Source organism: Falco biarmicus, chromosome 11 (genome assembly GCF_023638135.1).
Source record: "Falco biarmicus isolate bFalBia1 chromosome 11, bFalBia1.pri, whole genome shotgun sequence".
Lineage (NCBI taxonomy): Eukaryota > Metazoa > Chordata > Aves > Falconiformes > Falconidae > Falco > Falco biarmicus.
Window position 1 is genome coordinate 11,652,943 of NC_079298.1, and position 71,844 is coordinate 11,724,786.

General features: G+C 45.9%; 1 protein-coding gene across 1 annotated transcript; it reads right to left on the bottom strand.

The window, feature by feature from the left end:
* Positions 1 to 4,586: 4,586 nt before the first annotated feature.
* Positions 4,587 to 33,699, bottom strand: SLC5A9 (solute carrier family 5 member 9). The gene is made up of 15 exons (XM_056355767.1): positions 33,343 to 33,699; positions 30,353 to 30,550; positions 28,870 to 28,941; positions 26,279 to 26,383; positions 24,267 to 24,431; positions 21,568 to 21,673; positions 20,914 to 20,994; positions 19,805 to 20,010; positions 18,855 to 18,990; positions 17,845 to 17,952; positions 17,510 to 17,660; positions 16,131 to 16,299; positions 15,327 to 15,542; positions 8,932 to 9,079; positions 4,587 to 6,968 (listed from the first exon to the last, which is right to left on the bottom strand). The coding sequence occupies exons 2-15, from the start codon at positions 30,500 to 30,502 to the stop codon at positions 6,760 to 6,762; spliced, it is 2,022 nt and encodes a 673-aa protein (XP_056211742.1). The 5' UTR covers positions 30,503 to 30,550; positions 33,343 to 33,699; the 3' UTR covers positions 4,587 to 6,759.
* Between the last annotated feature and the right edge of the window lie 38,145 nt (positions 33,700 to 71,844).

A 71,844-nucleotide genomic window follows, 5' to 3' on the forward strand; every position in this document is an offset into this window, starting at 1 on the left:
GTACTCTGACAACTTAACGTCTGTTGTCCTTGGCGGGGTGGTGCCGTCTGGTCTTGCTTGGACAGCTTATCTGTAATATCGCACTGCATGGTATTTCAGGTTTTGCTGATGAAATCTTGGGCTGTGCTCGAATGGCACAGTGACACCTTGATGCCAGCCTTGACCAGACGGCACATGCTTAGATAACACACGCACATGCCCCACCCCACCCCCCTCCATGTACCGTGATGGAGATGGGTACGCAGAGGTGCTGGAAGTCACGTTTGAGGTAAGTGGAGGGAAGGCGTGAAGGTGGCTTCTTGTACTATATGGGATCTCGGGTCAGGAGTTGGAGCCACTGGGTGTCCGCAGACTTCCCTGCTCCCTTTGAAGGACTAAAACCTATTACAGACTCTGAAGAGTGCCCAGTGCCTCTGCACCTCGGGGCTGAGGGGCTGTTCTGGGACAGGAGCATTCTCCATCTCTCCCGTCAGAGTTTCAAGACTCGGGTCACAGAAAGGTGGAGAAAATGTGTGACTCCGAGGATCAGGGGCCACTTGGGAAAAGGCAGTGCTGTGTGCAGCGGAACTTGGGGCAATGGCGGGCAACACCAGCAAGGACTCCTCCTTAAGCACTTCTCCAACAAGGACATCTGTATTTTCGTGTTCCCAGCGGATTTGCCATCTCCGTGGGGGGCAAAGATACATTTAGGTGATGAGGGAGCTGTCATCTTTCACTTCTCTGACCGGGCAGTGACGTTTCCTTGCAATCTTTCGCAGCCTGAGAGGGGACCTTAACCTCCATTGCAGCAACACCCTGTTGGGACAGCAGCTCGACAACTGGCTGCTTCGCTCACGTTCACCTGCTTCAGAGGAGGTTGTACAAAAATCTCACATTATTGTGACACCAACGTTTCACCTATGCTAAAGAAGTCGCTTTTATCTGTTGCTCCTTGTGTTGCCTTCACAACATGCTGTATGTTGCTCTTGCTGCTCCAGGCAAACAAACAAAAAACTGTTCATACCGGGCTTTGGGGAATCACCGAGGTTGGCTGACACCTCCCACATTACACAGGCATTGGTCTGAAGTGGGGAAAATAATTTAAATCATTTGTACTAAATGTATACACGGGACTGTGAGGTGAGGCTCGAATTTGTTTTTTGCATCTGCTACATGTTGTCCCTTTCCACTTCCTTTTAGTTTTGTCCCCTTTTTTGCCTTTCCATGGTTATAAAGCCCTGTTTCTCTGCATGCGCTGTCTGTGATGTTTGTTTATGTGGAGTAAGTTCATAGTAGGCAGCTGCTTAACGTAACAGAAGGGGCTTGATGAAACCCAGCCGCTGAAAGCTGGAGCGAGGTGCAGCCACACTAGAAATAAGGTGCAGATCTTTTTTATTTTTTTTTTTTAATGTAATGGGTATTTAGCTTTTAGAGTAGTTTAGCCAGAGACTGTTTTCTTCTTAGCTTGCAGCCTTTATGCCAGGATTGACAATTATGCTAAAAGAAACATGGCTAAGCTGTCAGTTTGATCAAGAAATAGGCAGCGATGTGCTGCCATATGCATTGCAGTTGTTTCTCAGTCAAAGACCACAAATTCTGCCAGTAAATGTTAGGTCCAAGTAGAAGATCAGACCTTTTAGAAGCTCAGTCTGGTCCTGCTTCAGTATGTATGGCCTGGGCATGTGCAGCCTGAGCTGTCACCTCTCTGTGAACTACTGTGTCCCCAAAGTAAGTGGAGATACAGCTCCAGCTTAAACAGAGGGACAACTTGCTTCTCTTATTAACACATTACGTTTAATCTGCAGGCAAGCCAAACCCTGCATTGGGGGATATTCAGGTTTGTCTTATTTGTTGTAAGTTTTTCAAGACCTATGCTACATTGATGACTTTTGTTTTTAATTAAAACAAAAAAATCCAGAAGACTTTGTTATACAGCAGTAAAATGTACAGTTAAATGCCAGCCAATTCAGTAAGTGCTTTTGCTGCTCTGCAGAGATACACAAATGCAAACTCGGAAATCCTCTTGCCAATATGTTAGCATTCTGAAACTGCTACAGCTTGAGGTTAGTGGGTTTATTTTCTTTTGTCTGGGGTTTAAAACATTGCTTCCAACCTGGTATCTGGGTAAGATCAGATGAATCCGCTCCACTGAAGGTAAGAAACTGACTTCATTATCTATAGGAGAAACACTTCTTGACCACGTAATTCAAAATTGTTTTAAGCAGCCTTCTCCTCTCCTGCTGGGCAAGGAAGAGGAGTAATTTGCTGGTGTTGGAAGCACGGGGCACTGAGAAACAGGCAAGTGAGCTGCAGTACCGGAGAGGGAGGGATACACCTTCCAAGACGAGGGTATGGAGGGGAGTGATGGGATTCCCATTGCTGGAGATGTCGCAGCCCAGAGCCAGGCACATGGGGGAAGTCCTGCAGAGACACAGCGGTGGGCACCTGCATGAAAATGGGGCTACAGTTGCAAGTTCGTGGGTATAAACAAAGCAATGCAGAAGCAAAGCTGATATTTTTTGCATTACTATTCGCAGTGAAAGTAGGAGGGGGGTCTGATATGTTCTTTAGTGTATTATTTGTTACCATTTTACTCAAAGGGAGGGGAAAGTAAGAAGAGCATGCAGAAGAAAGGAGACTAAACCATGTAAATTTACTGAGTTTGTTTAATTTCCTCCTAGGGACCAAAAGTGCAGAAGGGTGCTGTGCTGGGACTCTGCCAGTCCACACGTACCCTCCTCCCCCTCAGACCTCAGCGAGCTTTACCCTGCTGAAGTTTCCCTCTATAGGAACACAGGAGGACGGTGCTCCCTGCAGGGACGACAGCTTGTGATCCCAGGTAGGACCCACTTTAACCCAGAAATAGTGACTTCCAGCTGCAATTCACAGGGGCAGGTGCCCATCTGCACACACCAGGAAGGCTGTGAGCGCTGCTCCCTCCTTGTCCCAGAACACGAGCTCAGGGATCCAGAGAAAACATGGTGCCCTCTTTGCTAACTTACTCTCCACCCTGCTAAAATGCATGCTGTTTCATTTCTTTCCTTTGTAATAAACTGTGCCCACCATAGCGTATATTCTTTTAAATAACATTTTAAAATATTTTCCGATAAATTAAAGTGATGACATGTTTGTAGGGTTCATTGTTAATTTCATTTCCTTTGGCTCAGCCAGCCAGATAAAATGCAATGTTATTAATCTCTGTTTAAAAGAAGTTCCTTTGCTGAACAGTAATAAATGATCTTGATAGAATTGTCAGGAAAATGAATTATAATCATTTGCAGATAGACACAAGCCTAGTATGGCAGATTAATAAGAAAATATGTATTGACATCATTAATAACATCTGCTGCCAATGGACTTGTATATTGGTTACAGCTCTGGAAGTGATGTGTTCTTGTTAGGATATTGCAATTCATCACGTGCTGTGAGGAGCGAGGCTGTGCAGCGCTCCCGAGGCGATGACAAGCTGCTCCCCAGGAAAGGCTCGCGAGGAGCCCGGCGCCGAGGCCACGCCGCAGCCCACCGCATCCGCCGTCAGATGAGCCTGTCATCACTGAAGTGCCAGTTCTGCTGGGCTCTGACGTGCCTTCCCCCATGTCACTGGTAAAAACTCCTCCAGACCACATGAATTTGCTCATTCCTGGTTTGGGGGCTGTTGCTGGCTGGATTCGCAGACCACCCTCGCTCCCTCGGGGGCTCTGCCCTTGCTGTGTGGGCTGAGCGGCGCTGGTGGAGAAGCTGCTCCTGGCACAGAGCGGGTCGGGCTGCAGCACCTGGTGTGTGGCACACGCTCCTGCTCAGACTGCGCTCGCCCCAGCCCATGTATCTCTGAAAAGGTTCCTCCAGAGCCTGCCGCAGGCATTTAAGCACCTACATGTCTTCAGCTGACACAGCATCAGAAAGTACCTCCGCTTTGTTGGATGCGCAGCGCATTAAGAGGTAAAGCTCTTCACAGATGCCGCGTGGGACTGTCATGGGCCTTGGTTTTTCAGCCTTGATCATCCCTGTTAGGAAAAGGGTGTTTGATTTTGGGCTTGTAGTCACTCCACCTGCAGAACCTCTGTTGGGTTTTCCCTCTTAAAACCCCCAGAACATACCTGAGATGGTGCAAAGAGCCGCACACTCACAACAGTGGTCTCTGCCACAGCATCATCCTTGCAGCAGCAGTGAGCCGAGAATCATCCCATCCCACCCTGTCCCCATCCTTGTCCCTATCCCTGTCCCTGCAGCTCCTTGGCAGGTCGGGGTGAGGCTGATAGGGAGCTGCTGGGGCGAGCAGGGTCCTGCCAGTGGGAGCTGGGGCTGGAGGGACTTCGTGTGTTCAGGTGCAGCCCATGGGGAGATGGAGCATAAACCAGAAATTATTGAGGCTGGGAAGGAGGGGCTGGGAGATGCAGAGGGGAAGAGCTGCAGATGGATGTAGGCAGAGCTGTAGGAGACAAGAAGGACAGAGCAGAGGGACAGAAATGAGGAATAACATGAGAAGAAAAGTCTCCATCCCCAGTCTTCAACGAGGAGGAAAAATATAATCTCTTTTTGGTTTGGTTTTAATTTTTTTCAGCTAAATATGATTTTTTGCTTGAAAAATACAAGGAAAGAGCAAGACGTTTAGAGACAACTTTATTTCAATAAGAAATTTCAGACTCCCCCTCCCCAATCATTCTTTTTTCTTTTGTTTCGCTTTAGTTGTTCAAAGCAGAGTAGTAAGTCAAATAAGTTTACCAATGAACTGTGTTTCTCCTGTGGGATGCACAGCTGGCTGCATCTGGCAGCATGGATGCCTCCATTCCTTCTGTGGGCCAAGCTCAGAGAGGCAGTCACATCTCTCAAATCATAATTTTAAAAGAAACATCATCTTCCAGGGTCCATAGGGTGAGGTGGGGAGGGGAAGAGGTCAGCATCATATCTCTAAAGATCAAAACTATTTGTGTTGTTAAAAAAAGAAAAAAGAAAAAAAAAGTGTAATAAATTTCATTTCTATTCTCTGCTAAACTGGTATTTTTTTTCAGAGGAAAAGAATAATCTCAAACATTTAAAAAACTGCCCCAGTATTCCTCATCCTGTGTCGTGTTGCTTTCCCCACAGCTTTAGTGGATGTGTGGTCCAAAAAAGCCAATAAAGTCATCGAGCTAAGTGCTGCTGAGGGGCTCTGGGGCTCAGGAGCACTCAGCACCTCACTGCTCTAGGCGAGGAGGCGAGAGCCCTGGTATTTCTAAATGCATTAGAAATGCGTCTGTTATTATTAGACATTTACCAGCTATTAATCACAGCTGGTAACCTGATTTGTAAATGTTTTGAGGCACCCTCTGATGTGGGCACCACCTGCTCGAAACAGAATAGTAGAAAGGCAAGGCAAGCTCTGCATCGTGTGCCTCTCCCCGTGGAGATGGGCGGGCGACTGGCGGGGCTGTGACCTCCCTTATTCAAAGGAAATCTACTTTTTCCTCTTAGAAAAAAACAAATCTTGTACTGACCTTCGCCAACACAGCACGGACCCCATCCTGCATGGCTGAATCAGTCTCCTCCAGCCAAACTGAGGATGAATTGGGAAACCATGACCTGGGCTCCGTGTGCCAGGTGGGCACAGAGCCTTGTTTCTCCTCTGCTTGCTGCATCATGACTCATTTGCATCATCTTTATGGCACTGTGTTTCACCACATGCCATCACCTCCCCTCACAGCCCACCCCTGGTGGCTTGGCTGTACCCCTTGGATGCCGGAGTGGAGGATCTCATCCCCATGGGCATTTTTAGCCTTCTCCAGGTGAGCATCCTAACCACCAGACAAAGTTATTAACAGTGGGTACTGCCGTCTCTTCCTCTGGAGGTGGTTTAAGAGGTTATGGCCATGCCACATCACATGATGGTACCAAGACGGGTCAGAGAAGCCTGAATTTGCTCAAAAAAGCAAGGTCTAGCCTTGCACCTTGCCCAAGGAGGGATATTTCTTTTACCTACCACAGTCAGGTCACCATGTTCCCAGGGAGACCTTTGTGCGTCAGTGCAGGATATATAACCACAATAACCCAGTCGGAATTGGCTTAGTTGCTAAGGCACATTTATTGCTGGTAATGCTGTTAAGGGCAGGACTGGCCCGATGGATAAACAGGCTCAGGCTGTTGTAAGAGCCACCATTACACGGCAGAGTGGGCAGGGTGGGGGAGCCCCTCCCCCACCGCCAATGCCAGCAGCAGGGGGGTGTTGGCAGGGGCTCTGTGTGCGTGTGTGTGTGTGTCCCCAGCACAGGGTCTGGGGTAGCTGTGGGAGCCAAGGCTGAGCTAATCCAGTGATCCCACACTAACCCCATCTGAATTTTGGCCATATAAAAACCAAACAAACTGCAGGTAACACGTAAATCTCCTTCCCTACACCAGCGTAAACCAGAAGTCTTTCCCTTAAAAGCGGAGGTGCAAAGTCAGCCCCGAGCTAGTGCATGAGGGGAGCGAGGACCCAGTCATGGCACAGCTGGGCTTTCTCCTTGCTGGGCTCAGCTCTGTACCTTAAAACTGACTCAAGGTCTCCTGACTTGACCCACATGCTGTCCCACATCCCCTGCACCCTGGATATGACCGGCGTTGAGTCTTGGTCACACCTCGTCTTAGGGAGAAACTGAGCCCAACAGTCATTTCCAGCAAGCAGTGCCTCCAGGGAAGGGCTTCACCAAGGTGTCCCGGCACCTCCAGGGACCATCATGAGGGTCTCTGTCACCTGACGCTTCTGGATTAGATATGAAGATGAGGACCCCTGAAAGAAACCAAAGCCACACGCTGCCTGACCCCACCTCAGCCAAAATATGCCCACAGAAAGACATTTACAGTCATGAGGAGAATAGCGTTCACATTGCAAACAGTTCTCCACAGGGGCTTCTCCTCAATGCTGGTGAGGCTTCGCTCCAGGGCAGCTCTCTCCTCCTGGGACAGGGTGGGCACGGGGCCAGTGGACAGACCACAGAACCACAAGTACAGCATTTTCCAGCAGGGAGGCTTGGCTGCTGCAAGAGACAGACCAAACAATGGGTGTCAACGTCTAGCTGGGACTCTTCCGTCCCTTCTTCCACTGGGTTTGGAGGTGCATTGACCAATCTGGAAGCTTGAGATGCACCTTGAATGGGAGATGCAAGACGATGATGGGAGATGGGAAGGGAAGAGAAGGGAAAGAGAAAGCTCTGCCTCGACCATCTACAGCACAGCCTGATTACAGTTGGTTGATTGCAACACCAATCGCTCATTAGTTAATTAACAGACCTCTTCCCCCTCCTCCCTGACCCAGCTTCCATCCACTTTCCTGACAGCATGATGGTCCATTTAGAGATATCCTGGCTTATTTATTACACGTGACATGCCAGGTGAAGTATGTGTTTTAATTGTCAGCCCTGTGCTGTGTGTATTTCACTGGCTGTTCTTTCCAAATATAACCTTTTTTTGAAATGCAGAATGTCATAAGGCCTTGAAAAAGGTGTTACCCGGAGAAAAAAAAAACTCATTAAACTGTCAAGTGCTGCATTTCACATTTCCTTTCCCATCAGTACTAATTACCAAAATACCAAGACATTTGTTTATAAAAATCTGAGCTAGTTAAGTGAACTAGGAATTTATAAGAAATAATGCTGAATGGCTGCATTCAACTTAAACCCAGACTTACCCTATTGGGAAACAACTTAAGAGTTTTCTTTAGATGTTCACATCTGTTTCGGTTGCCTGTAATCTGTACCGGCGTCCTTTGGACTGACCAGCAAAAGGAAGGAGTGAAAAAATCCTGTGTATGTGCCTTTCTTCTGAGATTTCTGCTCTGTAATCTTGGAAGGTTAAGCTCGAAACAAGAAAGCTGCACTTTTTTAATGGATTTACAGAATAAACCTCTGACGACTCTGAAAAGAACATTCATTTGACTCTTTGCCTTCCTTCTTATTAAATACCCTTGGTAGGACACACAGCTATCCAAGCAGTTTGGTTCTGAGTTTTAACCATAGCTTATCTCCTAAGGGCAGATGGAAGATACTATTGGTATAATGTAAATGAGAAAACTGAGGCTTGTATATTTATCCTAGGACATCCACAAAAGGCACAGCTGCTCCCAGAGCCTCATGGTCCCTTCGGTCCATGATATTACAGCATCTTATTGTATGGTCGATGCTACTTGATCTATGTGACATCTGTAACATACTTGAAACAGTGTGTTACAGCATCGCTGGGTGAGTTTGGCCAGCAGACCCCACACAGGGGTTAGGAGAAGGCATCTCAAACACATACACAAGGGGTTTATCTCCTAGCAGTGATGAAGACAGGAAGGGATGCCACTTTTGCATGCTGAAAGCTGAAATTACAGAGCCTGCCATGACTTTCATAGTGCTAGCGTAGCTGCTGCTTTGTTTACGCCTGCAGCAGTGCTATGGAGCTCCTCAAAAGGATCTTGGTGAGACAGACAAACAGATGCAGTATCATGACACAAAGCCCCAGTGTCAACAGGGCGAGGAGCAGTGTCCCAGCACCACAGACCTCCACCTTCCCAAGGATGCTCATAAGTGGCCACTGACTCCCATCCAAGGAGTCTAGCGTGCCGTTAAGTGTTCAGGCCTGAAGTGCTAAAATAACACTGTGACTTGGGCAGAACAGGACTGGGGTAGTCTGCATGGGTAAATAACTTGTTCTAGAGAGGAAGAGGAAAAACATTTTACTGAATGGTGGGGGGTTTGGCTTTTTTTAGGAATGGCAGCTCTTCTGAACCATTCAGAGGATTACAACATGAAGGTAAATGCTAGAAGATATGTTGGAAGAACCAAGGACCGCAACACTTTCATTTGCCACATCCTTATAACTGCTATACCCATAAATACAAGCCCCAGGTCCAGTGAATGCAACAGATAACCTCTCGTGAACTTTAGCAGGACTTGCATGAGATCTTGGCTGTCCACTCACATGCACACGAGTGTGCTTGTTCACAGAGAGCCACCCTACCTTCCTCCTCCTTATCGCCTGGATCTGCACTGTCGACCAGGTCACTCTCTCCGTTGGCTGGATTAATCTGTGCTGCTTCACTCTTGTAATTTTTCAGGTCAATGGCCGGTGCTTTTCTGTGTCTTGTCCACCACGTCAGGCGAGCGAGCTGCAAAGTGGGACAGAGGACAAACTGGTTATTGCCTGTCAGTCACAAACTGGCATGCCAGTCACCTCCCTCTTTGGGGGGCACGGATCCAAGATGGTGCTGAGACACCCATTCTGGGGTGACGGTTGTTCCCCCACCTTCTCTCACTTCCTTTCTGCACTGGTGCCCACATCCTGGAAAAGAAGGCTGGTACCATCCAGCTGGAGCTGAAAAGCTGGGAAAAAAAGCGTGCATTTATCTGGTATCTTTCCTTCTATTTTTTTAATTAACCTGTTCCATCCCTGTATCTACCAGGAGTAACCTTTTAGTAGACATCGAAGAAGCAGCTTTCTATTTGCTAGGCTCTCTTGATTGACATGAATTCATGATGATCTGCATCCAGGATGGCAACCCTCCAACAGAGAAGGCCAATAAAGTCGATGAAAGAAAAAAGAAAAAAAGCCAAGATAACCCTTTCTGGATACAGTCAATCAGACAGCAATCAATTGTACCGTCAGCAGAGAAAGACTGGCCGGGTGTTAGCATGCAGGTACGTGGCTGTAGGGGCAGGACACATTTATATGGCTATAAGGGCATTACACAGATATACGCCCATGGGAACACTGGTATTTGGACAGCTTCTTCTCTGGGACATGGGGAGGGACTGGAGGATCTTCTGTCTCATCTCAGTTGTTGTTTTCTAGGAAAAGAAAACCCCAAGTGAACATTAAACCCCACAGTTGGGACAAGCTCATATCAAAGCAGCAACTGGCACTTTGAGATGAGCTTATCTCAGTGCCCTGAGTGGGAAGAGTAGCAACCTTGTGTCTCTGCTCTACAGCTGCAAGTATGCCTTCAGGAGGTGCAACTATGTGAGCAGACAGAGCCACAACAGTTAATATTAAGTCACAATTTGCAGGGAGGATTATACCATGCATTAGACCAACAGGTGTAGTTAGAAGTAGAAAACCCAGAGCTCTGGGCACACACTGTAAGACTTGCACATCCAAACATCTTTTGCCTTCTTTCTTTGTTCGTTTGACTTTTTTTTTTTTTTTCCCCCCTCTTTTTAAATTCTAGGTTTCTCTGTTGGGCCGATACAAGACATTACCTCTCTCTGCAGTCTCTCAGTGAAAGAAACATTGCAAGCCATGAAAGCTGATCAGTCCTGGACAGGCTGCTGTGGCTGCAACCTGCTCTGCTTTGCAAAACCAGGAGGTCTGAAACTCTTACCCTAGGGCTAGCCTGGAAGCCTTCTCCTCCCTGAGACACAGGGACTGCACAGGAGCCATTATTCTTGCAAATCTGACAGTGGTCCTTTTGCTGCTGTGGGGTGGGGTGAACTGTCCCAGGGGCTCAGGTCTTTGGGTTTAAGCAGGTCTGCTACTTTGTGGCTGACCATGGGACACCAAGAAGCTTGGTGGCAACGACAATTCCTAACCCCTGCATGCTCTGGCCAAGCCAGGCAGCGAGGACCACGCTCACCAACCTCGCTCGAGCGCAGCTGCCCAGGTGCGTGGGCTGCCCTCCCACCCCAGCCCATCGGCTGCCCTGCAGAGGAGCTGCAGGATGGGACTGGGGCACCAAAGCTGCCGTGGTGACAGCAGGTCAGGCAGAACATCACATATGTGCCTGACAAGCAGCTGCCTCCCTGCTCTGCCCGTATGGAAATGAACATCTCAAATGGGTCACTTACAAAGTAACGTGAGTTTAATTTTTGAATTTTGCACACACAGATCTAGGCAGGAGTTTCCAGCTGACACAAAATGTTGCATAATTTCCAGAAGATTTATAGCTTTATTTAAATCATTTTCAACCAAGATGAGCATTGGGCAGGGCTAATCTTTCTTGTCATGATGTGCTAAATTGCTTTGATATGATGATCCTCATCTTTCTCAGGGATTCTATTATTATTTTTTTTTAATCATTTAGGAAATGTCACTGGAACATAGCAAAGTTTCAGGGTACTAAAGGATTTCCAAAACTTTTCTTTCCCTTTCTCTTCCCACATGTCACTGAATGACTGCCTCTTCACATTGCAGAAAAAATCTGCAAGGGCTGGAGCTTACTTAGGGCTCAGACTCTGCCAGGTGGGAGTGATTCCCACCTGAAAGCAGCACGGACACACAGGTAACCTCATCACATATCATCCCACTGACCCACCCAGGAGCAGCTGCTTTGACCATGGTGAAATAAAGCAAACCGCCACCCTAGAGGGCCCCTCGGTGAAGCATTACACCAATGCTCCAGCTTCTAGCTCCCCTGAGGATGTTTGGGATGGCTGAAGTCCTCGAGGCACCCCTTTCTCCTCTTTGCCATGGCCAGAAGGACACATGCCGGGGCAGACTGGCAGCACTGTGTGGCCATGGAGGCCACCACGGGGCTGGCTACGCTTCCCTGGCACAGACCCACCAAGTGATGGGGATGTGGAAGGCAGATGATGGCCCATGTTTTGCAAGCCCGGAGAGAGCAAGAAAATACATAAATAAGGAGAACTGCTGACGGGGGAGCTGTGTTAGCATGATTGACTTGGACCTTGGAAATGCTGCCTCAGGCCACCATCCCCAAGGGCAGGGGAGCAGGGGGCAGCTGTGTGGCTGGTTCTGGGGAGCCCCGTGTCCCCTCTGAGTTTGCCCCTCTGTGAGTGCCAGTTCCCACCAGAGCTGAGCATGCTTTGCTCCCAGTGGCACTAAACGGTGCTGTGGGAGCTCCAGCTGCACAGCACCTTGGAGTGCACGGTGTGGGTACAGGCCAGCCAAAGCAGGCTTGGTGCTTCTCCTGAGCTATGCACCTTAAGGAGCCACTGAAGCCAGACCTCAAGACACAGAGAAAACATCCCCGATCCCAGAGTATATCAGGTGGAATCACCAATCCATCACCTTGTCTGGGTGAGCCCTGACCCCTGGGGACGTGACCTGCTCATGTAGTATTTGTGATCTGTGGGCTGTTTCTCTCCCTTTTCACCCTCACATCCTCCTTGGACAAGGGAGTTTGCAAGAAGTAAGCAAAGTTTTTCTTCTGTTGTTTGTAAACTAGAATAAATCCTTCTGTTCCAAAACGCCATCTGGCACCTGACAGTTGTGTTTCAGCTTCACAGTCTCAAATTTAATTGTAAGCTCTTTTGCAGTGTTTTCAAGGACAGCGTGACACAATATGGACTACCTACAATGAAGACATATGAACTCTGGAGCATACCAAACAAATTCCTTGCATACTTGTTTTCCAGCACAACATCAATCACCACAGGGATGGGAGAGTGTCCAAAACAGCAGGAGAAAATGCTACAGCTTGCAGTTCTTGGATTGTAATTCATTTAAAGCCAGGCACATTAGCTGCACCACTCTAACATAACATACAAATCTCTTTTCTTCTTTTGTCCATTTACTATCTCAAAAGCATTAAGATTCAATATTTAAAGTTGTCCGGGGTAGATCCTCAGCTGGTGTAAAGCTGCATACCTGTGCTCAACAGCTGTTCCTGGTCTTTGAAGGCAATAGAGCTATGCTGATTTACATCTGCTGAGGCATGATCTATCACTATATTTCCTTGGCTTTTCCTTCGGTGGCTTGTTTTTCTTTTCTTTTTGCCTGACAAAATAAATGGTGTAATTCCTAGCTCTTATACGGTGTCTTTCATCATTAGATCTGAAGGCGCTGCACAGATAAGGGCTAGCAGCATTAGCCCCATGAGATTTTTACGGGGAAAATATCTGAGGCTCATAAAGTGACTTGACCAACACATGGGACTGGGAAGCACCGGAGCTTCAGACACCCTCAGCCAGGACACCTGCCACAGCCTCCCCCCTCAGCCGCTATCGTGGGGACATACAGGCTCTGCACAAAAGGTTTGCCCACTTGCACGCCAAAACCCAGCAACCCAAGGTCGCCAATGGCCAAACACAAAGCTCAGGGGCTATTTTTGAGCCAGAGGGTTAAAGCCTGACACATCCATCCTGTGTGCTACCTCCTGCCCTTTCTCCCCCCAAACCCTTCTGTCCTTGAGCCACGTCAGCACAGCCACAGACTAACCTGAGATGAGAAGACAAGCCCTGCTTGCAGGACACCATGAGAAACCATGCCACCAGAAGCGGTGGTCTAATCCTACACGTGTGCTCACGGCTAGGGCAAAAGTTGGGGTAAGCCTGACCGAGGGAAAATGAAAAATGTTGGGTTTAAGGCTGCCCACTCAGATTCATGCCAGCCAGGCAGAACCCGACAATGTTGGCACCTACCTCAGCTTAAACCCCACACCTTCACTTTGGCTGTTCTCTGAGGAGCAAGGTCAGACCTTTCCTGTTGAAACTAGGGATAAATACTGAATGGAAATCAGACTAAAACCAAATGGGGGCAGACTCTCCCATTCCTACCAAGTTATGGGAAGAGGGAATTATCTACCACCTAGCAGCACAAATTGCCTGGCAGCTCATCTCATTTTCCTTGTGGTGGGAAGATACTGAGGGCAGGGGTGAGCCTATGGGACATGGATGGTCAGCACATCATTAGATGATTGATCTGGGTCTCTGTGTCCAGCTTCTCACTGCCACAGGCAATATCATTAATTCTTATTAATTTTCTTCAACACAATCTCTTATACAGAGGTCAAACACTGAGCTCAGCACTATGTGGGGTCCATAGCCTACCAAAAGGTTATCCTGAACATCTTGTTTCAGGAAAACTTCTCTCAAAAATCCCAGCCTATGTTTGTTCATGGCCAGTACTGCCATTTAGCAAGCTCTCCTCCCCCTTCCTGGCTCTCCAGATGTACCTGGGGGTTCAGCCACCCCACCTCGTCCTTTGCCTGTCTGGGAAAACTGCACACAGCCGTTTCAGACAAAATCCTGTCCTCCCTGACAAATCCATTGGCCTTCCTCCCTGGACTGTTTCCAGTCTGAATCCACCTTTCCATTGAAGAATATATCAAATAAGGTCCCTTTAAGTCCAGCACCTATAAACTCACCTATTTTTACTGCACATCTCCTCTAAAGAATCTCTTACAATCATAACCTCTCTTTCACTGATGCTATTACAGTAGGTCTTAATCCTGAACTCCCCCTCTTAAAATGTGCTTTAAATGTTTTAATACCTCCGAGGTCAAACTAAAAAGCCTGTAGGTGCTGCGGCCAGTTTCTTCATTTCCTGAACTGTTGGTATGATGTTCACTATTTGCCAGTGCTATGTTAATACATCTTATCTTGCTATTGCTGTGGGCAGGGAGCACTGCACATGTTTAGTTATCACAGGTCAGATGATGAGTGGGAACTCATTAAACCACAGTAATTAATTGCTGGCAACCATCTGGCCACCCCTGAGCAGTAGTGAACAACGTAAGCAGCAGAACTAATGGTGCCTCCTTGCCCGTATTTGTCTCTCCCATGTGGATCCTCTGATAGCTAATAAAAGCTGAGACTTTATCTCAAAGCAGACACAAAGACAGTCTCTCTCTCGCCTCCTCTCCTCTATCTGAGCACCTGCTTTCACGTAATCTTTAGGAGCTGGGTATCTTTGACACCACTAGCGTTCAATCAATCATTGATGGAACTGGTTAATGCTTTACAAGTTATGAGGAAGCAACAGATAGCAAATGCTGTGATGGCATCACCGTCATTTCCCCATGCAGTTAGACAGGGGGAAAAAAAATAGGGTTTTTAAATCTATCCATTAACCTTTGTTTGGGGGTAGATGGCAGTTTTGTTATATTGACAGCTGCTTTAAAACTTGGGACTGGCTTTAAGGTTTTATTATATAAAGCCTCCCAAGGCTGAACCACTTTAATGCATTAAGTAAAAGAAAGTTGTGTCTGACCCAAAGTTATTAAAAGTAATTGAGATCACATTGGGACAAAATGTTATTTTCCTAAATGCCTGTGTTGCAAAAGATATTAATCTTGTTTGCCTGCAAGATGGCTGGCTCTGCTGAAACAGGGTAGATGCTACAATTAGATAGATTTAATTCCTCCTCAGCAGTGCTCTGTAATATGATTTCATCCTCTTCCCCTTCTTCTTTTCTTTCTATCTCAGTTATGATGGACTGTCTGCCCAGCTCTAGGCACAGCATGGGAACTCACACTCAATCTGAAGCACTCAGTGCCTTGGGAAGCATTAACACTATGTGACCTGGGGAATAGAAAGCTGAGGAGCAAGGGCTTCTTTGCAGCATTTGCATTACACACTATTTCTTAACCATGGGAAGAACAGGAAAGGACAGATTTCAGAGATTTTTGGAAACCAAATGGGGGGTCTGAGAAAAGGGTGTCACTGCAAGTCACTTACCTTTTCTTCAGGGATTGGTGGGGTGCAGAAACTAATGAGGATGATGACAATCGCAGTGAGGACACAGAGGATGAGGGCAAAGTAGAGGTAGTGCAAGTCCTTTAGCACAGCTGGTCTTCTGTCATCCTCACCACAAGACGGTGTGCTATAAATAAACTCGATGATCATCCGAACAAGACCAACAGCTAGCCCAATCATGAGGCCCCAGAAAGCACCCTGAGAAAAGGCAAGCATAAAGAAAAGGTCACTGCATGCTACCTTTAGTTGAAGTTTCCCTTCCCTTCCTTTCCCTTCCCTTCTCCTCTTTCCCCCTTTCCCTTTCCTTCCTTTTTATTTTCAAGTGTTTCTTAGACCAAGACTTTTCATGCCTGATGGAAACCCACACTGACATGCATCAAAAGAGGATGTCTTCAGTTAAAAATCTTCATTTTCTGTTTCTGCCCTTGAACATGGAACATATAGAGCACAGATAATGCGAGAGTCTCCTCCTAAAAACATGCCTCCAACTAGACTTTGATACTTTGCCCATAAAGTGTGGGACAACTTTGCCTTTCATGCTTTCAAATGAGACTGCCAAACAGTACCACTTGCAGTAGTTTCTTGGAAGCAAACACACATACACCAGAGACTGGGCTAAGATCCACTAACGCATGCCAGGAAAAGGCTGCCTCTTTGTAACACTTCAGCTGGACTGGCTTTGAGTTTAAAGAGTCTCAAAGGCTAGGTACTGAGGAGAGAGTTATTTATTTATTTATTTTATCAAATTAAATATGTATATCAATTGGTTGTTGACACTCTACTTACAGGCTCATTAATCCTCTTGCAGAAGATTGCCAAGATGAAGAGAGCTGTGATCGGTGGGGCAAGATAGCTGGTTATGGACTGTATGTAGTCAAAGAGCTTCCCACTGTTGGCTGATTGAATGATCGGGATCCAGAGAATACTGATGACTATGAGGATGAGGATAAAGACTCTGGAAGACAAGGATAAAATTGTATTAGCTCTGCAGGTAGTGGACTCCACCTGAAAATGAAATCTTGCAGCAAAACAGACTTCCAACTGCTCTCAGAGTTTCCTAAGAAAAAATCCACAATCACTCCCAAGAAGAACCTTTCCCTGTGTACACCAGAAAAGCGAAAATTGTTCTCTTCCAGAAAGTCAAGTCAACCACTTCCCAAAGCTAACTTCACAGATTTCGGAGCAAGTTGAGCTGGGACTTGCCAGTCAACATGCATAAGAGAGCCATAAGGGCATGGTGGCTCCCACCATGAGCTGGATCAGTGCAAGCCCTTCAACCTGATGTGTCCTAGAGAGTGACATGTTCTTCAAAGACTAGGTCTTGGATGTGGCAGAGAGACGGAGCTGAAAGCTTATGGAAGCAATCTTTCTGCCACCTTCCCAAGTAGGTAACATGCTCAATCTAGTGCCTTTGCCAAATCCCAACTCATTTGCTGCTTATTAAAATTGCTTCTGGGGTCTCAGGTGCATACCATAGCCTTCCATCTTTGCGCTGTATGTTATAGAGGTGTCCCCATATTGCTGAACAAGCGGTACTTCCCCTCTCACTACTCTACAGTGGTGGACTATGAGATTACCTGCAGCCTTCAACCACCTGAAAGCAAACTTTAAAACTTAATGCTCATGACTGGAGAGAAAAGCACCACAAACGTGCAGAATGCAGCTTAAATTCGGCTGTCAGGAGGAGTACTTTATATGCCCCTGATATAATGCAGTACCAAAGCTTGCTCACAAAGGGCACTACAATTTATCACAGAGATAGAGAGCTGGGAGGCCCAACTCTCTGCACTTTTCCCAGGGAAAAAGAAGTAATTGTAGAGTATCACTCCTGTGTGATGCAAAAATAACATGTTCTTAGAGACCGCCGGAGACCAGTGACTCCAGAGCACCTTTGGCTTTTCTAAAAGTTGCATTTAAGGCAGTATTTTTGTTAAGTTAAAAGAAGGGAGAAGCAATGATCTACCTAGCTCAGTGGTACACTCAGTGTTTCCCTTTGACCAGCTCTATCTGAGGTGAAGCTGGAAAATTTAATGCTCTTTCCCAGGCTGTATTCCTGCTCTATATTTTAGGCACCAGTTTTTTTCTAGTGAGTCCAGACTGGGGAATGTAAATGTTGCACTCAAATCAGATGACGAGAGCAACAAGACATAAAGAAATGTATGGACCTGCCCACAATCATCAGCTCCTGCTCTGAAGCCTTTCGGCGGATCCGCTGCCAGATGTCTATAACGAAGAGAGTGCTGCTGCTGTTGAAAATGGAGGTGAGGGAACTCATCAAGGCTGCCATCATCACGGCAATCATCAAACCACGGAGCCCTAGGGAAGCAAAAAAGAGAAGGAAAATCAGGACTAGACCTTTGGCCTCTCAGCACTGTTTTTTCATCCTGATGTCTGGTAACTGTGGTAAGATTTCCTCATCCTTAGGATGGGTAAGGGCAGTCTGATCCCCTCACACAGGGCGTGGCTCAAGCCCACCTCCACAAGTATAAAGGTTTCTCACCATCGGGCATGAGTTCTATCACAAGTTTGGGGTAAGCAATGTTGGAACAACCCACTGCAGCTCCACAGACCCTTTTACAGATGTCCGGGTCCACACAGCCCACTTCATCTGTAGAAGACAGAAAAACAAGAAATCAGAATAAACCCCACTGAGCCATGGGTGGTTTAATTTGAGGGAACAAATCTTGAGGCCTTGTGAGGTTTCATATAAATTCAGAAGTGCAGCTGGAATACAGCTAGAATGAGTGGAGCTAAAGAACATTTTACATCGTAAAGTAAAGGTGAAACTTCAAGATGACATTTTGCAATTCTGTTCAGGGTGTAGATATAACTCTTCTGAATGTTGTGTAATTGTAATGCTTGGGTTTTTATTTGTGGGAAATGGACTGTTTCCATGAACCTGTCAGCTAGGTTACCAAGGATGCTGCAGGCTGACTTACTCCTATTTGAAGAAATCTAAGAGAGAGGGACTTTCCTCCAGGAATGCTCCTCCCAACCAGGGTATTCTTCCTGGGAAGTGGCAGGCTCCAGAGGAACCAGCAATGAGAGCCTCTTGGGAGACAACAGGAGGGGAATCCTTGGTCTTTCACAAAAGAGGGGTGTTTTGCATAATCCACCAGGAACTGCATGAATCTGTGTGGTAGATTGCTAAAACTCTCACCAACCACCTAATGAAAATAACCCATAGGGCCTGAGGGACAACCTCAGTGCTCTGTGTATTTCATCACACTGACTTCAGACAGACAGGTGGGTGCGTGCCACATCCACAGCACAGAGCTATATGACCCCAGTGGCAAAATTGGCCCCATATGGATCCTCCCAGTGAATTCTGCCACTGTGAGAGCACTGGAGTTAGAGGAAGGGCACGGGAACACCATTGTACAACAGGAATCTATATGGATATGGCTGGAAGTCAGCAGTTTCTGAGGTGTAAAAGTGCTGGCAGACCTGTGTGGGGTTAGGGTCACGGTAGGTATAAAGCTCTGCGGCAAGGAACATGGGAAGGCTTACCTGGGTAAAGAGCTCTGCTGATCATTCCTGGCAGGACAATGAAAAACATAGGGAAGATTTTCAGATACCCTCCCAGCACCGATCCACCTTTGGCATGGGAGAGGTTCTTGGCAGAGAGAGACCTCTGGACTATCACCTGCGATCAGTGCAGAAAGGGAGCAGAGGGTAAAACAGAAGCACTACAGAGAGAGCAGGATCCATCCTCTCTCTGACTCTCGTTCCCATGGATGACTTTCATCCAGCAGGATCCCAGGGTGTTTTGCATGCCAATGGCAACTTTCCCATCTCGGTTGACTGCAGCCTGCTGCCACTGCTCAGAGCTCAGTGCACAGGCTATACGGGAGGGCAGCATGGAAATTTCCTTTACAGGAATCATTTCGCCCTTGACTGAAATGAGGCCACCCTGACGACTGGAGACAGCAGCTGTACGGCAGCAAGAGACAAGGGATGAAGCAGACTGTGTGTGTTTTGGTAAAAGTTCAGTGGTGAGTTTTCATAATTATCCCATCTCAAAGCACAAAAGCACTGTGTCTTGAGAAACAAACACCGTTTTTTCTTGTTTGTAGCTTGGAAAGGAATAAGAAATGTGAGACCTTCAGGAATATGAATGGCTTGTCTGGAGGTCATACAAGGTCACTGCAGAGCCAGCTCCGCATCTACATTTTCATACCCTTGTCCCACTAACTGCATGAAGATTCCCAGTACTCACCAGCCCACAGCGAGGTAAAGATGAAAGAATATAACCTGCTCTCTCTGCATCTAGAAGTGCACAAAGTTAGCAGCTTGCTGGGAAGGTGGAAGGAGTGAGCTATTCTGGTCTAGACTAGTAAAAAGGTAGTAACTCCAGCACAGTGAGACACGGTTGTGTTTCAGCTGACAGATCCACCAGCTGAGGAGTGGACTGTAAATAATAGTGTGGTGGTTTGCCTGCAGAGGGAAAGACTCTTTACCTGGTCAGTGCACCAGCACCAAAGAGCCAGCACAGAGAGACCAAATATAAGGCCAGGCCAGGGAATGTCTCCTGTGACTGGATCCCTGAACAAGTGAAAGGCATCTGCACGTGGGAGGTGACAGGTTGTGTTTGGGACTATGATCTTTGGTATTGCTGTGCTGTATTTCTCCTGAAGTCCTTCATACCAGCCAACTTTTTCAAATCCTGAGAAGAAAATGACAGCAATTTAAGGTCTGGTGCATCCTACAAAGTTATTTCTTTATCTCGGTCTCATAATTACCCTTATCTTCCCCTCAGACCCTTTCTTTTCATTCCACCCTCACTCTGGCAGTCAAGGTTTCTACAGGAGTCAGTTGAATCTCACCCAGAGTCCTTGTGGTTTTAACAGTGCATCCTGGAAGAGGATCCATGCAGGAAAAACTCCATGATCCTAATCCCCACAATGTCCCCAGCATAATGGAAAATATTACTGCTTTCCATAATGTCTCACCTCTTACCGATGTTAGGATGAGGTACCTTTGAGCTAATGGATATTTGGCCAATGCCGTAAGGTAACATACATTTTTGTGACTTGAATGTCACATTTCTGGAATGCCAAGTCTTTGCTCATACACCCTCCAAGAGCTATAGCAGGAAGGTATGACATGAAATAATTTGTATTTCTGTTTGCTAAGAAGACTTAAAGCAAAGACTGATGGTGGTCAGTTCGTCGTTGCTTTTTTATTTTTTATAATGCTCAGTTACACCCAGGTGAATACACAGTAACTCCCAAAGTCAACAGGGACAGTCAGCATAATGGCTCTGAACTTACATAAGCACAGCGAGAGCTGAATTTGGCCCTGGGAATGCAGTGTTGTGAGCCCTTTGGCAACCCCAGGTAGATTCAAACCTTTGCTGTGAAGTTATGCAGAACCTCACCTCCATACAGTTAGTGCAAAGGAGGAAGCCCGTCTGACAACCTGGCAAATGTTAGTTGTGCTGGTACCACTTCTGTGAGTGGTTGAAACTCATTTGTGCATCATACGTGAAAGGGTGAGGTACCTGCTAAGGTCTAATGACCTTGGGACCATTGAACTAGCGCATGATGCGACCGCAGGTTCCCCTTACCTAAGAACATGAGGACCAAAGCTCCCAGCACCATGATCAGGGTTTGCAGCACATCTGTGTAGATCACAGCCGTTAAGCCACCTGTCAGGAGAACCAGAGACAACAGGCGGAGTGCATCACCATGTACATGAAACACGTACCTCACCTGGAAAAGCGATTTCCTTGGCCCCAGCCCTGTGATTTCAGGACAGAGCCACTGGGAGAAGCTGGCACTGAGCTGGTCCCCAGGAGCCTATAACTGTCACAAGCCCTCCCGTGAGGCACAGCCCAAAGGGCTTTTCTACATTTATGAGAGGATTCGGAAGCAGTTCAGCATCTTAATATCTAAAGTTGTTAATGTTACAAAAAAGAGAAAAAAAGAGCAAATATGGGCAGTGGTGATTATCTGCACAGAGGGAGCAGGGAACCTTCTGCAGCGTTAAAAAATCCTCTAGAAAACAGTAATGTTCCTCCCATACCAGTTTCCCTTGCAGCAGGAAGGGAGAGGGGAATAGCCAGAGGTCCCCAGCAGCTGGGAGTGACAGGGCAGGTACTACCAGCAAGAGGGAGAATCTCTCCCTCAGACCTGGACCTGAATACTTACCCCTGTGTAGGAAAGGGGAAATATATCCTAGGCTCCAGTTTATAATGTTTCTTTCAAAATTAGCTATTTACCAGCTATGGTGTAGACAGCAGTCACTGCTAGCAAGACCACAGTGGACAAGTAGAGGTTCCAGCCCAAAGAGATTTGGATGAACAATGCTCCAGAAAAAATGTCTGTCTGGAATAAAAAAAAAAAAAACAAAACAAAAAACACCACAAGGGCAGTCTGGCATTAGTAGCGCTCCGTGCAAGTGAAATCTAATAAAGCAGCCTGCAGCCCTCTGCGGCTGAAAACATCGATGGAGGAGGACACCAGGAAGGTGAAGTGAAAGAGGAGGAGAGAGCATGGGGCTGTTGGCTGTGAACCATCTTGTTCTCAGGGTAAGGAAAATCATTCCTCCAGGTCAGCGCTTTCAGAGGCTGGGGCAGCAGGAGGGTAAAGATCAAGGTCCTACGCCAAGGGTTAAAAAGTCATCAAAATAAAGACTATCTTACAGGCAGCCTTCATGGTAAGTAACCCTCACTGGCACAGAGAAGCATTGGTGGAAACTGTCACTGCTTTTGCTGACTGTGAAGACACTCATGGGGAGCAGGAGCCCGGGTATCCACAGGTACATGGGAGGGAAAGGAGGGCAAATAGCAGAGACCAGTTTCTTCCCAAGACTACATGTTGGTGGCCTAGTGGCCAGAGGACAATCCTGCTTGAGAAACCCCTGAAGAATCACTGATGCCTTGCACCGTGATTTATTTATCTGAAAAGGTCAACAGCTTGCTTTTCTATTCATGCAGTTCAACATACTAGAATGACTCCAGAAAAACTAGTTATACCTGCTGAGGACCTTGATAGACATACAGAAACCCCCATGGGCTTTGTTTTGCTTGGACCTGCTGGCAGAGAGAGTGAAACCAGAAACTGGGCAAAACCTGGAATTATACAGATAACATCGCTGAAATGCAGAAGGCGATACGGGAGATGTTTATGTTGGGAAATGAATTTGAAGGACACCTGCAAATCTGGTATGGGGCGAGATGTAGGTGAAGACATTTGCCAAGGGAGACCGAAGGGATGGGGCAAGATTTCTATTTGCTGTGCCTGAAATAAGCACCTTAAAAACACACACCCAGTGCAACTCCTAGCCTCCGCAACCCTGAGACAGGACAAACACCGTCAGTACATCCACAGGAGTCACCGTGTCTTCCGGTTTTTTTGCTCTCCATACAAACACTCGGTAGCTATGCAGGATCAGTCCTTTGACAACACTGTTTATTGAGCTCTCTGTTTTTCTTTGCAAGCAGGGAAGACTCTGCAATGCCCTAGTTTGGGCAAAAAGCACAGGGAGAAAAATCCTTCTTGTAACCAACTGCCTGCTGTCCAGCCAGCCGCTAAATGAGCTCTCTACAAACAATAGCACCGCTTAATAGAAAGCACCTGTCATGTCCATAAAGTCCACCAGCCACATCCGTCAGCCATGCGTGAATTAGCTGCACAGAGGAGAAATCACTGAGATGAAACAGCAATGACTGAGGCCAGGGTCCTGCTCTAAAAGGCACTGGCAAATACTGCTCTGCTGAAGGTCATTTTGAAAGACTGGTCTGGTTCTGCCCATACATTGACTGTGCAGCGGTGACCAGTGTAGTGCTGTCGCAGGAGAGATCTTCGATTTACCCCTCATGGCTAAAGAGGCTTCAAATACCTCTTTGCAAGACCTCATCCTGGGCAATGTTTCAAGCCCAGAGAGCAACGCTCCCAGAGGCAGTTGTGGCAGCGATGGGTGACATGACCAAGAGCTGGCCATTAGAAGAGGAAATCTATCCCATAATCCCAGCCTGGAACTCCTCTGCATGCGCCTCCCAGGACCTGAGGCATAATAAGCCTGGGAGGAGGACCCTGAAGCCAGCTGCAAAAGGCACATGGGTGCCTCATCTCCAGTCAATGTCTTGCAAGGCAATTTGGCATCTAAACACTTCAGTAGGGTCTATGAAAACTGACTTGCACTGGCCGTGGGATGATCAGCTGGAGACAAAGGACTGACATTTTCAGACCCTGTAATGGACTCTGAAATACTGTCCTCTCTCTCCAAAGGCACAGGTAGCTCTTAGCAAATCTCTGAGCTTAAGTTCTGCCTTTTTATTAACAGCATTTAAATGAAGAGAAATATCGAGTAGCTTACATTGCTTTTTTTGGCTGCTAGCATGGTACAATGCTACAAGCAATCCAGGAAAGATGCAGAGTTTTGTCTTCAGCCAGAACCTACCTCCCTTTCACCGTACCGTTTTTATACAACACAAGTCACAGGAAGAGAGAATAACCACAACACACCTATGCTGAAAACTCAGCTATAAAACAACATCAGATTTATGATAATTTAAGAGAATTTCACACCTAAAAGACGCAGCATGCCAGATCCTCAGATGGGGTAATGCCGCAGTTCCCTTGTCTATACTGCCTAAGGTTTGATCTGATAGAAGAGGAAAAGCAGGCAGACAGCTATGGTACTTATACTGTTCAGTAATTAGCTGCCAAATCCCTGTAAAGTTCTCACTGTGCATTGCTGTTTAATGAGGGCTCTCTCTCTTAGGATAGGTCTCCCTGATCAATAGAGAGGCAGGTATTTACTGGAGCAAAGCAGCACACTAACACACTGCTACTGTTTCTGGTAGCTGAGCTGGTCCTTTCAAGGACATCGAGTTATTTCTGAGCAGCCCTGCATTGTGCCGAGATGACCTACCACTGCCCTAGACACAAGGGTCATGTTCAATTGGATACATACGGATATCTTGGTGAATATATAGAGAATGAGGGACAGTACAGACATGTAGATCTGTATCCTTTGCCCTCCAAATCTCTTCTGCAGGTACTCGGGCATTGTGACCACTCCTGCTGCGATGTAAACAGGGACAAAGATCCAGCCAAGAGCCAGAAGTGCCCAGGTAGCCTGTTAAGGAGACAGAGAAAATAAAGGTACGTGAGTCAACAGATGGGAACATCCTTCTCCTCTGTTCTTTCAGTGGACATACTAAGAAAGCAGAAAGGTATAGTGCCATGCAGTGTATTTGGGAGGCAGTCTGACTTTTTCTCCCTGCTCAGAAGATGACATGACAAATGGAGGAATTACTACAATCTAGTTAGAAGCTTTTGAAATTATCCTACTAAGCCTTGTGTCTCTCTGTCATGGGTGGCACGTCCTGTTCCATCCTCCTTTGAGGCAAGATGGTGTATTCTGTTGCTCTGGATCTCTGACCGATAGTGCGGTATTTGGTGGCCTTTCAAACCACTGATGCTGTGGCAGTGAAGAGTTAAGTGATTCAGAGAAGGATGGGAGCATCTGTTTGTTGCTTGATTAGCAAGTGATGAGGCTGAGGCAGCAGACTGTCCCTGCGGAGCATAAAAATAAGCAACAGCAAGACTCTGCTGGGATGTTCTCCTTGCAGGCTGACGCAGATGTGCTTCTGTTGCTGGTAGATAAAGGGGCAGTTCAGTTGCTTTGCAACAGGTGAAAGGTCTTTTGGAAGGTGTAAAGGCATCTCCCATCACATATTTCTTCTCTGAAACACAGCAAAAGCCCAAACAGAAGATCCTGAACATAAATAAAAGCCATTGGATTATCAAACATCACCTGGCTGTCTCAGGCCATTACCTTTCATCCAAGTACCTTACATTAGTCCAAATTTTACTTTGATCAGCTATTTAAGTTACCAGAAATGAAACTAATGCCGGTGAGCAGAGGTTGTGAGTGATTGAGGAGAACAGCCATGACTCCTGCAGTGGCAGAGGCTGGCTTAGGTAAAAGATGCTTATATGATCCCTGCAGCTGAGTGATGTCCCATGGCAAAGGGAGAGAATAACAGCATTCTAAGGCCCATTTCCAATCTGAAAGAAATGAATCTAAACTCATGAAGTTAGATTTTCCCTGACATACAATCTTGTCTCAATGGGCTTCTAAAATGAACTAAATAGATGAACTTAAAGTGATATTGGTATGTCCTACATGCACCAGGCTGAACACAGGCACCAGTTTCTTCACAGATTACTTCAAGGTGATCTTAATGGTTTAGAAAAAACAACAGTGCAGTGAATAGATATCCCAGGAAAGAGCTTTTGGTGGGCCCTGCCTGTGCTTGGCAAGTATCCGGCAGTATTAGCACTCTCTGCTGATACAGACAAGAGATTTAGAGTTAGGTGAGTGATGTTTATTGTGAGGCTGGCACTAATCTCACTCCTCATCACTGCAGCTGAGAAATTTCATTAGCATCACACACAAAGGGTCTGGTTTTCATGCTCTGTGTGGTGTCAGTGGCAATTTTCCAGGCCACTTCAATAAGGCAGAATGAGACCTGCCTTCACACCCAGATGTTCACCCAAGAGACGTCACATTTTGGCAGCTGACAGGTGAATACAGGGTTGCCGATTCTCATGGCTTTACACTGAATTTAGCACCACATGCTGCTTTTTTTGAAGCTCCCTGTACCCAGAATCCTGTGAGTATCCAAGTACCTATTCAACATTCATTATCTTTTAATTTTAATCTTCATGAGTGCAGACTAAAGCTTAAAAATATGGCCATGTGCTTCTGGGAAGGTCAAAGAGCTAATAATTTTAGTGGATTCCACTTAAACTAAAATAAAGATCTCATGTTTTTAAGGCTGTCTGAATGTCTGGAGGCTTCTCTCCTGAGGCTTGAGAACTTGTAGCTGCTGATACTGTTAAGCATCTGATTTTGGAGACAAACCCTCATACCCTTTGTAAACAGTGACATCTTAGTTGACAACATAACTGACTTACGTTCCACTCAAAGCCCCCGACAGCAAGGCCCCCAGCTGCTCCAGTGCCCGCCAGGCCGATGAATAAGCCACTGCCCACATTGCTTGACATCAAGGATGCTCCAATCTGAAACACATGACACAGGCACAAAACCCAGAAAGTCACCCTGAGAAACTTCTGTATCAGCCCAAGCATTTCCCCTGGGTACTGTCTTTTCTCTCTGGCTTCTGGCAGGTCAGTAGCTGGGTGCTAATGGAGAGTTGAGTTTTCCTTCTCCTTTTAAAGCAGCTATGGTTTTATGTCTTAAAATGGGTGTGTCTGCTCCCTTCCACCACCCCCACTCCAATGCAAAGCTTCATCTCAGAATCGAGGTTCACTTTGTTAGTGGTTCCCCTGAGATACGTGCCTGTTATGGGGAGTACGGCGAGGTGAGGGAAGTCTGGTGGCAGCCACAGACACCTGAGTGTCCGTGAAACACGATGCATTTCCCATTCCCTTATTACTCAGCCAACAACACACCTTCTCCAGCCTCACTGCCCCTTGCTCTACCTCTCCATGTCTCGCTGACAGCCCAGCCTCTTTTAAGTCTTGCACTGCACATGCACGTGGTGCTTTACACAGCTATAGCGACCGTGGTGCTCTCCTGGAGCTCCTCCTAAGGGAGGCGATTCCTGAACCATAGCAGGGAAGACCTTAGGAACATGCAGGCCTTTTGTGTTTAATGTCTACACATAGGTTCAAAGATATTCGGCTCTTCAGTAGGCTGGAAAATGCTAATGCCTCAAGTAAACTTTGACTGCAAGCTGTGGGCATGGCAGGCTGTCCCCGCCATGGCTCATTGGCACTCTAATTGGAAGAATACAAGCTCCAAGGCGCTTTGAACAGGGCAAAGACAATCTGACTTAATTACTACTTTTATTTGGCATACCGCCTCAAGCTCCTTTCTGTACACCAACGACAAATCTCTCACAGGGTCAAATGAGAAGTTACCCGGAGGACAAGTCTAGCCCTTTTGTCTCTAGTGGAAGTTTGCTTTTAGACACACGGCCTACAAGGAGCTTTTCTCTCCTCAGTACTGCTACGTGTGAAACAAGGAATGATGGAATTTGATCTGCTTCTCACCTCTGAGCAAGGTAAAACATTAATACGGCATCAACAACCACACTGATTCCTGCCAACAGCTCTGCCTTCTTGTCTAAGAAAACTCTTGATTAGAGAGCTGGCTGCTGCAACATGAATTTGCAGCTGAGGCAGGGACTGATGCTCTCAAGAAATGTAAACAGTTTTCCTAATATCTATATCAGACACACAAATACGGAAGATAAATTGCACAGGAGCAGCAATGTAATATCAGGATTTAGTTGAGGCTGTCTAACACACAGCAGAAATCTGTCACCCCTGTAAAAAAAAATAAAATAAAATACATGTAAGCCAGTCATGTACTCAAGGTGAAAGTCACTTGGAGCTGCCTGCAGGAGTGCTGCAGAGGTTGAATCAGCTCTCTGACAAACAAAACTGAAAAGCAAACAGCGTTAGAGGTTGCTTTAAACCTAGAATGGTAAGTCAGGAGAACCCAGAGCCAACACAGTCTGTGGCCACCTGCGCTTGGTGCCAAAAGCAATGAGAATGTTTTTGGGTTGTTTTTTTTTAAAGAAAAAGAGAATGATGCTGGGGAAAAAGTGTTTCATTTTGGTACCTTTAATTTTTTCCCCCTCCAAATTAGAGAAAACCCTCAAGCCAAGCTTTTCCATTAAATGTCACTTGGCCAAGACAGGAATATAAAGAACGTTTAAGAAATAACAGATTTTAGAGGGGAGGGTGTGTCACCGATGGAAGAGATTGAAAATCTAGCCTAGTGAATTTATGGGCAATGTACATCCAAAGGAAAGAAATAAAAAAAATGCAGTGTTTTGGTTGAGAAGTGCATTCTGTTACTCACTGGAGAGATATATGGTGCTAGAGTCTGGCACTGGCTGAGAAGGATCTTTATTCCTGTGGTGGTTTTATTCCTTTCAAACTTTGAATTATCTTTATATGTACCTTTCACTCCCAAGTAAAGGTGCCTTCAATAGATTTTTTTTTTTCTTCATAGTGAAAATTTATGCTTTGGTGGTTTGAAGTTTATATTCTTTACATCGTTAGTCAATAATCTCGGCTTTACTCTAAACAGCAAAGCCTCGGAAAGTCCTGGCCTTTGGGATTACTTTTTCTTCGGTTTCTAAATGCTTTTTTACTGGATAGCACATTCCTAGATTACCTAATGCTTTCCTGGCTTGGGGACAACAGTATCTTTGGTGAGTTGGGACCAAAGACTTTCAAACCCAGCTAGAAGCCAGCGCTCCCTCACTTCCATCAATGCCAACATTTTTATTGCTGACATTCGCAGAAAATTGAGAGCTGAAAAAAACTGAAGATGCTGAGCTATCCTTTTGACCCAGCAGCTCCAGGCTGTAGCCCATTAACAGAGCTGCATGGGACGATTCCGCGTGGATCCTTTTAATCTCAAGACTACAATCAAACACGCAGGGACTGGGTCCCCTCACTAGACCTGCCCTCCTTACATCCAGAATTGCTTTAGAACCATGAGGAAGAGAAGGATGCATTTCACTCACAGGCCACCAAGTCATGGATCGTCCAGCTAGGAAATAGCCTCCAATAGTCCCCCGGCTTGCTCGTATCGATGACTGGAAGCACAGGAAAAAGAAAAGTATTTTCCTCCATTCACCCACCCTCAAGTCAGACCCAGTACCCACCTTGAAACATCCCACCAGCACCCTTTTGCACCGCCCTCGCCCTACTCCTTGGGTGTTTCTGCAGGAGGCTGGCTCGCCTCGCTTAGAGCAGCACAGGCAGCTCAGTGCATGGCTCTGACGCGGGATGAAGCAAGGGCCCCTGTGGAAGGCATCTAATGTTGAGAAATCCAGGGGTCTGTCTGCTCTCAGCCATGTGAAGATACACATTTGCAGCTCCAAGAAAGGCTGCCCACCTTCTGACAATGGTATGCGTTCAAAGGAAGCATTTCCCTCCTCACTGTCCAGCACCCCTAGCAAATGTCTTCAGAGCCAAATAGGGGAGAAAATGCCACAGGGGTAAGAATCAGAGGACAACCCTGCATCCCGTGGGATGCCAGCAAGGACTGCATTGGGGCACGGCATGCAGGTGCACTCCAGCATGACTAGCAATGCCCTGCTGCAGCTCCTGCTGCCCTTGCTTCTTCCCACTGCTGTGGATTCAGGGTTCCCAGCAGCCCCACACTTGCATGGCCACATCACACCGCCTGATCCAGGAACCGCATGAGAACTTCAGTGCTTTCAAGAGCAATAGGATGTCCATAGGCCAGCAAGCCCCTCCGGTGTGAGTTAGGCTGAGTGTGCTTGCTGTTTGCAGCAACCACAAACTTGCCATCAGGCACCATAATAAAATGGTTTGCTGCGAAGCATGTATGCACATGGTGGCACCCAGACTGGTGAGCAGCACTGCCACCAAGCCAGGAGAAGCCTGAATGCCTGATCTCAGCGTTAGCTCCAAAACTGCTTTTGTGCATCTGTTAAGTATGCCAGGCTTCACCCATTGCTTCTGCCTGTCTGGGTGCAGGTTTTTGATAGTCCAGCTTTGGAAAGAAGCTGCTTGTACCTATTTAATGACTTCTGCTTGAATGTACCAATTAGGAAAGAACACTTCAGCCAACCAGAACATTATAGGTCTCTATGAAAGAGGCCTTTGCAAAGCTGCATGAACAAATTATTAACAACAATCTTTCCAAAGCTTTTTAAAGTCCCACTTCAGTTTCCTCCACCCTGACCCTGGATTTTCTTTTGTCCCCTGCCTGCTGGCACCTTGGTGTGAGACAACTTTGCAGCACAGGAGGTAGTCATCATCCCCAGAACAACGTCCAGGGAATGACCCCTTGTTTGTCCCTATGTGGGGGTGGTGGTGAGGGCTCGCAGGAAGGTCACTGCCACCCCCAAACCTGCTCAATAGTCCCTGGGGTAACAGTGTGCACAGAGGATGCCCTGTGCAGGCAGGAGGGGTCCAGGGAGGATCAAAGGCTCTCCACCTTAGGCAGACCTAAACCCAGTCACCTTGAGGACTCACCCATATCCCGACAGTGAGGACAAAGGCGAAGTATAAAACCACGACGATGATGTCTGCCACCCCAAAGGCCGCTGTTGTGTCCCCCAGCAGCGCGGGCAGCTCTGTGGTGGCTGGGGTCGGCTGGCTCATGGCTGCAGGTGAACTGCTCATTCTCTTTCTCACACTGGACTTTGGTGCAAGTTGGCCTTCATTGCTTCCCTTGTAATAATTAACAAGGTGGAGAAGGTGTGAGTGGGGGAGCCGGAGCCAGGCAGGACTGTGGCTAACATTTTCCCAGCAGGCCCCAGCAGGAGCTTTGGCTCCGTGGTTCATCAGTGCGGGCCTCCCCCACAGCTTTGCAGTGTGATCATCCCTCCCAGATGCTCCTGCATCCTTTTACCAGCAGTCCCCTCTCCTGCCCATTTACCCACTGGTGACAGCCTCTGGGACAGCAAACAGATAAGTGTCACATTGTCATGTCCCCCAGCTCTTTCACATCACTTTCCCCACAGCATCCTATAGGAGAAAGTTCCTCCTAAGAGGAGCTGCCCTAGAAGGGAGTTGGTCTTTCTTCCTGGTGCGGGTGGTAAGGATACTGATCTGTGCAGGATAGGTGCAGCACTGCACCCACACCCAAGGAGCAGGACCAGCCACAGGACAGGGCACCAGTGCCCCTTTCCTCACTGGGTCCAGCCGTGTGCTCCCTCTTCCCGTGTCCTGTGCTGCAGCTCAGGCATTGTCCACGCTGCAGAGACCACAGCCCCAGCGGACGGTCAGCAGACAGGGAATGCATGTTACAGTGCACATACACATTGCAGACAGCAACAGGGGGAGCACGGGGAGGAGACAGCTGAGTTGTCTTGGCAGACTCTCCAGCGTGCACATGGCCAGCAGCGAAGGAGTTAAGCTGCTTGCGTGGCAAGCAGAGCCAATGCCAGGTCACCTACATGAGTCAGGAAAGCTGCAGTGGCAGCAGAGGCAGCAGCTGTCCTGGGGCATGGGCTGGTAGGAGGGGGCTGTCCCCTACCACAGCAGCAAAGTGCCAGCCACAGGTCCTCCTCCCCACCCTGCCAGCCAGCCGCCTGGGGTGGCAGGGTCGTTTCTCAGCTGCGTGGGGCGTCCAGCCCTTCTCTGCCGTTTAACGCTGGGGCCTGGCATGACCCATGCCTCCACCTCCCTCTGCACCAGGGCCCTGCTCAGGGGCACCAGGAGTCCACGACGGTCCCTGCAGCTGCTTCAGTTGATGGTCATAACCCAAGAGCCTGAGACAGACAGGCACAGACCTAGCTTCTCGGTGCGGTTCTTAATGATGCTAAAAGACAGTTGCCTCCCACAGATTTTGGCTCCTGACATCACCCTCAAAGCTAGGGGAGATTGTGGCATCCATTTCCTCCTTAGTTTATAAATACAAGTATCTCCAGACCATGCCTGGCCCAGGTCACCCTCTGGAGATATCTCTCCTCCCTCTCCACTGACTGAGGAAGAGCTACTTTTCTCCTTTCTGTTGAGTGCCCACAGTGCTGTGAAGACCCCTCCAAGACAGTGTCACTGTGCCCACCCACTGTAGCACCAGGGAAATCACAGGTATGCTGGAGAGGTTTCCTGAGTGCTTCTGTGGAGGGATGATGCTGTAGAAGACAAGGCAGTGGGTTGGGCTGCAGGCAAAGGCAAGGTCTATGACTGATGTTCTGGGAGAGGTTTGGTTTGGGGCTGCCAACCTGGCAGGCTCAGCAGGGCTTACCCTGGAGCACGTGCGTAAAGAAATCACAATGGGCTGTAGCTGGATGCTAAAAAAAAAAAACCAGGGGAACGCTTGGGGGACACATAAGGTGGTTCTGACTGTGACACCAGCCACCAAGACTCAAGCTCAAACACAGCTGCAAAGGTCCCTCCGCTACCTCTGTCAGCAGCTATCTCATACCTGCCGATGGGGGACCAGGGCACACAGCTGAGGACACCAGCCTGGTTTGGAAACAAGGTCTCCAAACACCAGCCCAGCCCTCTTGACACCACCAGCCCACTGAATGAGGGTGTGGGTCACGCCGCCCCTCTGCTCCTGTGTTAGCGCAGCTTTGGGAGATTGCTCAAGGCTCCTACCAGGGTTTGCAGAGCCATGACAGAGCTGGCTGTGTGGCACAAGCCTTCTCCAGGCAGTCCTCTGGCCCTCAAAGAAGAACCATCTCCTTCCTCTGCCATCCGTGGTCCCCATGACATACCAGATGGGACATTTTAAACTGAAGTGAGCTTTGCTTGTTCTTGGGTTCAACGGAGGCAACAAAATTTCTCTCTCAATTTGTTTTACCCCTCTGTCCCAGTGTTTTCTTGCCAATGCTGCCTACCTACGTGCTCATTAACTGCTCTGCTAAAGCAAGGTGCCCATCCACCCCTGCTCCTCAGTCCGAGACTCTCTGGAAGCGGTACCTCATTATCCACAAGATGCTTTTCAAGACTGAAATGTTTCAACAAGCTGAAGTACAGTTACCAGAAATTAAATATCTGGAAGCTTAAATCCCCAGGTGTAAGCAGGCAGCTCTCCCTGTGCAGAGCTGATTTACGCTCACCCACACACTTTTCCCTCTTAACACCACAGAACCCGAAAGCAAAAAGATAGACACCTGATCTTGAAACACATTAAATTCCTGCCCAATACGCCAACATAGCCAGTATCCCCAGTCTTCCCAAACTGGGAATCTTGATCCCCACAGGGAGCCCAACCCAAAGTACTTTCCCAACCCAGACCTTCACCCCACCTTCCCAAGGCCCTGCACCAGCAGCAATTAACACTTGCAGACACCTGAAAGCTTATACCCCTGAAAAGTAAACACATCTAACAAGCCGTTCCCAGCAGCTGCGAGCTATCACAGCTCCATCTGACCCACTAGGATATTAGCTTATGGTGGCAGGATGCTGTCAAGTGTTATTACACCAAGTGGATCATCCCAAGCCCTAGTGATCAACCCCGGTGCAATTGAGAAGGATTGCAGTGGCTGTACATCAAGCACGGATGATACCTCAAGTGTGTCTGTGGCAGTCCCCTTCTTCGCTGCTCAGTAGTCTCGTGGCCCTCTACCCTCGATCCCATTCAGGCAGGACTTGCTTCTTCCCACTCCTTGGGGCTGGCTGCAGAGGCGTGCTTCTCTCATGCTTTCCCCGGGCTGCGGCCGCCGTCCCTGCCCACAGCTGAGGGGGTGACGCATACCAGCATTGCGTGACACTCACCTTGGCTGCTGCCCAGGCGAGAAGCAGCATGGATCACGCTGTAAGGTGCACGTCTCCACCAGGCCCCAGCAGCAGGACAGCGCTTACCTCCTGCTCCATGCACTAAGTCAACATTGGTGGCTATTCGCCCCCAGGAGATGTGGCACTCCTTGCCCTGGGAACCAATTGGGGAATTCACATGCCCAGGAAACAATAAAAATTCAACACAGCTGACAAACAAACAAGCAGCCATCGGAGTGAAAGCTATTACAGCAGCATAAGCCCAGCAGGTGCAAGCAGGCACTATTGATTTTGGAGGAGGCACACTGCTTTGCTTCTGCTTATCTCCCGGGCACCTGGCAAGGTACCTCGAATACTCTGGTCAACCGTTAGGGCAAACCCATCTTTCCCCGCAGGCAGAGCACCTCAAAGCCTCCAAGCGATGTAGGTGAAGCTGAATTTTGCTTCCCCAAAGCTAAGGGACAGGCTGGCTTACATTGTCTGTGTTGGTGGGAGCGGTGGCAGAGGAAGCACTGGGCACGGCGGGGAGGGGTGAGCTGGTGAACACAGGGGATGAAGCTGGTGTGGGGTGCTACCCATGGCAGAAACAGGTGCTGATGGAGGCGCTGGCTGTACTTACGGGGGTAACAGACACCGAAGGCTGAGCTAAGTAATACAGGTCTCCATCCTCTTCCCATTCCCCTCCTGAGACGTTTCTCCTCTATCTTCCAAAACATTTTTCCTCCTCTCTCCAGGACTCACTCCCTAGCACATGCCTGGCTGCGTGCAGTCTTTCTTTTGTCTTCAGGAGGGCTGAGAGCAGCGCTAGCAAATGAGGGGCAGAAGCCACCCTCTGGAGCTCCGATGGTGGGGCTTGGGGCTGCTTCACTTGTCTCATCTCCTTGGTCAGAGATGGACCCATGGGCATTGAGCCCTGCAGCCACAGCCTCACCCAGCATGATCATGATGCCCCACGGAGGTGGAGGGCAGGCTGCAGAGGAGCAGCAGCCCCGTAAAACCTCGCAGTTTAAGCAGGAGCTCCGAGCGGCAACCCAACTGCCAGAGGCCTCCTGCAGCACAGTTAATATGCTCTCCTCTCCTTGCAGCAAAAGTGACAGGACATTTAGTGTCCTCTTGTGGAGTATGCGCCTCACTCATGTCACAGCAGCTGAGAATGAGCCCTTCAGGGAATGGAAATTATAAGTGGCTTTTCAAAGTGGGCAGCTAAAAAAAAGAAAAACAACCCAAAACCAAAAAAACCCAGAAGTGTTGAAGAGCAAGTGTTTCTGGGGCAAAGGATGTTCAGTTAAGTGACAGGTAATTATTTTTGCAAATGTTAACGAATAAATGTACTTCCTCTTCATTACAAAGGTACTTCACAGTTGTCAGCAAATAGCTCCAATGACAATTAGTGAATTTCTAAATGGATTGAGAGTTTGGCTTCTATAGAGATAACAATGCAACGAGGCAAGACGTTAGCCAGCCCTCACGTCTCACCTCCCGGGGGGAATTTTTCTCCGTGCTGGGTGGGTGAGGCATTCAGCTAACCAATATTTCCCTCTCAGCCCTGTCTCGGGGGGAATGACTCTTGAATGAGATCCAGCAGTTTAATTTTGGTTTGGTATGAACGGGCGTTAGATGTCTGTAAGGTTTAAAGGCAAGCTGCTCGCTCAGGACCCGCTCCGGAGGGCCCCGGCCAGGCGCAGCCCCGGGCAGCCGCAGCAGCGCTACCACAGCTCTTTTCTTCCCTCTGCAGGCCACACTCCGCTTTTCACTCCTGGACCGGCCCATAAACCTGGAGCAAGTCCATCGCCGCAAGTCTCCTTGCGTTGTTTTTGTTTTCGTTTATCCAACCGCCGGGTGAGTCAGGAATACCCGTGCTGGAGGCAGTGGGACACGCACCACGCAGAAGAACCGGGGAAGGTGCTGGTTTCGGTGGGAATTTTGGTACGTTGGCAGGCTCCTTTGTGCACCCCTCGGACCAGGGGGAAAGCTCGCAGCTCCCCGCGCTGGAGACTACCCTTGTCCGCTTCTGGGGCAGGGAAAAGCCCCATAGAGGATGCGCTTGCTTAGTTTCAGCCCCGTGCAATGCTGGTGCAGAGGCAGGCGGGCTCACGTGGGATGTACTTTTGTTGGGCTTTCCCCTTGGCAGGGAGCTGCGAGCATGTACCGATCCCAGCAAATAGCACTGACCATCACTTATCACCCCCTCACTCTGTCCCGAAGATTACCTGTAGCCCCTGCCTGAGCACTGTGGACCTGTGACACTGTCATTTCTGTGTAGATTAAGGATAGCCTTGACATACAGGGCAGTTTCAAGTTAGCATATAGTTTTTGCTACACTTAATTGGGACAGTTAAGTGAAAGCAGTTGCCTTGGGCTAAGCATGGCATTACTAACTGGTCAGTCTAGGCTGAAGCAGACATTACTGAGTCTCATCACATCCACCTTTAACCATACAATTCATCTGCCACCCCAAACAAGGGTTTACACCTCCCTGTTCAGCTGAGCTGCCACAGCTCCTCTAGTCACCCCTTCCATCCTCATGCATCCCCACCAGGAAACTTCTATGACTGCTGGGAAACTAAAGTGAGAAGCCACAGGAGGAACTTCAAGTCACACTTCCAGCTGTGGCTGCCTAGAAAAATCGTTCTAGGACCGAGCAGACTTAGACTGGATAAAATATGTCATACTTACTGAGTGACTTTTCTGACTAACAGCCAGACTTTGAAAGATATTAGCAAGGGTAAAACATTAAGTGACAGAACAAGGACACTTTAGATGAAGGATGTTGTTCTCCCTTTAATTTACTCCCCTGTACAGCCTTGCAAAGATCTCAGCAGAGTAGGTGTCCTTATTGATGGATATGCTATCCTTGTTAAGATGGGACAATACACTTATTTACAGCTTTCATCATTGCCATGAAGGCACAAAGCAAACAGATATAACTAATGAAGATTTAGCTATTACATAATGTCTATGCCAGCTCCATGCAGAAGTCTGGGTAAAAGCCCTGGGAATAAATCTTCCTATAAGAGCATTTTTAATGAATGTAAGACATGAAGAGATCTGCTTGTAGTTGATATTAAGACACTTGGTGTTGTTTTTCTGGAAAGATGGCTCAGGTTTGGAGTAAAAATGAAATTATTCTCTGAGAAACACCAAGGAAGTGAAAGCCACATAAGCCCTATGATGTGAGCTGTGAATTAGTGTGTTCATGGTGACGGTCCACAATAAGGCTGTTGTGAGCTGTGACCATTAGCTAGCACCAGCAAGATGAAGATTCAGTAATAATGAATCAACAAGCAATAGCGATGGAGGAGTTGCAGTAAAAACAAGCCCACCTTGTTTTATCCTCTCCGGGTGCCTCTGATGACAGCCAGCCAAGGGGGAGGGCAGGAGCAGGCAAGTCATGCCGCCTGGAACAGCAATGCTCCACAGCAAAGCAGGTAAAATAATGCTTCACAGCCCCTGCAAGGGGCATGTTTGGTAGGTACCACAGGAACAACTGGTTTCCTTTGATGTTCTCCTGCAATCTACTGTCTGAGGATCACGAGGAACTTAAACCATGACTGGCAAAACCAGAGGCAGTGCACAATCACCTGGAAAGCTCCTGTGGGACAGGGAATAGGATGCCTATTTGTTTCCTGGTATGACCTTGCACAATCCTTTTACAGATCACACAGTGGGGAAGCAAACAGTCCTTGCTGAATTATTCTGAAGTGTGCTCTGTAAAAAAAAAAAAAAAAAAAAGCACTCCTTACGTACAATTAAGAAATGATCCAATGTATTTAAATTTTCACTGTGTAGCCCATTTCAAGAGAAAATGCCCCAAAACAAAGCCACAGATGTCAACAGCCTGAGATTTCAGAACTGCAGATTCAGATACATATTGGCAGCTTGATCCATCTCTGCTTGGTGACTATTTAGAAAGATCCTTCTTCTTCATGTCAGGAAAAAAATGGCAAGGAAGAATTAGGTCCTTCATTTTAGAGTTAGGAGGCAGGATAAGGACATTCTCCCTTGTGACAGATTAGTCAGTGTCTCAGGGTTTGGGGGTTGTTCTCACCAGGAGCTACAGCCCAGTACAAACCTGCTTATTTAGAAATATTGAAGTCCAACAGAAGGAATCAGGGAAAGGTTTCTTCCCAGCTGGCACTTTTTAATAAAAGCCCTGTAGGGCTCTGGGAAAGTTACAAGGTCTTCCCCATGATCTTTTGTGTTCCCTCTTTCCCTCCCTCATATGCAGGTCCCTCACCCACTGTCTGTTCCCCATGTTTGCACCAAGGCCCCGCAGAAAACATCTCTGCCAGCCTGACTTGGCTGCTGACCCTCCCTTGAATGCAGTCTTGGGAGTCCGGAGCAGCAGCTCCTCTTGCTCCAGTGAGCAGTCTATGAACAAGTCTAATTTCTTTTCACATCCAGGCTCAGTGAAAGACAACTGTATTTCATTGTTGCTTCCCTGTAGTTACTGTGTTACAGACTCATGGAACTGGAAATGAAATCCATGTCTTTTGAACCAAACCCCGTAGCTGCAATACCCGTTTTCGAGCTTCAGCAAGAGCTTTCTGCAAAGCCTGTTGATGCATTTCTAGTTGGAACACTTTTCAAAGCAAACCGGACAGATAATTTTTTTATAGAAAGGAGAATTTTTTAAGGATGCTGCATTTCCTTTGGCTAGTTGATAAAATAGATGTCGAAAAGCTCTAAGGATGAAGGATATATATGAAGTGAGTACAGTCTTCAGAGTCACTATCCCTAAGGAAAAGAACCAGAAAGGAAGGCTAAGCCAAAATAGTGGCTGAAAAAAATGAAAAAGGAAAAAAAAAAAATCAAACTTGATGGTTTGTTACAGTTTGCGGGGACTGAGGAAACAAAGTCTGGAACTGAAGGAGTTGTCAGACAGTGAGATAGGGTTACACTTCCTCCACACGGAGCCTGCAGTGTTGGCTTGATTAGGCGAAAGAACTTGGGACCACTACAGAGAAAGCTGCCTTGCTCCCTGTCAACTTGCAAAAGCTAATCAGCATCCCAAAATGACAGCTCCCTCCAGGGCTGAGATTTCTTACAACAAAACTACAATAAAAATAAGAAGTCTTTCTGGTCCAGTTTCAAAACTAGCTGCACTAAAAAAAAAAAGTAGAATAAGATAGAAAGACTACGACATTCTCCTGCAACACCCCCAATGCTAATCTTCACTCTGATGATAATAATAACAATAAAACTTAGATGACTCCTATACCTTAGTTGAGCAGCTTGTATCCTGAAGAATACATCAAGCTTGATAAACTACTGCCATCAACTTTCACAGTGTGATGAGACTTAACGTGGGAGGATGCTGCTGTTCCGTGATGCCCTGGAAAAGCTGAGGACAAAATGTGATAAAAAGCCCCACGCAGAGCTGGATTTCCAGGGTAGAGTTTTGCGTACATGGAAAGGGAATCATCCAGTTTGGGACACTGGCCAGGACACAAGAAATAATGCCCTTATTCTTGGCCAAAGCATCAGTGGAGTTTAATTACTGCCAACTCCAAGCCTTAAAAATTCTTGAGCTGGGGGCCAGAGCTGAATGATATTGACTTAGATAGCGTTAGAAAAATTTTTTTCTATTTTAGCAGTAAAGTTTTTTGTTCCTTCTGGTTTCTGTTCCCAGAGGGTACATTTTTATACTTCCCACCACAAGGAGTTCTAGCAGCGAGTTGCACATTTGCACGAAATTTGGGATGCTTACTGCAGTCTGATGACTCCAGAAATTCAGACTTCAGGGAAAACAATAAACCTCACCAGTTCCACAGGAGCATTGCTGATACTGCTGCTCAGCTGAGGTCCCAGTCTTACATTCCCCACTCTTCTAGCAGCCTTTGCTTTTGAATGTGTAGCCTTCGAGCTGCAGCTCCATGAGGACCCCAAGAAACAAGCTCACCTGTGACCAATTAAACTGATGAAACCTGCTTTCCTTTGGATGTATATCCTAGGATAGGAGGTGTCAGAGGAAGACAGTAGGTCTCACACATCCATTCTGGTGGTCAGAGTACGGTGCTGCTGTGTCTCCTGGTTAATGAGGGTTAAAGTTACACTTTAATTTTTCCTTTGCTGGTGGGACTGATAGGGTCTTTCTCATCTGCTCCATTATTTGTTTTCATGAACCTTGTAAGGATTTCATATATTCCAAACTATTAGCTCCCTACGACGTTTAGTTGGTATTAACCAATGCATCCACTAGGATGTGATGCTGACAAGGACCAATGAACCCTTGCCACATCCTCCCTGTGATCACCCCAGGAAATCCCCCTTCCAAATCCAGGGAGATAAATTTTTCAGATCACTTCTGTGGCTTTTCACCTCCCACCTACACAAGTGCTGCAGGCAGAGAAGGCAGGAATGGTGTCACAGGGCCTGGCACTGTCTGGGACATTTACACACCTATTAGCTTTTTACTATAACCTGAAGCAGAAGGGGTGACGTGTTGGGTTGTATGCAGAGAGGACGGATGCCTGCGGGCAGGTCACACAACAGGCCATGTCTAGCCACTGTGTTATGTGACATACCTGACAAGGTCCGAGATAAGAGGGAAAGCAGCAGGGCAGGGCTGCAGGCAGGGGGAAGGGTCTTTCCAGCCCAGCCAGAGGTGCAAACAGCACCATGAACCTACTGATCACACTGTTAGGGACAGTAAAGCATTCATGTGCTAGACCTGGGGCCTGCCTGACTTGTATCTTCTCTGGCAAATATGCAGCAGAACAGCTTCAAAGTTGCACAATTCAATTAAAAACAAACAAGAAAAACCAACACCAAACCCCCACTCGTCAAAGAAAGACCCAAGCTCTCTGTAACCACTTCACTTTTTGCTAACTTGCTTTTCTGTGCCTAAGCAACCAGAAAGCAGCAGAAGCATATTTTAACAGATTGTTTCCCACCTCTTCCCAGCCTCCTCAAGGCAGGTTTAATCTCTCTCCAGAAGAATATTAGTCTGCAATAAATCAAGTTCACTGCAGCGCTTAAACCCTGCTTGTCCTTCAGTGCTTTGCTCTAATAGGATTGATTCACCCACCCACACCTCGAAACAAGGTCCCTTTAGCCGAGACGGGTCTTTGCCACCTCTGGCACCCCGCTGTGCCCGGAGGGGCTGGGAAGCCGGCAGCCCCTGCCCCAGGGATGCCCAGCCCTCGCGCTAGCCCGGGGACGGTGGCGCGGGGCCCGGTTACCAGCAGATGGCAGCTGGAGATCGCCGAGGTGCCGCTTCCCGGCGGCGGGGGAGGAAAGCTGGGATCGCTCCGCTCTTGCGAGCGCAGCCTACAAGTACCGGGGGACCTTGGCACACGCATAGCCTCACCACCGAGCAGGGATGTGACCTTCCTGCTTTTCAGCCCGAGTAGGGGGGAACGCGCTGGGAACCCCAGCAAGGACAGAGAGAGGCTAGGCAGGACACAGTGCCTGCACCTAGAAAAAAATAAAAGAAAAAACCCACAACCAAACCCAAGAAATCAACCAAGTCACAGGCCACATTGCTCCCCCCTCCATCCCAAGCTCAACTGCTCCAGCACCACAGCCATTTAGAGCTCATTTTCTAACCTGATCCTACCCCAGACCTGCTTATGCAACTCCCAGTCTCCAAATGCATTTTGAGCAGAGCAAGTCAAAGTACAGGTGCATCCCCTGCTCCCCCCCCATACCAAAGTCTCACTCACATCACACTGCTGGGCTGCAGCAGTTCCCCACAGCCTCAGGCCCAGAAACAAGCATTAGCTTCTTGTTAGCACTTCTTCCTTTCATTTTCAGGCCCCACTGCTCAGAAACGCCCCTCCCAATGAGTCCTGCAGCAGTAGCATCTCACTGCACCATGCCACAACACCTGCTCCAGCCCCACACGCTGCTGCAAGATGCTCTCACCCACCCTCTTCTCCTTCCTCCTCCCCCCAGCTGATAGCCTAGGCAAGCTGTCTTATAGAAGGGAGAGATGCAAATCCCAGCTAACGCGGGGCAGCTGTGGGCAGTGATCAGCTCCACCTGCTCACCCAGCTGAGCCCTCTTTGAGGCGCTGCAGAAGGGAGAGCTCCACCCTGATGCATTGACTGAGTAATTGACGCCCTGTTAAGAGCCCCTGATGGCTCTGCTAATGCATTGGGTTACCATCTCAGGCCAGGCAGGAGGAACCCTTTACAATAAAATACATACAATTCCCAGAGATACCCCTTCAGCTTAAAAAAGTCCCCCGTTGCCCAAGGGCCAGATCCACACTAGATCCCAGGGTGTGAGGAAGCACTATGCATCAGCTGGGCCCCTGCACAAATGTGTAATGCAAAGAGTAGGTGGGCTGTCCCATCAGGGTGGCTTTTGGGGAGCCTGCAGCACAGCTCCATCTGGGGCCACCATCCCCCCGAGTGGTGCTTTACCACCAGAAGGATACTTTTTTCTCCTGGCTCCTTACAGCCCTCCACAGGCAGCACAGAGATGACTCACACGGAAGCTTTTCTTGGCAAGGACAAAAAATGGAAACAGCATTTTTCCTCCCACCTCTTCCCCCACCCACCCCTGATCTCCAAAGCATGCAGAGCTCTGCAGAAACCAACGGAGCCAGAAAAGGGACTAGACTACACATCAAGCACTACCAGTTTAATCCAACCCCAGTTCCTCATTTACCAACATCAGCCTCCTATCCAAGCTTTCTTTGGCTTTCATCTCTTCTTTTATCTGTGTGCTGGCTCTGGTTTGCCCCTTCTGCTTGCTACTGCTTTGATCTCTTGAACCTCTGTAATCCAGAGCTGAATCCATGATAGCTTATGCTGAAGAGTTCATGCATTTTTCCTGTTTAAATTCTTTCTGTTTTTCTCCCCTGAAACTTCAGGCAGGTTCCTTCTGTGCCACAAATGGACATCTTAGATGTCCAGCCTAGGCAAGTGACCCTTTTACAGTTCCTCAGACCCTTGAACCTTTGCATCCCTGTTCTGCTGGTTTTTGGTTTCTTCCATTACAACAGAGTACCAGTTCCCACTGTGCTGGCTAAAGGCTGTACCTGGCTCATCAAGGTCTGCAAGAGCCCCAGGACTAATCATAGAGGTTTGCCCATGCCATGTTATCTGGTCCCTAAGTAGCACAGAGAGGGTCTATTGTTCCATGAATAGTTTCACCAGACAAGCAGGGGAGACGCAGCATGGGAACTCAAGTCTGTGAGCTCACTCATTTGATTTCAGCTATTTTCTTATCTAAAAGTGGATGGTGATTTTTTATTTCACCATGAGTACAGTGAGAAGAGGAAAACTATTCCCAGGTAGGGATGTAGCCATCAAGCAGTTACGGGAGCACCCATCTTTCCCATCCCGGAATGTGCAGGAGCATACAGCACAGCCAGAGCCCTGCAGTAACTGTGTGGATTCCATGTAAATGGCACCCTTAGCTTGCTTGCTCAAAATGCAGCCCCCCGTGTTGTTCACCAGTAGTTTTAGAATAGCTATGGTCCAAGAAAGTGCCCTCATTTTTAATTTAAAATGTGGGAAAGGGAAAACATGAAAAAACATGGTTGAGACTTGAACTTCCTAATCTTTCACTGGTAGCGACAGTGTCAGGGCAGACACTGTCCCCGCTCTCCCTTGTGGCCTCTGGCTGATAAGGACTCAGTCAAAAAGGAGCAGTGAGTCACTGCACTGAACTTTCTGCCCAGTTTTCAGTGGTACAGACCTATCCTGCCACCTCAGAGCTGCTGCAGGGTGGGGGCTCTTCTGCTCCAGCCCCCGCACCGCTGCAGGGGTGCAAACTGCTGCTCGACTTCCTCGCAGCATGAGGGGCAGCAGCCGATGCAGCAAGGTCTGCCTCTCCCTTACAACCGGCTGGCCAAGCTAAGGGCCCTGCTGCCTCTCCTCAGGCTGATTTCTTTTGAAAGCAAAGCACATAACATCAGGCCTGTGTTTATTTTCCCCTTAAATTAGGGTGGCTTGATTTTAATTGAGAGATCTGCCAGAAAAGGCATGTTTGTGCAGCTGTCATCAGAAATGCACACTTGCTTTTTTATTTTCTTTTTCCTTTTCCCTATTTTTTTCTTTTTCCTTTTCTTTCTTCTTCTTTCTTTCTCCTTTCTTCCTGCTTTCATTCCTTCCTTTCTTCTCTTCCTCCCTTCTTTCCCTCATATACGAACTTGCCTGATGCTACCCTGCCCAGGCTAAGCTTACAGACAAGAAACAGGACAGAAGGGGAGTAATTCCCAGGGGATCCCTGGCAGACCCAGCTGAAGTGGAGGTGTCACTTTCCTCTGAGGCCAGCCCTGTTGCCCATACCTGATGTGTGAAAAGGATGCTGTGCTTCACCTTCCCCTGGCCATGGTGATCCGGCATATTTGTGCTCATATACTGGGTTGCATGCTGGTGGGACTGGGCAACCTGTCCATGGTACCCTCCAGAGAGAGAGCTGCAGGGGACAGTGTGACACAACCTGTGTCTCACGAGGTGTTTTCCACTGCTGTGGCCCAGCCTATCCTGGCAGTCTGGGAAGCCAGATGCTGAAGGAAAGCTCCACATCCATGTCATTCCCAGACCCAGAACTGAACAGCACAGCTGTGTTTCAGGGCTCTGATGGACAGTTATCCTAGATATATGACACTAGGAATGGCTCTGAAAAGAGCAGTTGCCCAACAGGGAGACAGGTCTTGCTGGTGTCTTGGATGGCATCGCCACCCTAGCATCCTCTAACCTCTCTAACCCCTTGCTTTATGTCAAAGAAGTCTACTTTATGTTGTGGAAAGCAACCAGGGAGATGCAGCCCCGCCTGATCATTTTTCTCATCTGGAACAGCTGGAAAAAGACAGTAGCCTGAGAAATTGGCTGACCTTCTTGATGCATTCAGCTGTCTAGCCTTATATTCATCCTTTAAATAACTTGCCAAAAAACAAACAAACCCAAAACAACCAATCAGCAGGAAAAAAGAGCCCAAACAAAACAAGAGAGACTTCCTTTTCCAGCCTTGCCCTTCTACAGGGGCTGGTTTGAAGTAGTTTAATCTAAACCAGGTTTCAGCAATTGATGGAGAAAGCAATGTCCGTGGTGGGTATTTAGAGACTGGGGCTTGCCTGCCATACACTATCCAGGGGTTTATTACCTGCTGAAAAAGCTTAATGTGCTTCAGGTGCTACATGATGTCCAGATGTCGCGGCAGAAGCAGCTTGGAGAGTGCTGGTGATAGAAATGCTGCTGGGTGAATGCAGAGACATTAGTGCCGAGTGTGATTCGCAGTCCCAGCTCGTCCATTAATACAAAAACACAGGAATGGCCGAACTGGTTAGGACCAAAAGTCCATCCGGGCCACTACCCTGTCTATGGCAGCCAGCCGTAGTAGGTACTTCAGGAAGGATATCAGAACAGGGCATGCAGATCATGGCTCAGGGCCAGCGATTTGTGGTGCTGCGATTTCCGGAGCCAGACACAGTGTCTTTGTATTTAACAGCCCCTGGTGAATTTTGCTTCCAGGAATTTATCCAGCTAATTCTAAATCTCTTTGTATCCACAGTTTCCTGTGGCAAGCAGTTTCACAGCTTAACAACACGTATTGTTTAGTGTTGCCCATTTTTTCATACCCTGAAGCTGGGTGAGTTTTCTCTGTCAGATGCCACTCAAGATCAGCCCTGGATCTAGCTCACACATGAGAAATGGATGGATGGGTGGATGGAGTCTGAAATAACGTGGCTGTTGTGATCAGATCTGCAGTTACCAGTGGGTCACAAGCAGGGTGTGTTTTAGGAGCTAAGACACAGCTCATCACCTGCCTGTTTGTTAACAGGACACATGTTGCTGTCTGCATTATGCAAAAAGTGAGTTTTCAAGAGCGAACAGGAACAGGAAAAGAGGGGCACAATCTGGGTGGTGAATGAAAGACAGCATGGAACAAAATGTGTTTGTCAGGTGGGCAGAGAGCAGTGTGGCTGAAGCCAGCATCCCTTGTCAGGAAAGTGGAAATAGTGTTCAAACAGCTTTATGCCCAGTTCGGGTAAGTAAAAGAGAGTTGCAGACAGTAATGCAAAGACTTTGTATGCAAAGACTTGGAAAGTGGGAAATCCTATAGGGAGAAAGGATACAGCACCCACTGTCACAGCACATGAGAGGGCTGATTTCTCTGTGGAAGTCAGTGAGACCAACTGGCAGACATTGCTGTCCCTTTCATTTGAGAGCTAACAGCTTTCCAGCTAAAGCCCACAAAGTATCTAGGCATTTGCAAGGTAGAATAGCTGTGTTTAAATTAGGTCACCCAAGAAGTTCATCTTATCAAAGTCACCTGCATCATTTCCACCATAATCAGGAACAGTAGTTGGTGGGAATTGTTCAGCAAGCTAAGACCTAGGCACAGGGGATTTTGAAATTATTCTGAAATCCACATATGGTAAAAGCGTCACAGTGCTTTATTTCCCCACCAACACGACTGGCAGAGCAGAAGTGGGAATGTTTTCTACTCAGAGTCCAATTTCCACAATCTCTCAGCTCCCATTTAGTCAACAAAGTCATTGGCCAGATGTGGGAAAGAGCCAGTCAAAGGTTTGGTGCTGAGCAATTGTATGTCACCCTTTCCTTGAATGAGAAATTCAAAGCCGCCTCAGCTGACTGGCAGCCTTGTCCGAGGGCTATTTATGGAACCAGAGCCAATTTAAAAGCTACATGGTTGACCTCAGGCACACGATAGATGGTCAGCACATTTTCTGGGGAAGTGGAGTGCCATTCAAGATTTCTTGTAACTTTTTTTGTTCACCTGACACACACGCTCCAAAGACAGTGAAAGATGAGAAAATAATATGGGCTTGATAAATGACCGAAAGAAAGTTTCCGATCTGTAGCGGTTCCCATTATTTTTCTTATTCTTGGCATCAGCAGAGTTATGGCAGTCTCCCCCTTGCTCCCCTCCCCAAGCTCTACTCCCCCTTAACATTTTTTTTTTTTTTTCTTTCCTGTCAAATTCACAAGAGTGGCACCTGGGAGCATTTTGACCAAAGGGAAATTGACTGAGCAAAGTTGCCTCTTTTCAAATACATTTTCTTAAGAGACTGGAATGAATGAGAATCATAGTCATAACATGGCTAAACAGTCTTTGTTTAACTTAATGCAATATAATAACCTAAGTGTTGCAACACAGCTCCTTGCTGTGACATCCTTTTTCCATTTGCTTAATTTTCACCCCAAACACACGCTGTTAATAAGGTGCTGAGCAAATACAGCTCTTGTGACAAAATCCAGAAACTGAGACCCTGTATGGTGTGTTAGATACACAACTCTTATTTGGACTGGCAAGTGGCACTGAAATTGGTATTGCAAAATAGATCCATTTTTCTTGCTGCCAAATGTGATGGACAGATGAAAAGGGAGGGCTGGAGAAGTGGATGGCAATAAGCAGAGAACAAATAAAATCCCTGACAGAAAGTAACATGTGAGTTGGAATGGACATGTGATTGCTAGCAGGGAAATGCAGGATGCAGGGGGTGCTTTGTCAACAGCCAACGTTATAATAAATGTCACACTGGCACTAAAAAACTGCAAGATTAAACTCCTCCTCATGATTTATAATTTAAGAGAGAAAAAGGCAGACAGACACCCAGTGACTGGGCTCAAAAGAAAAACTCCTATTGACTTTAGTGGGTTTTGGAGCAGGTCCAGTGCAGTAAAGGTTCAAATCTGATCTCTGGAGTCAGAGAGTGTTTGGCCACTGATTTTAATCAGCAGAATCAGGCTCTTAATCAAAGTTTGGTTTACATTTCCTGCTTTTTTACTCGCTTTGTAGCAAATCTGGAAGTCATACTTGTTTTTTGGGGGCTAAGTGAAAGTAAATAAAGACTGCCATAAAGTTCATGACATCTTTAAATTAAAACACAGTTTCATTAAGCAATATGACTAAACCTTTCCCTTTCATTTTCTCAAACCAGCCCAATCCTTTAGAAAAGTCTGAAATAAACTCTTGTTTCGTATAAACAACAATCTTTTGAAAGTTTCACGAATTGTCCTGAAGACTGTTGGGGAAGCAGGTTTTCCCTAAAAAAATAATGTGCAAAAGACTTACTAAATGAAAGCTGCAAAATGCTGTATTTTATGTAATTTATAGAAGAGGATTTACACAAAAATTTCACAAGACCATGTGTAAAATAGGAAATGAGATGCAAAGACATTGTTTGCCAGGACTTTATCCTTCCCACACCTACAGTATTCAGTGACTTTTTCACCAGGTATTTCCAAACAGCAGTTGAAGAGTCTATTTGCTAGGCACTGAATACTGAGGTCAAACCTGCAAAAGCAAGGGCAGAATGAAAAACAAAAAGAAATTTCAACTTTGTCCACTCAAACCCTTTCTAAGAGTCTCAAGCATGTTTTAAACAACAAGGTCAGTGTTTGTGGAAGAAGTGTTCAGCACATTATTTCCTTTGTAGAAAAGGAAATGCCTTACACAGGTGTCTGTAAGAGCGGATGGTTCATAGGCATGTAGCAAAGAAAGCAGATAAATACTGTCAAGGCTTTCCACACTCTGGAAGTGACTATTCAAGGACTCTGATGCTCAAGCTGCTCTGTTAGCCCTGGACAATTTGACATTTGCACTCAAGCCAAAGCAAAGATTGTTTGGTCAACGCGCTTCCTTCAGGAATACTTGGCTAGTGAGAAAATGGGAGGGAGCCAAAGGTAGACTGCAGCTCTGCCCAAGTGACCTACCAGAGATGATGAATTCAAGCATATTTTATTTGGTGTTTGATGGCTTTACTCATTTATTTATTGGATTAATAAATTTTATTTTCTGTTAGATAATCTGAAAGCTGGAGCTTCAGCAGGTGACACCCAGGCTCTTTTTAAAAGCACACACTGTGGACTTTGGTCACCAAGTCGTGGCAATACCACACATAGGTGGGATCTTCCTTCCTCATCCCCACCTAGCCCACCCCACCATGAACAAGCAACAGTTTTGTAAAATCTGTGAAGGCTCTGGTACAAGCTTAGCAGAAGGGGAAGTAGCAATGTTTCCCTACTACAAATATATTTTAAGTCCAATGAACAAACTCACATTGCAGTGCTAAGGAGTCACTGCGGTCCACAGAGAGACATGGACTTTACTGGGCTTCTTTGAAAAGTCTTAAAAACAAGCAGACTTCAAATCTCAAAAGCCTACGACTTATCAAAAGAAGAAATACGAATTTTCATTTACTACGATAACTAACAAAATTACTTAGTTTGTGCTTATTTTTCTGCAGCCTGACTGTAGATTTCTGAGGAATCTCTTATTTCTATCTGCTAAAAGCAAATAAAATGGATGATTAAAAGTTTCCAGTGTTTCAGAAGCTATATCAGGCTTTGTCAAAGACCTCCTGGGCAGTTCAAAGGGCTGTCTGAAGGGATTACAGCTCTTTCTTGTTAGTGGGATCCCCTGCATAGAGACCTGGCTCAACAAAGCCATGGCTTTGTGTGCAGAGTCTTTTCTGAGAGTCAGGAGAAAATTCTGCTCTGTGCCATGCTCCTTCATGGTTCTGACTCTTGCATAGAACTATTGATGATTCTGGAGCAGAAATTTCTGGTGGACAAGAGCTGACGTATGGCACAGGTATTGTTCTGGCCCAGAGACCATGGCTGTGATCATCCAGGAGAAGAATGACTAACACAGTGGGTCAGCTAGAAATCACATAGCCGAGATGGGAATGTCTTAATACCAACACTAGGAAAAGAAAGAAAAGCTAAAGACATAAAAGAATGTAAAAGGTTGGAAAAAAGTTTTTATAGCAGTTGCTTTAAAGCATAAACATTAGCAAAAACCTCTAGGAAAGATCTCTACTTTGAAGAAGGGAGACATCTTCACCATGTGATGGAGTTCCTTGCTGCTGGAGATGAGAGCTTAGCACAGCTGCAATGTCTTACAGGCCTTTTACTCAGGAGAGCATGGGCAACCTTGCCCACATAAGCTACAAGTGGAGACAAACAGGAATCACTCAGACAAATAAAAACTCCAAGAAGCAACACCCAGAAATCTAGCAATGTCTGTCTCTGGGAGACTGGGATTAGATCACACATTAATTGTGATTTTTGTTTGACGTTAAAAATAGCTTTGGAGCAAGCTTTGTGTAACAGCAGCATTGCTGGAAAGAGAAGGTCCTAAAAAATGTCTTCATACTTCTCTATATATGTGTATAAATATTAAACTGCCTTCCTTTCAGACACGCCACTGAACTCTGCGCTTGTTTGGATGTTGAACCTGGAAACTTCTCAAAAGTTTTGCGTATGGATAATTCATGAGTTAAAGCCCAAATTGAAATGCCATGTTACAACTTGTAGAAATGTTAGACAAATATAATGACCATATTTTCCAGTTACCTAATACCCACTCAAAATATAAAACCCAAAAGAACAGAATTGTTTTCATTGCTGTTAACCAGACAATATCACTCCGACTAAATATAGTATGTGATGAAACCAATTTAAATATTGTCCAAGTATTTAACACTGTAAATATTAGACTTAACACTCCATAAAAACAGGCTTTGATGATGCAGGCTGACAAAAGGAGACTAGTTAATTGCAGATTACATCATGGCTAGGACAGCATCACTGCTAGGACAGCCATGATAAATGTGAGGTGCAAAGTAAACCTAATAAAATAAAAATAGTCTCTGTTCAGTGTTCACCTTTATCAGTTTTGCTAACCTTTCTCAGAAAAGGGGTGTGGGGGGGAATGTAGTTTTAGGTAAAGGAGTATCTGGAGTTCAATGTATTCGTGAAGCATGTAGGGCCTGATTCAGTGAAACATCCAAACCTGTGTTCGACTTCTAGGATGTGTTTATGTCCCTTTCACCACAATGGGAATCATATGTACATCTGACATTTTCCTATGGTGGGAAGCTTTCCTGAGTCAGGGTCTGAAGTCTGTTAAACCTATATAAGGTTCACAAGGGATAACCACATGTTATTGTAAAGCATGGCACGGCTCCACCAGAGCTGAGGAAACAGAAGTTTAAAGCTTTTGGTTATTGATAACTTAAATGGATTTCTTAAACATCTGAGCTCAGATAACTCTGTTGAAAATGGGGACAACTTCCTGACATTACAGGCCTGGTTTTCTCTTCATAGCAACCCTGCATCCTCATGTGTCTATCAGCTTGAGTTAACGTTCATTGATATCTGCCCAGATATTAATGTCAAGATGGATTCTTCCCTGTGTTTTAGGAAGACAGGTTCTGAGGTACCGGGGTGCCCCCAAAGCCTGGAGGTGAGATGTTTCTATGTGGGGTTAGCTTCAGGCCCACACTGGTAGGAGGTACAGCTTCCAGATGAAGTCTGGCTCCTCACTTGCACTCCTGAATACATGGAGGCACCTGCTCGGTCACTCTCTCCCCTTCACTGAGGGCTCCTGACTGTGCCGTATGGAGGTCTGCATTCCCCTTGCCCAAGATAACAGAAGTGCAGTTTAATGGACTACAAAAAATGTATTGATTTCCCTGAAAGGGTAGTGAATAACTCCTTGTAAGGTCACAGCTGCTGTGGTGGTGAACTGACAAAGTATCTCAGGGGGCAGCCATTTACTGTGGAAATCACTGAAGGTGCTTCTGGTGGTTGATGCTAACAACAAGTGGTTTCCACCATATTTTAGACATAGAGCCCACGTACCTCCCAGAGTGAGGTTTCCCTCTCTTATTTCATGGATTGTTTTTTCTCACTTTTTATAAGCCGAGTTCCTGACCTTTCTACAACATCCTTCATTGCCTAGAAAAACAACTAGAAACACTGATGCTTGAAAGAGCCTCATGCTAACAAAAGGTCTGGTCCCAAAGTGTCTTGTGAGGCCAGTTAACATGTCAGAGTCATATCAGAATAATGATATTATATAGACTAAGTGAGTCCAGCTGTTGATGTTGACACTCTCGAGCCGTGAAAGTAGAAAAATGATATAACTTTGTATAACTGTGGTTTGTGCGGGCCGTTTCATTGTCTGTCTTCATATTTGCATGTACATGGGGGTGGTTACCTGCAGATCTGCAGTGGTTTAGGTAAGTTCATGTTGAGCTGGTGGTCAGCATTACGTTGGCAGCAAAGCTAGTAACTGGCGCCTGCACCTGAGATGAAAGCTGTCTTCTGTGTGTGTGCGCATGCCTTTGCTTCTCCTCCGGGTGATAACCTTCCTCTGTCTTGAGGGACACAGGATCACCCACACCCATGGTCCACTTTGGGGTACGTAGCGCAGATTGCAGCAGCAGAGCATATCTTCCACTGGCCAAGAGCACGCTGGTCACAAGCGCAGGCAGGAATGGGATGCAGGCACTCCTCCAGTTTCCCTTGTTTCCACTGTATTTGTCTTTCTTAATTAACCCTGCACCATGTTACTGACCCAAAGACATGGCAACAGCACTGTTGAGAGCTGCAGGGATTAAGACATTTGTGTTATAATGCCTCAGCCATGAGATCATAAATGCCCTTATGCTCTATTTTGTTATGCTGGGTTGATAATGGAGGCTGATAAAACTCCCACTTTCTCTCTGCATTCAAGTGAGCTAATGTGTCTGGACTCGTGAGATCCTGGCAGGCGGAGAAAGCAACAGCACAAAGTCCCCAATCTCGGATGTAATCAAATAATGCGGCTGTTTGAGGACATTACTTGTTAACATATTAGCAGGTACCAGGGGTAAGTGAGTGTTTATTCAGTCCTGGTGTAAAAGCATGTCTAAAATGATTTATGCTGGGAGCTGTTTCACAGCAAACAGGCTGCTTTCATGAAAGCGGGTCAATCACCATCTCCCATCTGCCCTCATAAATCATATTCAGGTGCTAATGTAACCAAAAGGTTTATATAATCTGCACAATCAGTGTGGAGGTCTGGGTGGATACAGTAATAGCCTGCCTGCATAAGTGCCTTCTGCATCTGAAGGCTGATATTTGAGAGGAGTCAAATGATAGATTTAAAGGAAAAAGAAAAGAAATAAACTGCTATGACAGGTAACAAAGTGTACATACAGTTTTCCAGCCACATTTTACATACACAGGAGTAACTTGCCACTGTCCAGATCTGCTGCTGGGACTGTTTTTACATCAAGATAGCTTCCATACACATGCTCTAAGAGACAGTAGACAGTGATTTTAACGTAACAATGACAGATACCAGAAGCACAGCACCATAAACTGGGATTGGCTTTCTGTGTTCCCCCAACTTCTCTAGTTAAAACTGAGTGTCACATTATTGACCTCTTTTGCATGCTGGTGGAGTACTCCTTTGAGAGATGACATAGATCTGGAAGGACCTCCTGGATCTACAGCCAAAATACAACTTCATCAAGTTCCACCTTGAAACTGGCCACAGGACTTTTTTTCTTACATTTGCTTCTTTGTCTCCCCTCCTCTTGTTGTACAGTGTTACAAGACTGAATACCTCTTATTCCCAGGTTTCAGCCTGAACTTATTCATGGCCAGTTTATAATGACAGCCAGTATTTATCATATTCTTCAAGTCCTCTTTCCTATGCCAACACTGTCCATTGGTTTAAACAGCTTTTCTCTCCCGCATGCATTTACCACTGGATATGTTTCTAGCTTGCGTCTTCATAAGGTCTTAGACCACAGAGCACATAACCTCATAATATGGCATGATGCAGAACTTGCATGGTTTGCGTTCCAGTTCTTTCAGACAAAAAATTTGTCGTTTTGGATCACATCAGTCAGTAATGTTGAAAAAAAGGTTCCAAAATATTGTACCATAATATTTTGATTTGGGGACAGTATTTTGTGAATACAAGTGGCAAATGTATTTTGTTCCAAGGAGTGGCATCATATTACTTGTTTGCTGAAAGTGTCTGGACACTTCTTGATGGACCACGAAGCCCAGACTGTAGGTAACAACTGTTGCTAGGACTTCAATAGTTAATTGCTCCTATTTGCTTCTTATGAGTCATATTCTGCCATTATTAAGTCAGAAAGCATTAGGAATTTAATAAGAAAACAGAAATGGATACTGTGCAAAATAAACAAACAGTCATGTGCAAATACCACTGAACAGTTGGTATAAGCAGACTGAAGGTAACAAATTTTGTTAAAAATGTCTTTCTTGTGACTAGATGTGAGTAAGAAATTACTTAGCAAGAGTATTCAATAAGAAATAAATATTTCCGTGAGTTGGCAAAACTAATGAAGATGTACACGATGGATTTGTGTCTTTTTTTAATTCTCTCCCCATCGCTATAACCCACTTTTTGTTCTTGGTAATAACCTGCTACTAGGCTGCTACCACTGCTACTAACCTGCTACTACTATGGATAATTGAGCTTTTTGTATATGTTGAACTTCTTACAAAATCAAACCAAAAAGGATTAAGTAAATCCAGACTGTAAACCAGCTCACTGGGACTCAATAAAGTTGAGTTTGTTTGATGGGCATCACAGATAAGCAAAGGTGCTTCTGGAAGGCATGCGGAGGTTTGAGTTACAAACACTGTGTGTTTGCTACAATGCCTGTATTGTGTCCTCTTGGGTTAATTTGTGGTAGACCAAGAGTATCCTTTACAGCAAGCAGAGGTGTTGGTCAATTGTTAAGAAAGCTGATGTGTGAAGAGCAGAGCAACAGTGAGTCTAGGAAAACCCAGGTCAGTGGGTTAGGGGAATAAATGAGATGTCCTTTCTTTATCAGGAAAACTGATTTCAGAATGTTCCTAGGAAAAAGAGGCTTTCAAATGTTCCAACCTTTGACTAAAAGATCTTTACACAGTGACTTCTTTCTTCTACAAGAAAGTAGTGACATCAGTCCTTCTTGGTTTTTTCGGGGTTTTTTTTTTTTTTTTGGCACTCTAGAGAAGATGATGGGAATTGTGGTCAGAACTTGTATCACCTTGTATTTTTCACAGGGTTTTTTCTTCCTGTTAATCTGTTGAATTATTTGAGCTAATGTAACAAGGCACATTGACAAATAGCGTCTCTTAAATATTGTTTTCAGGTCTCTTTGAGTTGCATGTTAATTAGGGTGTGAACTTGGTTGGGTGTTGGTTTGATTAGCTGGCCATCATCAGATGGGTCCCCACTGTCAACTACTCTATTCCCTACTCCTCCAGAGACTTGCTGTGTGACACTGGGCAAGTCTTCTTGCCCTTCCAGCTTGCTGTGTTTAGCTTGAAGTTCTTTGGCACTGAGGTTTGTGTTTGGCTGTAGACATGGCTAGCATTCAGCATGCGGATTGGGGGGCTCAAACTACACAGTTCTAGTACAAAAAACAAATTTACAATAAGACTGTTTATTGCACATAATGGACAAGCTTAACTGTGTCAGTCTAATTCTGAGAATCTCATTTAGGCATCAAAGCCATCACCACAGGATGTAAATAGTCTTTCAAAAATTAAGTAAAGATGATTCACAAGCTGATTTTTAATTATTTTAACCCAAGTAATGCGCATATTGAGGCATTTCTCTGTGTCAATTTATTTCAATTTTCTTCCTTTCTCCAAGAATCTTTTATTGACTTAAGACATCTGTCATTTATACAATCAATGTGATCTTGAATTCTGACTTAGAAATCAATGTAGTAGGAGACGTAATTAATATACCTATTGCCAATTATTAGACAGATCAAACCTGATGAGTCAGCAAGCAACACACATGCAAAGACGAATACTAAAAAGTGCCTTCTGGTATTGCCATTAAAATGTACAATTAATCATCAGCCCAACAGGAATCGCTTGTTATTTATCAGTCCTAGAAAGGGAGATACATATTACAGAACAGCACAGAAGATCTAACTCCTTTAGAAGTCTTTTAAATGCTGTTTTGCCTAAACAAAACAAAAATGTATATACTTGCCATGTTGTTCTCAAGACACTGTTGTGAGTTATAATACTGGTTTACCTCTACAAAAAGAGAAGTGAGTAAAAGTAAGTATTAGCTTCTCAAGACTCCTTTAGGTCAATCAATAGTCAAACTGACTTGATGATACATTATGTACCTCTTGATGCATAATCAGACTAGAAATCAAGCTGTTCTCCCTCCTATGCCACACTTGCCTGCTTGTGTTTATATGAATGTAGACTAATATTCCAGGAGAAACCACCCTTATTAAAGTTCAAGTGGCTCTGTGGTCCAAGTAACCATATAAACCCTGAACAGGAGGATCCTGCTGCCATGGAGAACTTCCAAACTGAATACATGAAAGAAGACAAATACAAGGAATTTTCAAACGAAAGTGGAGAAAGACCTAGAGTCATGTGCTGACCCTGCACTGTGGGTTGTTACCTTTAGGACCATGGCTGCTGCCCACCGTTTCCTGCCCAAGGACCCTGGTTCGGGCTGTCCCCACCTCAGTCAGCCTGGATTGCCTGTCGTTGAGCTGAGTTTCACAGTTATGCTAGCCATGATGCCTAAGATGAGTCTCTCATTATGGGACAATTCATGGCAGGATTCCTCTAACCTAATTGTAGTAATTAGGTTGGTAGTTTGGTTTCTGGACTTTTCCATTTATGGACAATCTCACTGAGCTGTGATTCACCCCAGTATGTCCAGGAGAGCTGACATGAACAGAAGAGAGATTGTGCAATGACCTTAAATGAGATACCTGTTTTTTAAAACACTGAAGTTACAGGAAACAAATCTCACTCTTCTACTGCAGAATTGAAAGTCAAATTCCCTGACTCCTAGAACGGACCCACTCAATAACCTTACTGCCTAAACCCCTGTGACAGCCTTTCCTCAAGGTCGTAAGATGAATGTAGGGTAATGTTTAACATAGATGGGAAGAGAAAACAGAAGGAAGCAGGATGTGGTGCTGGGAAAGGCAGAAACAGTATCTCTCTAGTACCCCTAAACAGGATCGCAAGGACCATGGAGACACATCCTCCATGCCTTGGGAGAAGTCCCAGGTAAAGGTCACGAACAATAGAAGCAAATGCTCATTCATTTCCTTACTCCAGTTTTGTTACTGCCCATGTGTGAAAAAAACAGTTGAGTGGCTAGCCAGGCAGCAGTCAGAAGTTTTTTCAATCTACAATAGCACTCATCCATTAACCATAAATAATCTACATTTATTTGAGGGGTCCCTAACAAAGCCGTGTGTACATTGCACAGAGCATTAGACTATCAAGGTATAAACTATTTAAAGCAGACAGTGTTTGAATTGTCATTTTTTAAGTTTAACATTATGTTGTTTCAATATCTAAAACCTCCTTCCCAATGCAGCAAAAATGCAAAACACATTGAGAGAAAATGTAAAACATACTAACTTGATTATTATGAGTGCTCTGGATTGTGTCACAATTCACTATTAATTTAGACCACATTCCAGTGGCTTCTCCCTTCCCTCTGCATTCTGGGCCAATCTGTCAGAGAAATACAACACCGATTAAATAAAAAGTATATATGTGCATATATATTTTAAAGTCTGCTGCTTGGAGGAAATGTTTTAGATACGCAGTTTAGGGAGAGTTGTTTTCCATTAGCAACTTGAGATGATGGCCTGATTTTGAGGTTCATTTGCATAATGAATTTCTTCTGGGCATCAGGGACATACACATGGTCAATTCCACGAACACCATCATGGGCTTAATGGTGAGGTTTGTCTCAGCTCCGCCCACCCATGATGGAGACCCAAACGATGGTTAAATCCCCTCATTGAGAAATCGTTGCAGCCAGAACCAATTTCAGCTTTGGAAGAGGAAGAATGGCTTTGTGGCAACAGCTCCAGAATACAGCTCAGCAAAACCGGGTCACGTTTCTGCCTCTTTCATAGACTTCCTGCGTGACCTTGTGCCAATCACTTACTCTTTTCCACCTGCAAAGTGACGAAAATAAATTTTCCTGTTTTGTCAGCTTAAGAACATAAATTCTTTGGGGTAAGGGTAATCTTAGCTCGTGTTGTGTTGTGACAGTACTGGGCACAATGGGATCCTTGTCTTAATAGAAATATTGTGAGCATAATGCTTATTTAGGGCATTTTAACATAATTTTGTCCAAAGCAGCTTTTGGAAGGCATTTCCACCCCCACCCCCCCATGCATATAATCAGACTTTGCAGAGATTCTAGGGGTGTTTTGCCAGTTTTCAAGCCACATAACACGCTATGAGTATGGCAGGCATGTTTTCAAGAGTCAACAACTGTTCCTAGTCATCTCTCTTGCTCTTTCGCAAAGCCAAAAAGCCAAGATTCAGAGCATCTTTTAGAAACCCCACAGAAAGATTTTATCTCCCAGTAGAAAATCACTCCGAATTCACCCTACATGACAACAAAAGGACCATGTCATGGTTTAGCTCCACCAGAACAGTGGACAGATCATTTTCGATCTGTGAGGTTTTGATGTACTTGCTTTTTGTGCTCGGTGGTGGTAATAAATTTTGGGCGAGCAATTTGGGATCCAGACTTTCTATAGTTGGACAGCACAGCTGCAATATCTCTATCCAGTTTGTACCCAGAGGGAACCATAAATGCCCAGCTGAGCACTCCCACTTCTAGTTTCTTGCTTATGGGAGAAGAGCACGTCTCTCAGGGAGCACACCAGCCCTCCAAGTCACTGTCAGTGTGCAGGGGACAAAAGTTTGAGAGATTAAGTAAGACAGAAAAAGAAAAACTTTGTGATCTGTGCTAGGCAAATCCCATAGGTACATCTCTTGAATAGCAGAAGCTTTCAAAGGCTGCCTGGGGTGATCTAACTGCTGAGTCTTGACCCCAGTGGGAGCAAAGTTTCGCAAATATGGGGCAGGGTTTGGGGAAAACTCTTCCCTTGCTGAGTGGTTCTGCTTTAAAAATGACCTCTTCTTTCTCCAGAGACACAGGCCTTTCATGTGCTGATGCTCAGCTGCTCCTTTGAGGGGTAAAACCAGACTACATGGGGTTTGCTCCGGAAATACTGGAGCTGCGTTCCAGCCTGATAGCTCGAACCAAGTTATAAGCTATGGCTCCAGTGTATCCTTGTCATTTTCTGCCCTTTGTTGTGGTGCCCAGGCCCAGAGACTCATCACCCTATGCTCCTGCCATAGCCTCTGGCAGAGCAGACTACCTCCAGGAGGACTCCGCAACCTCGTTGATCTTTCCGCTGACTGGTGAGGGAGCCTAATGCAGGTGTTTCAGTGAAACTTATACAATCCAGATGTAAATCCAGTGGCAAGTCCCTCAGGATTAGACATGTCTGGAAATGAACGTTATTGGGCTGATAAGATTTCTGAGGATTTTTTCCACAGGAAACCCACTGATTTTCATCTCTGGGTTTGACCTGCAAGCTCCCTAAGGCTCCTGGAGAGGCATACCTTGGATTGCCTGTGACAAGATATGAACAGGAGAGCTCAAGCTGACGTGAAGAGCCAGGCTGGGATGGCAGCTACGAACTTTAGGCCATTCTTTACTGTCAACTTTGAAAATGTGTTCAGGAAAGAATTACAATGTCAAGACTGTAATACTGGTTGTGTAAGAATGGCTGTTTGGAGGCAATCATTTGGAGAAAAAGCCAAGAGAAGAGGCCATTCACTTCATTCCTGCCGATACGCCAAATGAAAAGGGATCAGCTAAACCACAGACAAGCCCCTTTTTGCTTTTGTAGCTGTTCATTTTTTCCATCAGAGCTCAGAGCACAAAGCTAAAATTCAGCAATGAAAACCTTCCTCGCAGCCCATGGTTTGCAGTGCCCTAGACCAGAATGAGATTGAGGCGAAATGGAGTTGATCCCCAATTCTCTGAACCGCAGTGGGCTGAGCTTTAATCTTCACACAGACGAAACTGCTGCAGTGGGACTGTTTTCCAGGCTGATGTTTCTCATTGCTCAGTGATTGAGAGCCTGACAGGCAGCAGAGAAATGTTATCAATTCCCACTGCTCTGCACCATCAGTCTTGCTCTGCTGGCATACCTGACAGCTCGAAAATGATCAGGTAGCAGCTGCTTTTTGATTTCTTCTATTATCTCTAATCCACTGTCTCATGAAATGGTTTGTTAATGCTTTAAGGACATCCTAGTGAGGGGAGTGTGGTTTCCCCTCTAGCCAGCAGGTAGAGCCAGCAAGCCTTGCATCGTGTCACAGGTTTATAGCAATTTCGCAGAAACCTGGGTAAACAGATAGCTTCCTCTCTCGCTTCCTCCCCCAGAGAAAGCACCGAGTCTAACAGTAATCCTAAAAGCCTGTGTAGGGAATGAAGCATTTCACAGCGGGAAAATGCTTGCACAGGTGACCTTCTGTAATGAAGATTTCAGCTCAAGTGAATACACAAGTAAGACCAGGGGATGAGAATCTCATTGGTTGTAAACTAGCATCCAAACTATGCTAACTCTGTAATTGGTTTTTTTTTGTTGGAAAGCAGAAAAGAAAATAAACAACACCTTGCTGCTTTCTACAGGCAGGTTCTTTACACTGCAAAGGGTGATGGCCCCAGGCAAGGCTGCTCTGGCCATGTTTGAAGCCACAATGCACTTCTTTCTTCTCCACTGCAATCATGACTTCAAGTTATCATCTCCTTTCTTTAGCATTTAAAGGTGAAAACAAGGTAGTGTGTCCTAGAAGCTCTGCTGATCTACGCCCTCCACACCACAGGCAGCAAAGCTTCATGCTGGCCACCACCTGTGTGCTTCAGTCCCTGTCAGAACTCATCTCTCTGTCTCACGGTCAGGGACATGGCCTTAAACAATGTGTTTTACAAGAGAGTACGCTTCATCTTAGATTACACATTGTGTTCTATCTAAGACAAAGCCTAAACCATTCTACAGACAATAGTTACATATAAATAATACATAGTTTCTGATGATAGCTCATGTACACAAACATCTTTGCTTATTTTTGTGAATCCTTAGATTGCTCCATTTCAGCCTGTGATCACTTTGTATAATTTCATTTTAGTATCATTAATGACCACAGGTCTAATTTATTGTTTCAAAAATACAACTGACGTTACAATCTACCTACACTTTTTACATGTAATGACTCTTTTCCCCCCAGTGCTTTTAAAACACCTTTTGAATTGCTCTCCAATCCAATTTCTAGGCTTTCGAACACAATTATTTACCTCTGATAGGCACAGGTTTTCAGAAAGAGGTCAAGGATGCTGAAAGTTGCTATCACATCACAAGAGCTGATAGTGCTACTTTCCCCTCAGTGCTTTCTTTTGCTTGCCTTGCAAGGCCTCTTTCAGTTCCCTTGACCCCGCTGCCCTAGTCCTTTCTAACTGATACAAGAGAATTAATAATAGAGCTCCGGTTTTCACTGGAGCTCCACAACTGCTGGGATATGGCAGTAAAACACACAAGCATATGCTCACAACAGTAACCCCTACACCTCCTAAAATCCATTTTCCTTGAAGCCTTTGATCTGGGACAGGTGGGAAAGAAAGCAAAAAGCCTCTGGGAGAATTACAACCACAGTGCCTTCCTAGGTGGCATCACCGCTTCCTTGAGACTCCCCATGCCATTAATGGCTCCTTTGTGCCAGTGTGTATCAGACCACCAAGGCATTTACCCAAAGGGTAAATGTGTGTAGAATAAAAAGCAACATTTTGCTTCTTCTTTCTGAAGGTCAGATTCATTTCAGTCACACAGCAGTTTGTGCACAGACAGACGGGTAATGGGACAGTAGCTTGGGGGAAGAAGTGGTTTTCTCATCTCTTTCTCTGTTCTGTGGGAACAGCCACAGCTCCTCTCATAAGCATGTGTTCCCTCCCCTGATGTGGACTCCCAGTCTCCTTAAACTACTTGACAAATACCCTTTTTATTCATCTTCCAAAATTCACTACCAATGAGGAATAGCTTATCCCTTTGCACAGTGTCATTGTGGCCTCAAAGGCCACCATTGAATAAAACCCACTGTTTTCTGCTATTGCAGTCGTGTCTTTCCAGGGCTGCAAAAGTGCTGGTAAATCTCATAATTTGCAGAGATTACATGCTGGACAGGTGATACGGTTGGTTAATCAGCTAACTGGGACACCTAAAGGAGATCTCTACTGAACTTCTGCGCCTATGTTTCAAAGACTTGTGAACAACTCATACCTAGCCCTGTGTCGGTTGTGTGCAGGAGAGTACAAAGAACCGTGAAGTTCCTCCCCGGTCTTGTGAAGAACCTTAAAAAAAAGCAGAAGTCTCCAAAACTGGTGGTTTGCATCTAATGGACAGAAGAGAGAAATAAGTAGGTCGTATAAACGCCTTGTGCGTGCTCTGCCCCATTGGTGGCGTTGTATGAGGAAACTAGTTGCAGCTGAGCAGGGGATAACCAGATGTTATGTTACAGAAATGGCCTGCTGCCCTGGAGTGGAGGTTCATGGAGAAGACAAGCACCTTGCTCATCCTTGTTTCCTCTTTCCATCCTGTCAGTCCCCTTTGGGCAGCAGAAACAGCAACCTGCAGCCCCAGGGAACTCCTTCTGCCTCTGTCCTGCTTACCCTCTTCTCCTGCTCCTGCCACCTCCTCTCCTCCCCTTGGGCCTGATACTCATCCACAGACCACTGCAATCCAGCTGTGCCTGTTTCCTGGAAGAGCCTGGAGCCAGTTGTGCAAGACACATTCAAGCTAAGGAAACTGCTTTTCTCCACCAGTGAATGCTTTCAAACTACATGGTGTGTGTCCCAGGCAGAAAGTCTACTGGGGGATCCTCGATCAGCACAAGAATTGTTTTAAACCAAAGGCAGAAATGCGACTACCAGGTTAATCTGACCCCTATTCAGCTGCCTTGCTTTGAAAAGAAACACAGGTACATTATTTCACCATTTTTCCTGTGTCTCCCAGAAACCCTTTACACAGAAGGCTGCAGACTCAACACTGAAGGGCTGGGTGTCCAAGGCAGTGTCCAGCTGGAATTTCGATTTACAGCCACAGTGGCTTTGGAAAAGTCATCGTATTTTTGAAACAGAAGAAGGAAATGTAAAAGAAAAATAACCAGGGCTGATGATGTATCTCCATATGATCTCTTGTGATAAATTCTCAGTAAGGTCAGAGAAGCCCACTCAGACTGAACAGAAAAAAATGTGCTTGAACCCACCATCGTTAGAGGAAACACTCACTGACTTCTCAAATCTCATGCATCTGTGAGTGAAGTATTGAAATTGGAAATTGAGAGTGATTCCTTTCCCCAGCTACCATTCTTAGACAACACTGCTCGGTTGTGTAACCCCCTGAAGACATTAAAATGTCTTTCCCTTCCTGTAAGAAAAGATTTTCTTTTCCTTCTCTTAAGACATTAATTACAGGGTCACTGACTTTGGCAGATTACTTGCTAAATTGAGTTGCATCCTGATATCCTATATTTTATTGTGACGACCACCCATCTTGACAGCCACTTGGGCTTGACCTGAGATTATCCAACACTGAAATCATGACTCTTTAAAGGGAGAGGATTAATGGCTGCTTTAAAGTGATCTAAGATCATCGAAGAAAGCCACAAGCACTCACCTTTCTCCAGCTCCTGGCCACACAGGCCTGCTCCCCCTTTTGTCTCAACACCAGCAACCATAGCTGTGTGGGGAGTTGAATCTGTTTGGTGATCTAGCTAAAAAAATAATAATAATAATTGCAAGTGTCTTCTTGTTAGGGTGGTTGTAAGCTGGATCAGTCTGAGTTCCACAGCCATGGATGTCTCCAGAAGGACACAGGAGTAAATGTCTGCTCTGGCATTCGCAAGGTCCTCGTGGACAGAGGGAGAATGAGTGTCTCCTCATGGGCCCTAGGGATGGACCACGGGAAAGCACTAAAGAGCTGTGAGCCTCAAATCATGTCAGTATCTACACTGTACAGAAACTACCAAACCAAGAAATGCACTGACCCCACATATCTGGCCCAGGCAGGAGCTCAGAAGGATCAGCAGAAGGAGCTCAGGTTTGTCATCTCAGAACAACAGTTGGTTCATGTGAAAGAAGGCACAGAAATTGGCCCCAGGTTCTTAAGTGTCTTTCTCATCTTGGTCTCTGGTTGCATGTAACACGGATGCAGTGCCGTTCACTGGATTTCCATAAACCCTCATTCTTCCACTGAGTCTTTGAAGTACAGCCCAGTATCAAACTGAAACAAGCTCTCTGACATTTGAAGATTGAGAGATTTTTGTAAAAATTTGTTCAGCTTGTGTTTTGAAGTTGATAATAGACACTATTATAAATAGTGTCTATAAATAATACACATAATTTAGTAGCTATCACAACAACGTGAGTTAATACAGAAATTCAGCCTTCGTGATGCCTGGTGGAAAAAGAAGTGGCAGACGGTTTTTTATTGTCCCACCTGCAGGGAGGAGCTGAAACCCCTGTTGCACCCCAGGGCTGGTGGAGACAACCCCTAGCTGCAGTTTCAGATCGGCACAGTGTCCTTGCAGAGTCGTGGGTCTGGCTGAAGCATTCCTTTATCAATAGGCACCATTTATCACCGAGATGCGGCTGGGTTCCAACAGCGACAGAAGGAAAACACTGGCAATGTTTTCATTAAAAGGTACAAAAGATTTGCAGTGTAGCTGACAGAGGCCATATGTGACCTGCTTAGTGTTCAGCAGGGCTGATAAAGAGCAAAAGGAGTGTCCTGTGAAGGTAAAGCTATACCTCACCTTAATGAAGAGCAAGTCAGGGTAAGAGGTGGGAGAGGATGATCAGATTTCCTCTGACCTGGAGTTCAACTTCTTTGGATGCAACCAAAAGAGGCTGAGATAGCAAGGTAGCTCAGCATAAAGGGGGTGAGAATGGAGGGGGGCCCTTTTTTCTTCCTTAATGGAAAACCTTGGCCTGGGGCTGTTCACAAGCTGCAGCAATGATCTGCATGCAAAACACTGTTTTGCATGTCCCAGCAAAATCCTACCAGAAGAAGCACTGGGATCAGTGCAAAAACATCCCCTGCTTTCACACTTGTGGACACATGGAAAGAGAGAGATGAGTGCACAGAGTCCCATGTGCTAGGGCCAATAAGACAAACTCTGGGACCTCACAGGTGAAAACAAGGGCTGAAACGTCTCACTTTCATGGAAACAGTGGGTAACACAGTGCTTTGCTCAGCAGACTTAATTTCTTTTGAAATCAGCCCGCCTGGATGAGCTCTTTCTGCCCTTTGGTAAATCCTAGCTAGTGAAAGAAGCCAGTATGAGTCAATCTGTGTAAGACCATTTTGGAGGTGTGGAGGAGCAAGACCTACCTGCTCCTGCCAGGCAGCCTCACACATCCATTTTACATGCACATAATCAGCCACAGGAATGGCCATGAGCAGGATTACCAGGGTCTTGGCAGACAAAGCAAGTCCCCTGTCACTCTGGGCTCTGTCAAGAGTCTGGAGAGCTGCATCCCACCTTCTATTTTTATATCCAGGACACACAGAAGTGCTAAGGGACTGTGGGCAGAAATTGAGACTATTACAGTAAGGAGTCTGGTCTTCTCTAACCTGAGTTAAGACAAGATGCCCATCAGTTCTGTTCATCGTATAGCTAATCTTCGCATCTGCCTGCTGCATGCACCTGCTGCATTTTGCCTGACTTTTCTTCATTGCTTGTTTACAGTGTTTCATGTTTGTCACCTTTTATTTCATTCTAGTGTTTTCAGCTGCTACTGTGAAATCAATAAAAAATCTTACTGAAGCAGCATAGGAAAGATGGTCTGTACAATCATACCAGGTGTAAGAGAAGAAGGAAACAGACCTTGATCTTGTTTCATGCTGTTGAAAAACACTTGAATAAATCCAAACATTTCCTCAAAGTTAAACTGGAGGTCAGGGATAGAGGAAGAGACTTGAAGTTGCTTCATTCACTGTCAACCTGAGATCAGAGTAAACCACAGCTAGGTTGTAACACCAGGCACTGACACACAGCCAGCTCTGGGGTGGCACTTGGCAATGTTCAATACAGCCAGCCCAGAGGCTGCAAATTCCTCTGGCTTAAAGCATTTGAGTGCTAGTTCACCTGCCAGCTACTGGGGCCCTGGTTACAGCAGTGCACGGAAAACACAGCAATTCCTTTATCAATTAGGGAAATGAACCACAGTGAAGAGCTGAATGTCCCCACAGCTAAAAGGTTAATACAAATAATTATATTCAAAAACGTTATTTATTGTGTCTTCAAGTAGCAGCCTTTCACAGCACCATGGCTCTGTGGCTGGAATATGGTTTTTCCACTTGGGCACTTGTTTAGGTGTGTGGGGGGAAGATGTATGTTACAGCATCCTGACACACTCTCATTGTATATCACATGTTACTCGCCTTGCTCCTGCCCTCTGCTCACCTCCTTCACTGCCCCATCTGTGCAAAGGAGGCTTTGTAGAGCTGGCAGGGTCAGTGATTAATTACACAAAGATAAACAGAGTTAATATTCTTCCTGGATAGAACTAATTACTCAAGTGTTTGCTTTTATAAACCTCAGATTGATTGTCTCAGGGACAAATCAGCCTAATTGAAAAGACCCTTTGTTTTCAAAAAGGGAAAAATAACACGTTTGTGCCTCATGGGTTTTGGGGAGCTTTTTTTGCCTCTCTTTTTCAAGGAAATGGAGGCAGTGAAAGACTCGGTGCATATTGTTGCATGCCTCACTGGACAGCACAGCTACCCCTGCGGCTGTGCCCCAGCCATTCCCCAGACCATTTTCCCTTTAACACAAGCTGTTATTTCTCTCACCAGCACTCTGTGGAGGATCCCAGTGTGTGAGGTGGAGGGTATGCACATACCGAAAAGCAGTCCCAGCCCAACAAGCTCAGGATTTAACCAAACAAAGGCATGAAGAGAGGAAGGGGCACGACCTGGTCAAGAACACAAGAGTACACTCACATCTTTTGCTTGTATATTCTCTGAATTAATTCATGATGCCTCTCACATCTGGAAAACTGAAAACAACTGGCACATCATTTCTGCTTCAATACACTCAAACACTTTAGAGCCTTTCTGTTGCCTGAGTCTGGTGTGTCACCTCCTACTCTCTCCTCTCCATGGCACCTCAGCGTCTCAGAGCACTTTGAACTACTTTGTCTTTCCTTGCAGCACACCCTCTCTGATGTCTTCTGTCACTGATGTATCCTCTGCCCTTTCTCATTTGTCTTTGCCCCCCTCCAGTAGACTTAAGCACACAGGACTGGACTCACAGAGCAGCTACAGGACAAGAAAGCTGCCTCGGTTTCATAATAGAAAATGCTGACACGAAAGACAAGGTAAAATAGAGAATTGGCACGAAATATATGACTGGACCCTTCATCCCTGAGAAAGCTGCTCCGATGGACTGAAGCAAGGAACTGGAAAAGGGGTCACACCTTAGGAGAGACCTTGATTATTGCTATACCAAGATGTCCAGGAACGTAGACCGAGGCTGGGCAGCTGATCTCCAGCTCCTGATCCCTGCTTACAGCACCAGCCTGCTCAGCTTATGTCTGCATCACTGTCCACATGGCTTCCTGTGATTGGAAGGGAAGAAGCTCTTGCTGTGGAGTTGAGGTTATGAGAGAGCAGGACACTCACACATCATTCGGTTTAGCTTAGTATTAGCCAGGGAACCACACTGACCATGATAATGCAGGAGGCAGGTGAAATTCTGTGTGCTTTGCCACATGGAGCAACAGACCACTTCCCACTTTTGGCTCCAAAAATCTCTCAACAGCGATGAACTCCACCTATCACCTGAGTGAGGCTGTGGTACATGAAAGCCACCTTCCAGCATGGCTAAAAGCAATCAGTCTTAAATTATCTGTGCTTAGTGATAACTGAAACCAGGGAAAACCACCTCCCAGGCATGCAACTGCATATAAGCTGGGGCACTGAGGAAGCAGAGGCATTTCCAAGGAAGGTGATGGTTAGTACAAGGGCGGGAGGTTGATCTGAGAGTGAAGTGGCAGAACAGCCCCAGGATCTGTCAGGAGAGACATGGAAGAAGCGCCAGACACCGCCAGGGGAGAGTTAGTAGCATCTTCCTGGGGAAGAAAAAAGCAGAGGCTCTGCAGGCAGAAAGAGGCTCAGTGCCATGTGCAGAGAAACTGCCTCCTGCTGCTTGTTTTCATCTGCTTGTTTTCAGCTGTGCTTGGGAAAACACAGCAATATGGTCATTCTTCATAAATAAACATACACAGCACCCACTTCTTCACCGGTGAAAATAACCCTGCAGACATTTTGCTAGCTAGTCCGGTCTGAAAGGAACAGAAATATCACTGCTGAAATAAGCTCAGAGGGAAGTGGAGGGGAACCCCGATAAGCCAATTCTGACCCAACTCTGTTTAGCACTTTTTTTTCTGAAGAAAAAAGATGTAATGCAAGTTTCTCCATTCTCCACTACCAAGAAAGTCAGGTAAGCACTTTGCTTCTTTAAAGAACACAAACCATAAAGCAGGCAAACACTTTTTCACAAATACCTGCATCAGGCAATTAGCCAGTCCTTTCATTAAGCCATGACAAGGATGATGGTATGCTGTTGCCTCACGCACTTTGACTTAGGATGAGAAAGCCCAGCAGCACCTTGTAAATCCCAACACTGCTGACAGCCAAAATCAGCAGCAGCTCATTCCCCTGGGAAAAAGATTTGTGAGAAAGGTGCTGAGCTCTCCTTACCCATATGCTTTCTGTTCTCACTACATCTATTCCTTCACCTGCTTTTGTTCGTCTCTGTCACAAAATTCATGTGTGAGAGCCCAGAACTAAGTATTTTCCTTTTCCCTTCCCCACTTCCCCCTCCCCCAAGAGAAGACACTTCTAAATGTTTGAGCATTTCCTTAAAAAGGGCTTTTCCAGGCGTCTCCAACTCCTGGCCTTCCCTTGCTGTCCCTCTTTTGTTCTGGATGAATTATACGGTGTCAAGTGTCTTCAGCAGCCATCCCTGCTCCAGTCCAGAGATGCATGGTGGAGAGAGAAAAGTGCAGAAAGAGAGAGAAAACGAATTACCGGATATTAAAAATTGCTGATCCTTTACAATTGTTAATGCTTAGAGAGGATTATTTTTTTTTTTTCATGTGGGAGGGCTGGGCAATTTTCACAAAATTGCTGAGCTGTTTGGTGATCAGGCAGAAATTCAACTGCAATAACATGTTCTCCAGTTTCCTGCCTGATTACCAAGAGGTTTGGAGGTGAGGCCACAAAGTTTGACACCTTTGATCAAAAACTTTCCTGCTATTGGCAGGAGTTTTAACCCTGAGTGTGATATGCCTCATTATGGAGGTAACAACAGTAACTTTCCTCCTCCAATTTCAGGGCTGATGCCACAGAAATCACCTGCTTATTCATACTGGTGTTACGGAGAAACACTGCGGAGCAACAGCCTCTCCCCAAGCTTAGCAGGAGCAGTCACCAGTGGAAATTATTTGGGACATATGCCCCTTCCCTGTTTTATTTGCTGCTATCACTTATTTCTATTTGCTAATAATAACCATCAGACCGATAGGCAGTTACTCCTATCTGTACATTGCAAAGAAAGTCAGGGAGTCAGGGTCTTTTTTTACAGAGGGGGAAAATGAAAAATAGGGGAAGGCAGGGGCTTGCCCAGCATCACCCAGCAAACCAGTGGCATACAGCCAGATCTCTTGAGCCCTGGTTCAGTGACAGAGCTCAGAAGAAATGCTACCTGACAATTAATGTTTCATAAGCCTGCATACATATGGATAACAAGAATTGCACATATTTAGTAACAGTGCTGCAAATTGGCATTTGCCAAAATGTTTTCTAGAAGCAGCCGCGGCTTTTGCTGTCCAATGGGCAACATGACTGAGCAACTCACATCCTTGTAACCACGTCCCTCTTGCTCTCCTTCTTCCTGCCACCTCAATGATTTCCTATCATTGAATGCTAAAGGTCAGTCCCCAAATCTGAAGAATTTTCATAGTGTTTCATGACAACAGGTTTCTGGAGATTAACACACCTGAAAACAGCTTAACTCTACAAAAATCAGGCTGAAATGCTCTGGAATTTATTACACAAATACACCCTTTTTATAGGTACTTCTGTTTGTTTATTTCAATCAGTATAGACTGGTCAGAATTTCCTATTCCATGGAGAGGAGAGGAGAGGAGAGGAGAGGAGAGGAGAGGAGAGGAGAGGAGAGGAGAGGAGAGGAGAGGAGAGGAGAGGAGAGGAGAGGAGAGGAGAGGAGAGGAGAGGAGAGGAGAGGAGAGGAGAGGAGAGGAGAGGAGAGGAGAGGAGAGGAGAGGAGAGGAGAGGAGAGGAGAGGAGAGGAGAGGAGAGGAGAGGAGAGGAGAGGAGAGGAGAGGAGAGGAGAGGAGAGGAGAGGAGAGGAGAGGAGAGGAGAGGAGAGGAGAGGAGGAAGAAAGGGAAAGGGAAAAGTGTAGAAGGTTTGGCTGGTTGAGGTGGAGAAAAATGCCCTGCTGCTTTTTAATCCATTGAACAGGCTGATGCCTTGCAGGACTCATATTTCAGTTTTTTAAGCAAAGTGTAGTGTTGCACCAAGTCAAACTCCCTCCAGAATACCTACAGAACTGCTATAATGAAGACATCTTTACAATGCTTATCTCACAAGCAGAGTAGAAGTTGGTAACAGAAAAAGCATGCCATGAGTTTTCTCTCTTTTCCTGTTGCATTTGTTTTCTGGTATCTTATAACACCATTCCATAACATTGTGTCATGTGCTGAATGCTTTGTGTGAAAATAAGAATATGGAAACATGGGTTTTGCTTCAGAACTTCACAGCAGTTGATAGGAGCACTTTGTGGTCATATATGGCTACTGTAAATTTTATTGAATTTGAAACAGACATTGAGAAGCAAATCACTTTGCAGATGTCAGGGCGATTCAATCTGCAAGGAACCTGATCCTAAAAGCATCTGCACTGCGCTGGCTTTCAAACATTAGGAAACTTTAACCATCTAAAACAACCATTAGAAGTTTAATGTTCTTGCTTGCTTGTAATCACATCCTTGTTGCTCACAGGATCTGAGGATTCGAGTCAAGGTATGTATGACCTTCCTAGGGCCACATGAATGCAATAGTGGGCAAGGCCAGTGGTCCGTGTGGGCTGGAATTCCTTCCCCAGCAGAGCTGACACTAGGTTTCTGGGAAAGGAAACTGAAGAAGGCAAAGGTTTACTGATATTTTCCCAGAAAAATTTTGGAGATTGGTTGGTGCAGTCTCAGGAAGAGGAAGTTATCTTATTCCTTATCCTAAGTAGTAAGCTATCTTATTCCTGTCTTCAAGTACCTACTGGTTGATCTATAGGGAAGAAAGAGAGAAAGTCTTTTCAGATGTGCACAACAATGGGACGACAGACAATTGGTGCAAGCTGCAAGAAGGGAAATTTTGGTATGATAAGAATTAGGAAAAAGTAATGATGAGGCTAGTGCAAGAATGAAAAAGGGACAAAGAGGCCTTGAAATCTCCATTCCTGGAGCTATTTGACAACTGACTCAACAGACCTTGAGCAACCTTAGGACAGGGTTTTGGACCAGAAGCTCCAGAGTTCCCTTCTAACCTAAATTGTGCTAATGCAATCTAAGGAACAGGTGGTTCTCATCTCTCTTGTTCTCTGTTCTGGCCAAATCTGCAAAGATGAGTCATTCGGCACAGGTTTGGCTGAACTGTTCAATTTAAAAAGAGAAACAATGTTTAGATCAGGATATCACCAGTCAGGACAGAGAGATCATAGTGTTTGTTCTGGTCTCTGACTCCATCCTCAATACACGTTGTGACTGTGGGCATGTCTGGGATTTCCGCAACAGATTTCACACTAGAAAGATGTTTTTCCGTCTCGCTGGGATGTTGTGAGGTTTAGTAATGACTGTTTTGAGGTTCTTCTGAGACAACAGCCAAAAGAACATTGTTATTTAGGGTGACCATATTTCCATAATAAAAACTTGGGGCATTTTTGATGTCAGTATTTCTCATGATTGCAAAACAGTCCAAATGCCCTTTTTATGGTGTTCTGAAAATGTCAGCTTTTGATTATACCTCCACATGTATATATTCTCAGAGCCAGGACATGCAAGTTTATCTTGCCAAGTAACACTACATTCAGATCAGGTTCGTTAATACAGCCGATTGGAAAAGACCATACCTGTGGTAAATGCCGTTATTCTGACATTTGAATTTCAGCCTCCACTAGGGTCAGAGAGAAAAAAAAAAAACAAACCCACAAACAAAAACTTAAACACTTACAGGTTTTTTCAACATTTTTAAATACTAAAAAATATTTATTTTTTTTTATTCCTAAATCAGAACAAATCCTATAGTGCACAGCTACAGAGCTGCACATTCAAGAAAAGGGAGACTGACCAGGACAAGGGCCTGAGGTTTAGATTGCCTAGGAAGTGCCAGAGAAGCTCTTTAAAAAGCAGCGATTTATCTTCACCTGAAGAAATTCACAAATATCAGGACAGCAAGCTAAAGTTTCACTTTAACCCCATGAACATCCTCAGAATCTCCTTCACACGCAGAAGATACCAAACAAACCCAGCTTCAAGCAGAAGATGGGACCAGATGGAACTTCAGTGAACAAACTGAGCGAACAGTGGGTTTGGGGGTGCTTTCACACATC

Bases quoted from the DNA above. Each gene is read 5' to 3' on its own strand.
- SLC5A9 (XM_056355767.1), bottom strand. From the start codon at position 30,502: ATGAGCAGTTCACCTGCAGCCATGAGCCAGCCGACCCCAGCCACCACA. The intron at 20,011-20,913 runs GTAAGGGGAACC...TTTTCTTCTCAG, and splicing joins TTTGGTCCTCATGTTCTTAG to GATTTGAAAAAGTTGGCTGG. The intron at 17,953-18,854 runs GTAAGCCTTCCC...TGTCTTCTACAG, and splicing joins CAGCAGAGCTCTTTACCCAG to ATGAAGTGGGCTGTGTGGAC.